This window comes from Vicia villosa, unplaced genomic scaffold (assembly GCF_029867415.1).
Source record: "Vicia villosa cultivar HV-30 ecotype Madison, WI unplaced genomic scaffold, Vvil1.0 ctg.003730F_1_1, whole genome shotgun sequence".
In the NCBI taxonomy this organism is placed as follows: domain Eukaryota; kingdom Viridiplantae; phylum Streptophyta; class Magnoliopsida; order Fabales; family Fabaceae; genus Vicia; species Vicia villosa.
The window spans coordinates 147728-219816 of NW_026706284.1; the positions used below are offsets into that span (position 1 = coordinate 147728).

The 72089-nt window shown below is 37.3% G+C and overlaps 2 protein-coding genes across 2 annotated transcripts; one reads left to right on the forward strand and one right to left on the reverse strand.

Annotated features, from left to right (window-relative positions):
- Positions 1-41134: 41134 nt before the first annotated feature.
- On the forward strand, positions 41135-42235 carry LOC131641423 (uncharacterized). The gene has a single exon (XM_058911723.1). The coding sequence runs from the start codon at positions 41135-41137 to the stop codon at positions 42233-42235; it is 1101 nt and encodes a 366-aa protein (XP_058767706.1).
- A 6378-nt stretch (positions 42236-48613) lies between these two features.
- On the reverse strand, positions 48614-51028 carry LOC131641422 (isocitrate lyase 2). The gene is made up of 3 exons (XM_058911722.1): positions 50892-51028; positions 49178-50780; positions 48614-48907 (listed from the first exon to the last, which is right to left on the reverse strand). Exons 1-3 carry the CDS (start codon positions 50919-50921, stop codon positions 48807-48809), a joined length of 1734 nt encoding a protein of 577 aa, XP_058767705.1. The 5' UTR covers positions 50922-51028; the 3' UTR covers positions 48614-48806.
- Positions 51029-72089: the final 21061 nt, after the last annotated feature.

Genomic DNA, 72089 nt, shown 5'->3' on the forward strand with positions numbered 1-72089 from the left:
TCTGGAACTGCGTGCAGAGTTCAGTAATCATTTTGTTGTTTAGATTCGTGCCATTGTCAGTGATGATCCTTTCGGGGATGCCGTACCGACAAATGAGATTGTGCTTGATAAACCTGGCTACCACATTCTTGGTGACAGAAGCATATGAAGCTGCCTCTACCCACTTTGTGAAGTAGTCAATAGCGACCAGGATAAAGCGATGTCCGTTGGAAGCAGTAGGTTTGATTTCTCCAATCATATCAATACCCCACATTGCGAAAGGCCAAGGAGCCGTCAGAACGTTTAATGGAACTGGAGGTACATGCACTTTGTCGGCATATATCTGGCATTTGTGACAAGTTTTGGAATGATGATGGCAATCTGTCTCCATGGTAGACCAGTAGTAACCTGCTCTCAAGATCTTTTTAGCCATTGTATGTCCGTTGGAATGAGTACCGAAGGTACCATTGTGTATGTCTTCCATGATTTGTTCTGCTTCCTTCTTGTTTACGCAACGAAGTAAAGTCGAGTCATGGTTGCGCTTGTACAAAGTTCCATTGCTTAGGAAGAATTTGGAGGCAAATCTCCTTAGAAACTTTCTGTCGTTAATAGATGCCCCTTCAGGGTACTCCTGGGTTTCGAGATACCTTTGTATTTCATGGAACCATGGTTTGTCTTCCATTTGTTCGGTATCGATCTCATTGCAATAGGCTGGTTCGTCTTGCCTGTAAATGGTGATCATAGGAGCTTCGTCGTCCCAATTGACTTTGAACATGGATGACATGGTAGCTAAGGCATCAGCTAGTTGATTTTCTTCGCGTGGGATGTGTTCGAAAGTGATCTCCTCGAAGTAAGGAATCAAACTCAACACATGTTCTTTGTATGGAATTAGATTTGGGTGCTTTGTGTCCCATTCCCCTTTGACTTGGTAGATTACCAAGGCCGAGTCTCCGTAGACTTCAAGGAATTTGATTTTTAGATCAATTGCAGCTTTGAGACCCAGAATGCATGCTTCGTATTCGGCTATATTGTTGGTGCAATTGAAACACAATCTGGCGGTGAAGGGTGTATGACCTCCTGTGGGGGAAATGATCACAGCTCCGATGCCATTGCCGAGCGCATTAGAAGCTCCGTCAAAAACCATAGTCCATCGGGATCCTGGTTGTTTGTAGTCATTGACTAGCATAATGTCTTCGTCTGGGAAGTCAAAGTTCAATGCCTGATAATCATCTACTGCTTGATGAGCTAAATGATCAGCTACCACACTTCCTTTGATTGCTTTTTGCGAAGTGTATTGAATGTCATATTCTGTTAGGATCATTTGCCATCTTGCAATCCTTCCAGAGAGAGCAGGTTTTTCGAACACGTATTTGATTGGATCCATCTTGGAGATCAGGAAAGTGGTGTGATTTAGCATATACTGTCTTAGTCGGCGAGCCGCCCATGCTAAGGCACAGCAAGTTTTTTCGAGTAGTGAGTATCTTGTTTCACAATCGGTAAACTTTTTGCTAAGATAGTAGATTGCGTGCTCCTTTCGACCGGAATCGTCATGTTGTCCGAGTACACACCCCATTGAATCTTCTAACACAGTTAGGTACATTATCAGAGGTCTGCCTTCCACAGGAGGTAACAAGATTGGCGGTTTTTGAAGGTATTCTTTGATTTTATCAAAGGCTAACTGGCATTTGTCATTCCATCTTTCCACTTGATCTTTCTTCAGTAATTTGAAGATTGGCACACAAGTAGGAGTCATATGGGCAATGAATCTGGCTATGTAGTTTAGACGTCCCAAGAATCCTCTGACTTGTTTCTCGGTACGGGGTATAGGCATTTCTCGAATGGCTTTGACCTTGGCAGGATCAACCTCAATACCTTTACTGCTGACGATGAAACCTAAGAGTTTACCGGATCTTACTCCAAAGGTACACTTGTTCGGGTTCAGTCGCAATCTGTATTTCTTGAGTCTGTCAAACAGCTTGTGTAAATGACTCAAATGTTCTTCTTCGGTGTTGGATTTTGCGATCATGTCATCGACATACACCTCTATTTCCTGATGAATCATATCATGAAATAGTGTTACCATTGCTCGTTGGTAGGTAGCTCCAGCATTTTTTAGACCAAAGGGCATTACTTTGTAACAAAAGGTTCCCCAGGGAGTTGTGAAGGTTGTTTTTTCCATGTCTTCGGGTGCCATCTTGATTTGATTGTACCCTGAGAATCCGTCCATAAAGGAGAATACCTTGCATTGTGCGGTATTGTCAACTAGTACATCGATGTGCGGTAAAGGGAAATCATCTTTAGGGCTTGCCCGGTTCAGATCTCTGTAGTCTACACACATTCTGACTTTCCCGTCTTTTTTGGGTACAGGCACGATGTTAGCTATCCAAGGAGGATAACTTACAACTTTTAGGAATCCGGCATTGAATTGTTTTTCAACCTCGTCTTTGATCTTTTTTGACATATCAGGCTTACTCCTTCGCAGTCTCTGTTTGACCGGAGTGCTTCCTTCTTTGATTGGCAGGCGATGAACTACAATGTCCGTGTCAAGGCCAGGCATATCTTGATAAGACCAGGCGAATATCTCGGCGTAGTCTTGCAACAATTGAATCAGTCTTTGCTTGACACTGTTTTCTAAGTCAGCCCCAATTCTGACCTCTTTCTTTTCTTCGTCACTGCCCAAGTTGATGACCTCAATCGGCTCCTCATGAGGCTGTATGGCTTTTTCTTCTTGTTCTAGAAGTCTTGCAATTTCTCTTGGCACTTCACAATCTTCCTCACTTTCGTCCTCAGTTTGGTAGATCGGATTTTCAAAGTCATGACGGGCAATAGCAGAGTCGTTATTGACTGGATCCAGCGTGTATGTGAATCTGCATGGTAGATATGTGAGTGTGTATGAAGAGAAAAACATAGCTATTTGAAAGCGAATAAAGAAAGAAAAAGGATCACAAAATTTTGAACATGCAAGCATCCCATGATTTTATTGAATGCACATAATCATGATATGACAAACCCTTTTTATAGAAGGACCGTTGTGCTAAGGCACACGGCTTTCAAGCTCATGGTTCGATTGTTCAGGAACCACTTTTATCTTTGCACAATATACACAAAGAAAACAGGAAATGGCATTTACTCCTGATCAAAGGAGATCACATCCTCTGCTTTCCAGTTGTTCAATCCACCGTTGTTAGCAGGGAGCACCCAGCTGTTCCAGTTGCAGTTGTTCTTTTCGTCTTCCGTAGCATTGATTCCGCTAGTGGGAAAATGCGTAGGTAATTCCTCAGGATAAGTTGGATGATTTGTTGGATATGAGAATCCAGGTGGAGGTCCCTCCGTTGGCTGAGCGAGATGCTCGATAAGGCCGTCCCATGCAGTAGGAATGATGTTTTGAATAGAGACTTGTGCATCCTGATAAGGAGTGTATTGTGACAGATAATAACCTTCGTTGTTTGGCATCTTCCTGGCTTCTTCAAGAGCGAAGTTGTCGTCGTACTGTTCGTCCCATCCAGTCGGGACAATGTCTTTGATGGGAGTTGAAAAGCTCGGAGGAGCGGAATATTTCACCATATAGTCGTATTTGCCGCTGGGTTCTCCTAGCGTGTCCCATACTTCTTTGGGTGGATTTTGATATTGCTGAGTGACGGGACTTGTGATACTTCCGTCATTTTGATTACCCTCTTCTGTTGGAGTAAGATCTTCCAGAGCAATGTAAGAATTCTGAGGTGTGATATACTGGTAGTTGTAACCGTCATTTGGTCCTCCCACAGCATCCCACATTCCCATGGTAATGGGTGGAATTTCGTCTGGATATGGCTGAATGATGTGGTTCAAGTATGTCCCTTCATCATCAATGGCGTTTACTTCTTGGCTGGCGAAGTGTGATATTAACCCTTCAGAGCGAGGATTTTGATCATTCTTTTGATTTTCACCATTATAGCCCAGACCTAGCTTGTCGGACTTGTAGGGTATATCAGGGAGTTGTCCCCATACTGTGCGATCACCCTGTTCAATCATGGCTTTGGCATCTTTGAGAGAAGCCATAGTTGTAGCTGGAGTAGCAGGAATATGCTTGGTGGTAGAGATATCTGGAGATACAACCTCAAAAGCTTGATACGGAGTTTCGATGGATTCGCCCTCCATCTCAACATACTTGTCGTTGCTCAAGTGACTGACCATATATTCTTCTTCGCCATAGACTGTGACAACCTTTCCTTTTACTGGGTATTTTAACTTCTGATGCAGGGTAGAAGTTACAGCGTTTGCCCCATGTATCCAAGGGCGTCCTAGTAAACAGGAGTATGTTGGAAGAACGTCTATTACGGAAAAGATAACATCGAAAGTTTGAGAGCCCACTCTGATTGGGAGCTTAACTTCTCCGTACACCGTTCTTGTTGACCCATCGAAGGCTCTTACAACCACATCACTTGGTTGTAGCACAACTCCTTTGAAGTCAAGTTTTTCCAGTATTACCTTTGGTAACACGTTTAGAGAGGAACCATTGTCTATTAGCACATGAGACAGAGTGGTGCCGTTGCATTCGATAGAGATGTGCAGGGCCTTGTTGTGATTTCTTCCAGCAGGAGTTAGATCCACATCAGAGAAACCAAGACCGTTGGGCACTGTAAGACTGGCGACACAATTCTCAAATTGGTCGATTGGGATTTCTTGAGGCACATGCGCAGCTTGAAGGAACTTCATCAGAGCTTTAGCATGAGCTTCTGAATATTTTAGCAGAGATAGCATTGAGATTTTTGAAGCAGTATGCCCCAGTTGTTCGACGATATTGTAATCACTTTTGCAGATGATTTTCAATATTTCGTCCATTTCTTGCTTTGATGGATCCTCAGCAGTGATCTCTACCGGATTTTGAACTGGTTCGATCAGTGGCTCTTTGCCTCGAGTGTTGATATCTGGAATAGGAATTGGAACCTGGATTGGACTAGCAGCAATATTTGGAGAAATTTCTGGTGAAAAGATTCTTCCACTTCTCGTGATCTTGCTAGTGCCTGCAATGTTACTTACAGCTGAAGTAGTTAGTGTTGCGTCCTCTTTAGTCGAGGGATCCTGCTTAACTCCATGAATGTAAACATTAGTGTCATATCCCCATGGGACAGCTTTGTCTGAGGAGTATGGAAATGGAGTTGGTCTAGCAATGACCACTGATGCCACTTTGAGTGTAGCAGAAAGTTTGAATGGAGCCTTGGTAGAGATTCTGAATGGTAAGCTGGAGATCACTGAGACGTCTTCCATTCTTATCCCGTTGGCAAAGACTTTGCCCAACATGTCCATAGAAGGGAGCCTCTCAAACATAATGATACGGCGATCCATGTATTTTTGAATTCCCATCTTTAGATTTTCACAACCATTGGGTTGGCGTGAGCAATAAAAGCAGTCGGGATCACAACCTGGAAAGTAACCAGCTTGGATGAACTTTCTTTTGACTTCGAGGAGTGGAATTGATACTTCGTTCACATCATAAATGTAAACTGTGTCTATGATAGCATTAACAGTTTTGTCATGCTTTGGCATAGGTGCTGTGATGACATTTGGAGTTTCTGGAGGATCGAACTCAATTTCTCCAGCATCTATCATGTCTTGGATTTTGTTTTTCAGGGCCCAGCAGTGATCTGCGTCATGTCCTGGACAGTTTGAATGATAGGCACATGTTGCATCAGGGCGATAATTCAGAGAAGAAGTATTGACATTCTTCGGAGGACCCCTTAATGTGATCAGATCCGCTTTAAGCAAGTGCTGCAATGCCTGAGAGATTGGCATGTTGATTTTGGTGAAAGTTCTTCTTGGTGCATCTGGTCGATGCGTATATTTTGGCTGTTGATCTTTTTGAGGTGCAGATGCGGAGATCATAACTGCCCCTACAGATTGATGCTGATCACTTTTGTGACTTGTCTGAATTTGCGCTGTATTGACCTCATTTCTGATGGGCCTTTTTGTAGTACCAGAGGAGGATCCTACTTGAATTTTTCCATTTCGAATGCCGCTTTCGACACGTTCTCCGGTTAGTATCAAGTCAGTGAAACCTGATGATGAACTTCCCAGCAAATGGCTATAGAAAGGGCCAGTTAAAGTGCCCATGAACATGTCGACTAGTTCGCGATCAGATAAGGGTGGTTGAACCCTTCCAGCCATATCTCTCCACTTTTGTGCATATTCTTTGAAACTTTCTTTTGGTCCCATAGACATGCCTCGCAATTGAGTACGAGTGGGTGTAAGATCAGCATTGTATTGGTACTGTTTGTAAAAAGCAGCAGCTAATTCTTCCCAAGTATGAACCTTGGTATTTTCTAGCTGGTAGTACCATTCGAGTTGTGTACCTGACAGACTTTCTTGGAAAAAGTGAATCCACAATTTGTTATCTGTTGTATGAGGTTGTATCTTCCTCACATAAGATCTCAAATGTAGTTTTGGACAAGAAACTCCATCATACTTTGCAAAGGTTGGAACTTTGAATTTTGGAGGGATGACAACATCCGACACGAGTCCCAGATCATTGAAATCTAAGCCAGGTATTTTTTGTATTTCCATAGCTTTCATACGATCCTCCAACTGTTGGTATTTGTCATCATCCTGTTCGTCTCCAGAATGATCTTCTTCTTCATTTGAAGAGAGAGAGGGTTTAGCAGAACCCTGGTTGCTTTGATTATCTTCTTGTTCACCATCACCGACTATTTCAGGGATTGGTGGCTTTTTGATCTTTTTGACAGGGATCTTGATCTTCCTTCTCAGGTAACTCAAGCCTGCAGATTCTTTGGGCTTCTTCTTCTTCTTGAGTATCAGGGCTTTCAGCTCTTGTTGCCCCTTTGCCAGTTCCAGAATTGCCACTTGAACTTGGGCATTCTGTACTTCGAGATTCTTGATGCTTGCCTCAGATTCCATCTCTTCTGACTGAAATAAACAGCGAAGAGATGAGAAACCCGTCATGAGAACCTGTTATGAAATGTGTATGACTGGATGCCATGTATGCAATGTGTATGCAATGTATATGAATGCAATGTATGAAATGCAATGTATGAAATGCAATGTGTATGCAATGCATGTGAATGCATGTGTGCAATGTTTTCAAGGATCATAGAGTCTAGATTTGTTAAAGAAGCAACAAACGTTAGTTAATCAATTTATTCTTTTTTCTTTGCCTCATTTGGGCTTACAAGACAGAAAATAAAATAAATGATCTTTCAGGTCTCCCGTGGGCGCTTTTTCTTTGTCCCCAGGAATGCGTTGATTCTTTGTTCTTCTTGAAGCTGTCTGGTGAGCTCGAATAGCCTTCTCTCATAGTCCTGACAGTGTTCTTTGAAGGTGTCTCTTTCCTCTTTGAGTTGAACCCAGGATTTTTGCAACTCTTCCAAGTCAGTTGGCATATCCGGGTGTAGAATAACTTGAGGTTCGTAACCTTCGACTTCTGATTCGATAGTCACAGGTAGAACAGCGGGATAGGGCATCATGAGTTTTTGAGCATGAGTACGCACCCATCTGAGGTAAAGTTCCATAGGAATAGAATTCCATTGCCCCAGAGTTTTGCTTTCTATTCTATAGACACTGTCCCAAGCCTGTATGAATCTTCGTCGGTGTCTGTGAGAATCATTCTCGTAATCAAACACAATGCCACGGATAATCATGTCATGAGGACCGTTGCTTCTTGCATATCCGAATTGGCGTAGAGCTAGAGAGGGATTGTAAGTGATACCTCCTTTAATGCCAAGGAGTGGCACGTTAGGGTATTCTCCACAATGATCAATGATAGTAATGTCTCTTTGAAAGAAGTTGTTCCATCGGATATCTGAATGAGATAAAGACATGATTCTGTAAGACCATTGTGCTCTTTGTTCATTTCTCAGTACTGATCGGGGAAGATGACATGTAAACCACCTAGCCAGCAGTGGTATACAGCACATGAGAGTTCCTCGCTTCTTCGTGGTACGAGTGTGTAGAGAGTGTAGGATGTCTCCCAGCAATGTTGGTACCGGGTTGCGAATTAGGAAAAGGTTGATGATGTGTACACTTATGAACTGGTCGGAATTAGGGAACAAAACCAACCCATAGATCAAAAGAGCCATAACTTCTTCAAAAGCTGGATAACTTTTGTTTTCTAGCAGTAGTCGAGCCTTTTCCAGTAAGAATTTGGCAAGCAAACCCTCAACTCCACTCTTTGTTTCCCAATTGGATTTGATTTCTGACTTTTGCAGATGTAAAGCAGCAGCAATGACTTCAGGTTTTGGTTTTCTTTCTAAACCAGTGAAAGGTAATTGATCTCGGATTGGTAATCCAATTAATTCAGAGAATTCTTCCAAAGTGGGTACCAACTGGTAATCAGGAAATGTGAAGCAATGATGTTCAGGGTCGAAGAACTGGAACAGGACCCGTATCATGTCTTCTTCAAACTTTGAGGTAACCAAATGGAGTAGGTGACCATGCTTTTCAGTGAATTGAGCATTCCTGGGGAATTCTGCTACCAAGACTTTGAGTTCAGATGGCACCGTTGAGATATTGATTCGGATGTAATCTCTGGTGGCGGGAGCCATTACCTGCAAAAACAAAAGTAAACTCTTTGATCCTTGAAATGTGTAGTGAAAAATGATGTGTTTATGATGCAAACATGTGGCACACAAAAACAAATCAAACAATAGCCTTAGGTTTAAAGGCTTGCATGAGGTTGATAGGTGATACCCTCCCCTCTGAAGTTGAGTTGGTTGAAAACCTGTCCTAGAATAGTATTCGGGTTCTATGATCCTTGGAGACAACATCTCAATACGGCGCTCGGACGGCCGATCAAGAATATTCCTCGAGGATAACTAGCTTCGATCAATTTCAAAGCTAGCCACTTAATAGGCCACAAGTCAAGTTCAACTAAAAGGTTCTAAGACAAATTAGTGTTAATGACACTTCGGAAGCCTAATATACTCCTTGATCGCTTTCAAGGGACATCAGTATAAACCAAAGTATCACACTAACGATGACTACCAGATCAACCGTATCGGTACATGCCGTACAGTTTCCTTGGTCTATTGTCATATACTTAAGGTATCTCGAGATTCGGGTTAGAATCTTTCACACAAGCAAAGTACCCAAGCAAACCTGTGAAAAGTAAAGCAATCAGATCAAACAATTGAAAACATCGAAATGATCTATACTCTAAAGGTAACCCCTTTTGAAAACATTTTGAATTTGTATTCCCCAGCAGAGTCGCCAGTTCTGTGGACCGTCCTTTCGGGCCATACCCCTCCGTGGGTGGGATACGTGAACTGACTCTTTTTTGTCGATCGGACGCTTTCGCGTCACTTTTGAAAAAGTTTACAGAGTCGCCACCGACCTTTTATTTTATCCAATGAAGGAAAGGTTTATAAAAGAAACAGAAAAAAGACCTTTGAGAGATTCTGGGTAAGGGGGTAGGTTATACAAAGGGAAGGTGTTAGCACCCTTTGTATCCATGGTTATCCATGGGCTCTTTAGTTTGCTTAGCTCATTTGCTTTACTTTTCAATTGATTCGGAATGCTTTACCTGTGTTTTTGAAATACCTTTGCAAATAGAATTTGTAATGATCCTTGTGCGGATATATACAAATGCTTGTTTATCTTTCGAAAGATGTTTTGAAAAGATCGTTAATTTTGTAATGATCCGTGTTTGGATGTATACAAAATATTGTCTTTTGGAAAATTTGTTTTGAAAAACAACAGTGTATGAGAATTTTGTTTGTTTTGATTTTGAGCAAGCAAACTAGGAGGTCTACCCTGAGTTAGGAGGTCTTTATCCTTGTTCCCTTTAAAAATCTATCCATTCGTCGGATATAAACAAAAGGTTCGATTTTGTACTCGAAACAGTAGAAATGTAACTTTGATTTTGAAAAGAGTGAAAAGGGGTTACCCTAGGAGGTGCAAATGTGATTGTGATTGAATTCAGATATTTATCTTTGAAGTTAGTGATCTGACGGTTCAGTTTTATCTTTGACATACACGCAGTTTATATGGGTGCTGGAAATTAAAGTGCGGAAATGTAAAGTGCAGAAAGTAAATCTACGCTATTACATCGATTGTGCGGGAAATGTAAACTAGCCTATTTACATGAATTTGACATCCTATACATTTATCTAGGAATTTTAAATTGCAAGAAATAAAAGGCATATTTTTGTATTTTTGTGATTTATTTTAAATATAATTAATGCATTATTAATTAATTTAAAATAAAGAAAAGATGGAAATATGATTAAACCTAGCAAATAAGTTTAAAAATATGTACAAAATGTTTGTTAATTGATTTTAGAACAAAATTAATTTTTTTTGGAATTTTTGAAATTGTTTTTGGATTTTTTAAGTTAATTAGAACATAATTATATAAATAATTATACAAATAATTAAAACTTAAAGATAAAATTATTCAAAATATGTACAAAATTAGTTTATAATATATAAATAATTTTTAACATTAAGAACAATTTTTTTTATGATTTTTTGATTGGTTAGAATAATTAAAAAGCAAATATATAAATATATACTAATTAATTATACAAAATATTGAAATTTTGAAGAAAAATAAAATATTTTTATTTCAGAAAATAATATATTATTTTAGAAGTCTAAAAATATTTTTTGTGGGATTTTTTGAATTTTTAAAAAGATTTTTAATTAATTTAACAAAGAAATTAAAATAAAATAGAAAATAAAATAGAAATAAAAGGATACTAATCCTGTGTGGTTTGATTGAGGGGCCATAGCATGGAACTGCGTGTCTGGAGCGTTGGATGGTGGATCAATGAGATCAGATGGTGTTCAAATTGAGACACATGGCACAAGCGTGAGCTGCAAAGCATTGGATCAGAAATTTTTTAAAATAAAAACACGCGCGCGCCCTGGCCAATAGGAAGGAGCCACGCATCATCTTCTTCACCAGACCCAGTCTTTTACACCTTGCGTTTGCAGGTGGTGTAAAAGCTTCCATCTATTACACCTGCAAAAAATAGCGAATGCAAGTAAAACGAAGCATTAATCTGGCGCGATACCATGGTTAAGTTCGTCTGGTTCATACGAATTCAATGGAACCTATTTGAACCTATAATTTGGCCTATTTCAGGAAACCCTAATTTTGAGCTATGAAACCCTAAAATGGCAGATGCATCAAACAGTCATGGAAATCCAATTGAAGCTCCAGAAACGACCAGAGCTTCAAACCAAACATAAATATGCAATTACATCGTGCTAGATTTACGTGTATGATCAGATATGAGTCAATCTTAGTTTGCACCAACCGTGGCTTGTATAGCTCGATTCAGTGGGTTTTAAGACTTGGAAATGATTTGAATAGTTTCAGTGAATCTTAGAGATGATGTTTAAGTGTTTAGTTTGAACTGAAACCAGCTGGAAATTAAAATTCGAATTTTAAATTTCCTTGAAAAAGAACAAGTGAGTACAAGTATGTTATACACTATTCTTTTGTTCTGAACTTGTCTCTCTTTGTTACTGAAGTATGCTAAGCTATATATAAGCATTTGAATGCTTATAATTGAAGCTAAGTTGCCTTGTTGCCTTTGTTGAAAGTTTGGTTTTTAAATATTAAAAACCTTGAATTTTTGACCAAGTCTTGACTTGCCTTCAATGCACTTGCCTTGCTCTCCAATCTTCTGCAAAAATCAGAGATTCTTTGTGGTGAGTCATGCTTGGAAGTTAAGCTACCATTATCCATGCATTTTCCTTTTAATTTTAATCTTAAAGTAAGATAAAATCATGCCAAAAATGGATAAAAATGATATGGGCTTAGTCTTGGTCGTGGGAGGCCCATAGTAACATGGAAATGATGTTTGAATGCTGAAAACTTGGCCCCATTTGGAAAAAATGAAATTTTGAACAATGTTGGTTTCATGCATTTTCCCAAAATTTAGCCAACTTCAACAAGGTGTAAATCCTTCAATTTTTGTCATATGAAGGAGATCTTGCACTTTTTAGAAACCTCAAAGAGTCCTCTAACCAATGTCTTTGGTCTCATGTCAAAATGATTTTTGAAGCTCCTTGTGTGTCCTTTTGAAAAAAGTGTCTTTTTGTTGACTTTGAAAATGACCTGTAATGTCTTTGATCATATTTTTCAAATGGTGAATCCAATGACCATGGGATCAATGGCATTTGAAAGATAATTGAATTTCCTTCAAAACAAGCTTTGGTTTGAATTTTTTGGATGAAGGATGAGAGAGTTATGATCAGTCAAAGTTGAGTTGACTTTTCAGGCAAAAACCCTAATTTTGAATCTTAGGGTTTTGTTGATTTTTGATCTTTCCTTGATGAATTGTGATCATCCAATGATCAAATGTTGAATCCTTTGACAAAATATGGACTTTGACAAAAAATTTCATTTTTGACTGTCAGTTGACTTTTTTGGTCAAACGGGTCGTCTGTTGACTGTTTGAGCTGCTGACGGTGCGTCTGAGTGAATTGAAGTTTGAAAATTTGTATGATGGTACTTTGAGATGTATGGATGTATATGAAATCCATTTGAGCTCTCAAAACTTGTTGCTCCTGTTAAAACAAGAAAAACCCTGATTAGGGACTGTTTGTGTAGGAGGCAGTTAAGCGTACCTGATTTTTGTGCAGTGCTGAGTTTCTGCTAATCATGTGATATTCAGAAGACTTCTAACACAAAAATCTTGGAAATTTGAATTGTGAATGATTGATTTGATTGATTGTACAAATCACTGTGAATTGTACTGTCTGCAGTTTGTCTGTCAACCGACTGTTCGTGTACTGAAGCAGCAGTTAAAGTGAAAAAAAATCAACTGTCAAAGTTAATTTTCTTTTTTTGTTGTTATTTTTGTTTTTTTGTTATATGTGAAGCATGAAAATTTATTTACATGACTTGTTAGAAAACAGAAACATAATAAATAACTGATATTTACGGTATGCGGGCAAAATTACCGATAATAACCTGAAAATTGTTAAATGCACAGAAATAGAAATATTTGACTGGCAGAAACACACAAAATATTATCTTAGTAATTAAGCAATATTATGACAAATAGTACAACATTTAATACTGACAGTATAAATATTACATACTATTGAACAGTACGACGAATAGACGGTACGTTTAAGAAAATAAGAAACACGGCAAACTCTAAAAATGACGGTTGATGAACCATGCTATGATCAATAACATGTAGATGATTGGGAGCATAACCATTGCAGGTCCACACTCCTCAGGACTATGCAGGCAGAAGAAAGTCATGATCACCGTAGCAATGGTGATGACTGTAAGAAACAGTGTCTCTATCCATTTTGCCATTCTTGTCAGGGAAGAAGAGAGAATAGATATGAGGTAGGAATTTGAAAGATGATTTAGAATTTGATGTGAGATTTGTGGGAAGAATGAGAGGTATTTATAGAATGGAAAGATGATAAAGACGTTGGGGAATGATGTGATTCCGTACAAAAGGAAATTTGAGTGGAAGTGAGATTTGAAAGAAAGTGTATGATATTGTTGGGAAAAGAGAGATGTGTAGAATAAAGTTGAGATTTGAATTGGAAAGAAGAGATTTGAAAAGATTTTGAAAATAATGGAATATAGTACAAAAGTTAGTGGGAAACCAAAAACAATTGTTACCAGTATAGTGTGAGTTTCCTGCTTCTGCGCCTGCAAAAAGAGTTAACTCTGCATGATTGTGTTAGTACTATTTATCTGTAAATAAATAAATAGTATTTGTGATGTAATGAACAGTATTTGGCGTTTGCGTAAGAATAAATTCCACTGTAAGCCAAGTTACTGTGTAAGAAAAATTCTGAAAACCAAGTTCTTCATATGTCAGGATATTTTGAAAAAATCCATGTTTATATGAGACTCTTAGTTTTCATATTGAAACTTTCCTGAAAAAAGAAGTGGGCAAATTTTGGGGTATAACAATTACGAACGGTCCTGACCACTTAGACTTTAGTTTTCCTGGGAAGAGCTATAGTCTAGAATTGAATAGTAGAACAAGGTCTCCCACCTTGAACTCTTTCTTCTTGATTCTCTTATCATGGTACCTTTTCATATTTTCCTTGTACATTTTATTAGACTCATATGCTAGGTACCTGAATTCCTCAAGCTCATGGATTTGATTCTTCCTTTTCTTATAAGCCAAACTATCATCTCTATTGAAGAATCGTAAGGCCCATAATGCTTTGTGTTCCACCTCCACCGGGAGGTGACATGCCTTACCATAAACCATTTGAAAAGGAGATGCACCAGTCGGTGCTTTGTATGCTGTCCTATATGCCCATAAGGCATCATCAATCCTTACCGACTAGTCTTTTCGGGATTCTGACACAGTATTCTCTAGAATATTCTTGATTGCTCTGTTTGAGATCTCTGCTTTCCCGTTGGTTTGGGGATGATAAGGTGATGCTATCTTGTGGTTGATATGATACTTGTCCAGCACTTTCGCTACCTGCTCGTTAACAAAGTGAGATCCACCATCGCTTATGATCACTTTAGGCATGCCAAAACGTGTGAATATGTTTCGATTTAAAAATTTTAGCACAGTTTTGGCATCCCCTTTTGGTGTGGCGATGGCTTCTACCCACTTGGAGACATAATCCACTGCAACTATAATATATTCATTAGAAAAAGAAGAAAGAAATGGCCCCATGAAATCGATGCCCCAACAATCAAAAACTTCTACTTCGATAATGGTTTGAAGTGGCATCTCATCTCGTTTACTTATCCCACCAACTCTTTGACATTTGTCACAATTCTTTGCATGGTGATGGGCGTCTTTGAAAATAGTTGGCCAGAAAAACCCGAATTGGAGAACTTTTGTTGCCGTCCTCCATCCGTTGAAATGCCCACCACTAGGTGAATTATGACAGTGCCACAAGATTTGTTGGGCTTCTTCTTCAGTAACACATCTTCTTAAAATTCCATCCTTACCTATCTTGAAAAAATATGGGTCGTCCCACACATAGTATTTTGCATCAGCTAACAACTTTTTCTTTTTGTTCCAGTCAAAGTCCTCCGGTATCATACAGGTTGCTTTATAATTAGCAAGATCAGCGAACCAAGGTCTTATTTGGATTTGAAAAACTTGTTCATCCGGGAACTCATCATTTATTTCAGCTTCTTGGTTGCTGACATTTACATTGACCAAACGGGATAAATGATCTTCTACCATATTTTCTGAACCCTTTTTATCCCGAATTTCTATGTCAAATTCTTGCAAAAGAAGAACCCAACGAATGAGTCTTTGCTTCGAATCCGGTTTAGTAAGCAGATATTTAATGGCCGCATGGTCTGTGTAAATCACCACCTTTGACCCAATGAGATAGGATATAAATTTTTCAAGGGCATACACTATAGCTAACAATTCTTTTTCTGTGGTAGCATAATTGACTTGAGCATCATTTAGCACCTTGCTTGCATAGTGTATGACATGAAATATTTTTCCTTTTTGTTGGCCTAATACCGCACCTATGGCATAATCGCTAGCATCACACATAAGTTCAAAATGGTTTTTCCAATCGGGTGCTACGATCACAGGTGCGGTGGCTAGCCGTTCTTTTAGGTCATTGAAAGCTTGTACACAAGATTCATCAAAATTAAAACATGTACCTTGGTTGAGTAAATTACTCAAAGGCTTGGCAATCTTTGAAAAATCTTTTACGAACCTTCTATAGAATCCCGCATGACCTAAAAAACTTCTTACTCCTTTGACATTTATTGGAGGTGGAAGCTTTGAAATTACCTCCACCTTGGCTTGGTCCACTTCAAGTCCTCTTGAAGATACTTTGTGTCCGAGTACAATTCCTTCAGTTACCATGAAATGGCACTTCTCCCAATTTAAAATTAAATTGGTCTCAATACACCTTCCAAGTGCGACATCCAGATTATTCAAGCATGTATCAAAAGTTTTTCCAAATACCGAGAAGTCATCCATGAATACTTCAATACTTTTTTCAATGAGGTCTGCGAAGATGGCTTGCATACACCGTTAGAAAGTAGCTGGAGCATTACATAATCCAAATGGCATCCTCCTATATGCGAAGATTCCAAATGGACATGTAAAAGCTGTCTTCTCATGATCTTCTGGGTTTACCACAATCTGATTGTACCCGGAATACCCATCTAGGAAGCAATAAATTCTGCCCCGATAACCTCTCCAGCATTTGATCCATGAATGGTAAAGGTAAGTGATCTTTTCTCGTAGCTTTGTTGAGTCTACGATAATCGATGCACATTCTCCATCCGGTTACAGTTCTTGTTGGTATAAGTTCATTCTTGTCATTGCGGATTACCGTCATGCCTCCCTTCTTTGGCACAATGTGTACTGGACTTACCCATGTACTATCAGAAATTGGGTAAATCATACCTGCTTCTAGGAGTTTGATCACCTCTTTCTCTACTACCTCTTTCATTTTTGGATTTAGTCTTCTTTGTGGTTAAGCTACCGGTTTGAATTCTTCCTCTAACATGATCTTGTGCATGCAATATGCAGGACTTATACCTTTCAGATCCGCCAATACCCATCCAATTGCAGCTTTATTCTTTTGGAGAATTTGGATGAGTCTTGCCTCTTCTTTTGTATTCAACTTAGAACTGATAACGACCGGTTTATTTCCCTTTTTATCTAAAAAGACATACTTCAAATGAGGTGGGAGTAGCTTTAATTCTATCTTTGACTCTTTAACTTCCTTTTTTAGCCCCAAATCTTCTACCTTGTCCTCCTTTGTGCTCGTGTTACCACCTTTCTCTAATTCCTTTAAAAATAACTCAATTTCTTTTTCTTCTTCTTGAGTAAGTACATTAAAAGATTCTACAAGAGATCTCTCTAAAGGGCTAGATAGATGAATTTGGTTTGCCACTTCTACTACAATCTCTTTAGTAACGTCCATGCGAAAATAATCATACTTGTCCTTGGGTTGTTTCATGGCATCGAAAAGATTAAAACATACCTCTTCATCTTGGACTCTTAACTTCATTATACCATCATCAATATCGATCATCATTCGGGCTGTTTTCATGAATGGTCTTCCAAGAATGATAGGTGACTCCTTGTCTTCTTCCATGTCAATTACAACGAAATCTACCGGAAACAAAAATTTGTCAACTTTCACTAACATGTCTTGTGCAACTCCATAAGGAAGAGTGGTTGATTTATCTGCTAATTGTAAAGTCATTCTTGTTGACTTCATCTCAATATTTCCCAACCGCTTCACTATTGATAAAGGAATTAAATTGATACTTGATCCCAAATTGATCAATCCATTCCCAATATTCTGATTGCCGATTGTAACCAGCAATGTGACTCTTCCAGGATCTCTCGCCTTTTGAGGAAGGCGTGATATTATTGCACTACATTGTGCATCAAGTATAACAACTTCTTCTTCTTCCGGTCTTTTCTTCTTTGTCAAGATATCTTTCATGAATTTTGCATATTTTGGCATTTGAGCAATTGCTTCGGAGAATGGAATATTAATTTGTTGTTGCTTAAAAATTTCCATAAACCTTGCATATTGCCTAGCATTGTCCTTCTTTGATGGAGCATGGGGATATGACAAATGTTGACTTGGTATCACGTTGCTTGCCATCTTTTCTCTAACACTCTTTCTTTTTAGTTTATCTTTTTTTTCAATTTCTTTATTCAAATTTTCTTCTTCAGCCTCATTATTAATAATTTCATATTCTTCATCCTCTCCATCATGTTTTTCATCTTTCTTTTCTGTATCATCCTCAACATCATTCTTTTCAACTTCGTCCTTACTTCCTTTTTGCCCAGTCCTTGTCACCACCGCTTTGCAATGCTCCTTTGGATTCTCTTGGGTGTTGGCAGAGAATGTTGCATTTGATTAATTAGCTACAATCTGCTTAGCAAGTTGGGCCACTTGAGTTTCCAAATTCTTTATAGCTGCCTCTTGATTCTTTTGATTTGTCATTGACATTTGCATAAATTGTGTCATAGTTTCTTCTAAATTTGACGGTCCTCCTTGTTGTTGTGGTGGTGGTTGAGTGTAAGGTTGGAAGGCTTGTTGTTGATACCCTTGATTATGTGGCCTTTGTTGATAACCTTGATTGTTATTCCTTGGTGGATAACCTTGTTGATACGGAGGATTTTGATATTGATTCTGCCTTTGTCCTTGGTTGTTGTTCATGTAATTCACTTCTTCTTCCAAAACTGGTGGGCAAAATCCTGTCTGATGATCTCCCTTGCATAACTCACACTTCGCAACTTGATAAGAATTAGATACACCATTCAGCTCCTTGAGTTGTTGTGGTAATTTAGACATTTGTTGTGTCAAAAGCTCCACTTGTGATGTTAGTAATTTATTTTGGGCCAGCAAAGCATCACTGTTATTTTATTCCAAAATTCCGGGTTTCTTATCTCTGACAGTTCGATCATGGTTACCCTGACGATCATTCAGAGCCATTCGCTCAATTATCTGAGTAGCTTCAGCAGGTGTCTTGGACATAAGTGAACCACCAGCCGTGGCATCCAAGAGTGTCTTATTTGTAGGTGTGAGACCATTACGGAACATGTGGATTTGATCAACTTCTGCAAAACCGTGTCCTTTGCACTTTCTCAACATAGCTTTATACCTTTCCCACGCTTCATTCAATGATTCATTAATGCCTTGAGAGAATACTGCTATTGCTGTTTTTGCTTCAAAGAATCGGTTTTGAGAGTAGAACCTTTCCAAAAAAATTTCCTCTAAGGTATTCCAATCGGTCATCACCGTTTCAGGTTGATCCAAGTACCAATCTTTTGCCTTAGATGACAAAGAATGTGGGAACAACCTCTTGAATAATGTTTCCTCATCAGCTTGAGCTACACCAGTTGTACCCGCTAACTCATAGAACCGAGTAAGATGCGTGTACGGATCTTCATGGTCCAATCCGGTGAAAGGACTTGCACAAATCAACTATATGATACCGGTCTTCAATTCTGAAGTCCGCCCGTTGGCGGCAGTTCTAGCGAACCGTGGGTTGAGTCTTGGACTATTTGCACATGGACCAGGAGCAGCCATGTTGACAACAGTTGGTTGTATAAGAACTTCATGTTCTTCTTCAGCAAATAGTTCGTGAAAGAAAAGTTCTTCTGACGACTCGTCAATTGTTTCCAGTTGCTGTGACGATGTCGCGGTTGCGTTATCTCTTGCTCTTGCTATGTTTGCTCTTCTTCGTGTTTTGCTGTTTAACTTCCTAGCGGTCCTTTCGATCTCGAGATCAAAAATAAGTTGATCACTGGGAACTTTGCTGCGCATACACGAACTTCTGCACAAACTAACAAACGAGTGAAACAACCAAATCAATAAAATAGTAACAAAAACTCAAAATAAAACTATTGCAATGCGTGCAATATTGACACCAATCCCCGGCAACGGCGCCAATTTGTTGAAAGTATTTGTGGGTAAATATTTTCGGTATATATCGTATCCACAGGGATTGGTTTAATATTACTGCCGTTCTATAGTTGGCTAATTTGAGTGAGAAAAAGTAGTTGAATTTGTTTTGTGGTTATAACTATGCAATTAAATCTAAACAATAATTTAAATGCAAATTCTGAAAGTTTGCTAACGATTAAAGAGATATGTTGAGTTTTAGGGTTCATCAACCTATTCCTATACAATTTGTTAATTAAGTCACAATTGAACAATCATTTGAATTATTATCTTCACTTATCCTCAAATATGATTCCATGTCTGCAAATCAAATTAGATAAACTTTTACCGTTATGAGATTCAATCTCTCGGAATATCAATATCAATAATAGTAATAAAGAACGATAATTATGAAAACTCAATCACAATTCCATCTCTGCAAATTGGGACTGAATCAATATAGTAACCTAGGGCAAAAGTTAGAATCTTTTCTTTCGATCAAAGATTCCACAATAATTTAATATAAAAACAAGGTTTCTTATTGATAATAAATTCAAACAATTGTTCATAGGAATTAATCAATGGTATTGCATATTCATAGGCTAACTACTACCTTAAACTCAACAAGAGGAATTTAGCTCTCCATAGACATGAAGAACACACAAGAATTAATGGAGGGATTCATCTTCATCAAAGGAATGTCTTCAATTAGTAAAGAATCCACCTTCAATTGTTGCTCTCAGCTTCGGAATCAGAATGCTCTCCTAATTTCGCTCACAAAAAGTCGGTCCCTTTACTTGAAGACTAGGGCTTCTATTTATAATTTTTGGGCCTGAAACGTCGCATCCGCGCACAGCAACGGATTACCGCGGCGCGGTCAAAAATAGTGAGTTTGGTGCGGCGCTGTCTTGGACTCCCTCGGCGCGCCCTTGCTATAACTTCTTCTTTTTGCTTTGCCTTTGAGACTTCCAGCTTTCTTTCCTCTTCATGTTCTTATAAAGCTCCTTTTCAGCTCCAAACCTGCATGAATAGTACCCACAAGTGATTCGATTTGCTTTACAACATGAACTAAACTTATTCAGTTCAATTCTTACTAAAAACCTATGGATCTATCACAATTTCCATTAGTTTAGAAAAGAAATTACTTATATTAACACATGAATTTACCATTAATTCACTCATAACACCTGTCTAGCAGTCATTGCCAATCCTTCCACACCCACATCTTCAGGAAAAATAACTGTCTTCGTGAAGCAATTGATATGAACCCGATTGAATTACAACCAGTTCATTCCCAGGATAATGTCGATTTGTTCCAACGGAAGGCACACTAAGTCCATTCCGAATTCTCTACCGAAAATATCAATTGGACAATTCAAACAAGCAAACGAAGTAGTCACTGAATGCGACGCAGGAGTGTCAATAATCATACTTCCATTTATATCAGATATTTCTAGATTCAATCTTTTAGCACACTCCATAGAAATAAAAGAATGTGTCGTGCCAGTGTCTATAATCGCAATTAAAGGAGTTCCATGGATAAAACACGTACCTTTAATCAACCGATCCTCTAGAGTGGTCTCGGAACCAGATAAGGCGAACACTTTACCACCAGCTTGATTCTTTTTCGGCTTAGGACATTTAGGGCTGATATGACCCTCTTCTGCGCAGTTGAAACAAGTTACAGTGTTCCCTTTACACTCAATAGCAATGTGGCCTGCCTTCCCACACTTATAGCACTTCTTTTCTTCCCTTATTCACTCGTGAATGCGATGTCCAGGTTCTCCATTCTTAAAGCACTTAACAGGGGCACCAGAGTCTCCCCCACTAGGCTTCTTCCAACCTCCAGCTTTCTGATTACCTTTACCGTATGGCTTACCACGGTCCATAGGCTTCTTCCTTTTCTTGTCAACTAACTCGCGAGAGTGAGATGATTTCAGCTTGAGATTATCCTCCTCATAGATTCTACTACAATCTACCAAATCAGTAAACCGTTGAATCCTTTGGTACCTGATACCCTGCTTAATTTCGTCTCGGAGACCATTCTCAAACTTAACACACTTCGAGAACTCGCTAGCCGCATCATCGTTGTAGTGGACATAATACTTCACCAGCTCAACAAACTTGGAAGCATACTCCGGCACGGTCATATTCCCTTGTGTCAGCTCTAGGAACTCAATTTCTTTCCTGCCCCGAACATCTTCAGGGAAGTACCTCCTAAGGAAATCTCTCTTGAACATGGCCCAAGTAATTGCTATACCAGCATCTTCCAATTCATCTCTGCTAGCAACCCACCAGTCATCAGCTTCTTCAGACAGCATGTGAGTACCATGCCTCACCTTCAGATTTTCATCGCAATCAATCACTTGGAAAATCCTTTCAATTTCCTTCAGCCACTTCTGAGCGCCTTCGGGATCGTGAGTGCCCTTGAACAGCGGAGGATTGTTCCTCTGAAAACTGTTCAGTTATCTGTCAGCTCCAATCCCAGCTCCATTGGAATTCCCTCCTAGCACACCAGCAATCATGCCCAGAGCCTCAGCAATCACATCATCGTTTCTTCCGCCCCTTCCAGCCATTGTTCTGCTAATCCACAAAACAATTTCGTTAGAATAAGGAGTATCGACTGTGTCTACCTTACACTAGTTGCATACAAGGGAAATACTGACACTAAGACTCTGACTCTGACAACCGACTATGCTCTGATACCACTATTGTAACACCCTTCTAAAACCCCGCAGAAAATTTAACAATAATCAGAGTAAAACATGAAAAGGGCATTACAATCTCCAAATAAATAAAACAATACTCATGTCATGCCGTAAAAGAGAATGTTAAACCAAAATTATCCAGATTAACATGTTAACACAGCGGAAATATCTTTAACATCTGAATAATGAAACAACTAGAGTCGTAGACTCCAAATACAACCATAAACAAAACACCCAACATTAAGAGTTTATCAAATAACTCTACATAACGTCCCTAGTGTTACACGACCAGAGCACGACACAGACCCAACTGACTCTAATGAATTACTTGACGAGTTAATCCTCACCAAGCACAAAAGCTACTCCTCAATCTGAAAATATAACAACAGTAAGGGTGAGTTTCATTCGCATTAACAAATGTTATAGGAATATAAACAATACGACCTCATTCATACATTATTCACCCAAATCAGTTATATTCAGATAATATAGCAGCAATCATCAAACACAACCATCCATATCAAACACATATGAATTATAACATTGGACAACTTCCATTCATGTTATAATTATGCACAACAGCCTAATGCAATGCAACTAAATGCATGTGGTACCAATCATGGGACAAACCCACCTCACCGATCCACCATCGTCAAGGATACAGCGACACCCACTCAATAATTCCACACAATGGGAATTAGCTACCACTGATCCACCATCGTCAAGGATCAGCCACATAATGATTATGATATGCATGCATCAACCACGACATGCTCATCATCAACATCCACCAACGATTCATAACCATTCATCCACAACACACAAAGCATACTAATATCACAACCATTTGATATTCACCACAACATAATACATTTAACACATCAATATATTATCACCTCAACAAATCATACTAGCTAAAACACCGCATAGCATATCCGTATCGTTACTCAACTTACCACCAATACAAATTTCAAAGCCAAATAAATTAATTTTAAGTTACAACTCCCTAATATATTTCATAAAATACAGAATTAATTTATTTAACGTACTCTCAAAACGGCGTACGAAAAGGATTAACGGTTTAGAAGTTATGAGATTTACAAAAATGATTTTTGTGAAAATTGTCAGGTGTAACCGGTTACAGCAGGGCTGTTACCCGGTTACACATCATCGTCACTGAATTCGCTATTTTGTTACGCTCAGCTGTAACCGGTTACAGCAGGACTGCTACCCGGTTACAGTACCCCAGAATGCCCAATCTGCCTATTTTACAACACTGTATCCGGTTACAGCGGGGCTGCTACCCGGTTACAACGTAACCAGAACCAAAAATCACAGTTTGACAACATTTCTTCCATTTCCTTCCAAGCCAACAAGTACCAGTACGATTCCAACACAATTATAAGGCAAAGTTCAACATTTTCACATCAATCTAATGCACAACAATTGTCTCTAACATTACCAATCAACCACAAACTAAGTTTAGCATCAGATTTATGAAATTAGAGTTCTAAACCAAAACCCCAACTCTGACCTATAATCCAATTTAGAATCCTAACATACAAACTTAATTGAATCATTCATAATACCCATAATAGAGGTTAATGAGAAGAATCTCCCCTTACCTCGATGTCGAATTCTTGGATGTTCTCGCTCTTCGCACTTTGCTCTTCTCCCAATTTCACGTTCAGCTCTTCTGTTCTCTCTTGGCTTCCAATTTTCACAACTTTCTCTCTTTTCCTTGTTTATGAAAATATAACTTTAGTTTTAGTAAAAGGCTTTGCAATTGACACCCCTCCCATTCGCTAATCCCAACACTAGCCCATTAGCCTTATTATTCCATATTTCTCAATTAAATTCAATTAATTCTTAATATTTAATTCCAAAATCAATTAAATTAAATAAAGAATTTTATGGGGTGTTACACCTCCTTTCAATTTTTCTCTTTGAGTGGCTTAATCGATAGTGCAACTATTTTGGGCTCCTTTGGATTTTCTCTCACTTCCAAATCTACCTCTATGACCAAGTTATCATTTGTTGTGACCGCATTGATATTTTCTTGGTCTTTCGGGTTTTTCACAGTTGAGCTCGGAAAAGTAGCTTGTGCCTGTAGAGTTAGATGTTGTGTTATCTGACCCACTTGAACTTCCAGATTTTTTATTGAAGCCGTGGTGTTCCTCTGGTTGTTCCTTGTCTCTTCTTGAAATTGAGAACAGTGTGCAGCCATTTTTTCTATCGCCACTTCCCATTCTGCCTTTTGAGGAGCTTGTTGTTGCTGATCTTTCCACGAGAAGTTGGGATGATTCTTCCACCCTGGATTATAAGTGTTAGAATAAGGATTGTTCTGCTTCAAGAACTTTATCCCCTCAATCTGGTGTGGAGTTGCAAGACAATGAACGGTTTTGTGTGGTCCATTACAAATCTCACAACTATCGCTTGCTGTTTTTTGGACTTGAGCCACTTTCTGAGTACCTATGTTCAACGCCTTTAACCTCTTTTCCACCTCTCCAGCAACTGTCTCTTCAATTTTCACCTGCTTGTTAGCTTCCAGCTTTAAATCAATTACTCCTTCTGGTTTGTTTGTAACCCTGTCATATAGCTCCAAATGCTCGTTTGCGGAGATTGCTTCAATGATCTTCTTCATACCAGTGGTTGTTGCAAAGTTGGATGAGCAACCGATAACTGAATCTAGAATTTGCCTTGTCTTGAGTCTTAGACCATTAACGAACATATGCATCTGTGCAGTATCATCCATGTTGTGAGTAGGACAAGCCACTAGTAGTTTATTAAATCTTTTATAAGCCTCCCCTAGTGCCTCATCCTATTTATGCTTAAGTTAACGATGTCATATCTTTTTCTCAAAGACACTGATGCAGGAAAGTATTCATTCAAAAAAGCCTTCTCCATCTCCTCCCAGGTGGTAATACTACCTGCAGGTAGGGAATATAATCATTCTTCAGCCTCATCAGCTAAAGTGGAAGGGAACATGATCGGCCACCAATTTCACCTTGTTTCTATGTTCTGATCAATGGAAAAACACTTCATCCGGTGGTAATTTAAGTTATTTTAGTCTCGTTATTGTTAGTTTTGCTTAGTTTTATATTTGAGCTGGATGTGTTATCTTTTCTAGTTTTTGTTGTTTTCCTCTTGCTTTTGATCTTGTACTGGTAGTGTTTAAGTGTTGCAGGAACAGGGCACGATTCAAGTCAAGGAAAGGCGGTTTTTGGCAAGTCAGAGGTCTGACACGGCCACCCGTGTCATGTGACACGGCCACCCGTGTCATGTGACACGGCCGTGTCACACTTGCTGAAGGGAGACATTGCAAAATCTTGGAAGCACTAAGTCAGAGATCTGACACGACCACCCGTGTCCCATGACACGGCCGTGTCAGACATGCTGAAGGAAAAAGATTGTAAGATCTTGGAACCAAGAAGTCAGGAGTCTGACACGGCCACCCGTATCCCATGACACGGCCGTGTCAGACGTGCGCGCAGAAAAGTTTTGATTTTTAACTTGTGAAATCTGTCACTTAAGGAAGGGTATGATGGACTTTTCGTAGAAGAATATTTGCTGTGAGGTATTTAGTCACTGTTTGGAAAGAAGAAAATCACTTTTTGACAGTCGGAGAACGTGAAAATAGAGATTGAGAGCACTAGGGCTTGGAGCGAAGAAATCTTCAAGAGCATCCGCGATTGAAGATCAATTCCGATTCAACCAATTGTAATGTCTTCATCTTTAACCATTGTTATCTGGATAATTGCCATGAGTAGCTAAACTATTTACTTGTTAGGATTGATGTCCCTGGATCATGTGATGTAATGAATAATATTTACCGTTAATTTTCGGATTACCTTTATGAAATTCAGTTTATGATTAAAAGTGCTTATTGCTTCTATATATTGGAAAATATATGTGTTGATTTACGGTTGGGGTTCTGTCGGACAAACTACCTCAATGCTTTTTTAATCATAACGCTATAATTAAGAATCACTTAGGAATAAGGGTTTGATGAATAGCGATCATAATATCCGGACTATGTCTTTTAGAATCTTGAGATAAAATTATCTTGTTAAGGAATTGAAAGAGGGTTTTAATCTCAAGAAGTTTTTCACTAAGGAATTAGGGAAAATCAATGTTCGGTGTCGATATTTGAGAATTTCTAAAGTCAATCTGTTAATTGGTAATTAATTCATTACAAAGCGATTCATACATCTATCCTAACTCGTTTCCGCATTATTTTCATTAATCAAACTATTTTAACTCTTTCGATTTGCATAAGTTTTTATTTAAATTAAATATAAAAACCAAACACCCCGATGACTTTTTATTCAATTGCACTGTTCTAAAACATATAATTGCTACGCAGTCCGCGAGTTTGATACTTGGGAATTTACTCTATTATTACTACATCGGTAAAAATAGTACACTTGCTATTTTACCGGTCAAGTTTTTGGCGCCGTTGCCGGGGACTGCCAAATTATAAGTTGAAGAATAGTCCAATTGAATTTTTGTTGCGTTGCAACTAAAATTATTCTTCTGTTATTTTATTTTTCTGTTATTTCATTTGCTTATCACTAACAAATCGTCTAATCTTTTTATGCGAGGTAAGGCCTCAGCAGAATTTCTTTTTGACGCAGAGCCAGAACGATCACTACGAGCTAGACTTTGAAAAGCAAAGCAAGAGCGACTAGAAGCGTTAGAAGAAATTCTGGCAGCTTCTGAATCTGATAACGAGGAAATACTCTACATTCATTCTGAGCATTCAGATTCGGAGGCAGAAACAATGGCAGCTCCCGTAGAAAGGCTATTAGGTGATTACGGTGGAACAAATGCTTCAGCTGGACAAATGACAATTGTAAATCAACCGGTCGATGTTGCTCACTTTCAGCTACACCCGGCAACGATTCGACAACTGGAGAAGAAACCATTTTCAGGAAGAATAAATGAAGATGCTAATAAGCATTTGCAAAGGTTTCTTACTATGACAACATCTCTGAAGATAGAAGGACACTCTGAAGAAGCCAAGAAGTTGGTTATGTTTCCATTCACGTTAGCTGATGACGCTGAAGAGTGGTTCTACTCATTACCTGCTGGGAGTATTACCACATGGCAACAAATGGAGTCTACCTTTCTGAATGAATATTTCCCTGCTGCTGTTTATATCCGTAAGAGGTATGATATTGTTAATTTTAAACAGAAGGAAGGAGAATCACTTGGAGATGCTTATAAGAGATTCAAGAGGTTATTGGTGGCATGCCCAACTCACAACATGGATGTCACTGAACAAATGCAGAATTTTCTGAATGGTCTTAAAATGAAGACTAAGCAACTGATTGACACAGCATCCGGTGGCTCATCCAACTTTTCAACAGCCACTGGTGTTAAAAAAATCATAGAAGCTATTGCGGCCAATGAACACTTGGAGTTATATGACCGTAGTGTTAGCCAAACTGAAGGATTAGTGGATATGAAATTGTCAACGCAAGTTGTGAAAATTGAAGATCAGGTAGCTGCGGAAGTTGAGCGGAGATTGAAACAGATGGGTCTTGAAAAACAAACAGTAGCACAAGTTCAACCGGCTCATGCAAGTAAACCGGTAGGGTGTGAAATATGTGGAGGACCTCATTTTACTGTTCAGTGTGTTGCTACAGCTCAGCAAGTTGAGGAAATAAACTTCTTGAAACAAAACAACCCCTACTCAAATACCTACAATCCGGGGTGGAAAAATCATCCGAATTTTTCATGGAAGGACCAATCAGGGAGTGCTCCTAAACAAGGGGTTCTTCCATATCAAGGTCAACAGCCGCAGCAACAGTATAGACCTCCTCAACAACATTATCAACAACCTCAGCAACAAGCCCCCAGGAGAGCAGATTGGGAGATTGCCATCGAAAAAATGGCAGCTCAAAGCTCTCAGTTTCAAGAAGAAACGAGGAGTAATTTCCGGAATACGGGTTCCTCCATTAAAAATCTGGAGATTCAAATGAGTCAAATAGCACAGCAGCTAGCAAACACTCAACAGTCGGGCGCTTTACCAAGTGCTACAGTTACCAATCCTAAAGATCATAATAATGTGAGCGCTATTGTCACTAGGAGCGGTAAAGGGAAAGGTGTAGTTGAAAATAATGACGAGGAAGAGGAACCATTGTTGGAGGTAGACTTAGAGATAAGAGAAAATGAGGTAGAAGCTGAGGAAGTGGTGGTGATGGAACCAACACCAAAAGAGAAGGTGGTTGAACAAAAATAGAAGCTGGCAGTAAAACTTCCTTTTCCGATAAGGAACAAGAAAAAAGGACAACATGAGAAGAATTTTGAAAAGTTCTTGGAGATGTTCAAGAAGCTGGAGATTAATATCCCATTCTTGGAGGCATTAGAACAAATGCCTACTGATGCAAAATTTATGTAGGACATCATCTCCAAGAAAAGAACCATCGATCGTGACCCTATTATTCTAACCGAAACGTGTAGTGCTATTTTGCAGGGTATGAAGATTCCGGTGAAGAAGAAAGATCGAGGTTCCGTGACTATTCCTTGTACAATTGGGGATAGGTCATTCAATAAAGCTCTAATTGATTTGGGAGCAAGTGTGAGCCTTATGCCGTTGTCTATCTACAAGAGATTGGGGATAGGTAATGTACAAGATACAAGAATGACACTCCAGTTTGCTGACCACTCTGTTAAAAGACCTTATGGGATAGTAGAAGATGTGCTGGTGAAGATTGACAAATTTGTGTTCCCAGTGGATTTTGTTATTTTAGAGATGCCGGAAGATGAGGAGATCCCGATTATTTTAGGAAGGCCATTTCTAGAGACAGGGCGATGTTTGATAGACATTGAAGAAGGCACAATGACTCTGAAGGTTTATGATGAAGAGCTAAAGATTGATGTACGCAACACCATGAAGTACAAGGATGATATAGCAACTAGTCAACACATTGAGGTGATTGATCAAATCTGTACTAATGAGAATTCTTTGCAAATACAAAAATTACCTTTGGAAAGAGTGTTGAGCTCGTCTGTTTGCAATAAAGAGGAAGCCGTTGATGAAGAAGAAGTGGAAGTAGTGGCTATGATGGAGACAAGTCCCATAATCAAAAGTTCTAGACAAAACCGGTGGGAGGATCTTAGACAACCTTTGGTTGAAGAAAAAAAGGAGGAACCTAAGAAGAGTGCTGAATTGAAACAACTCCCGGAGAATTTAAAATATGTTTTCCTTGATGCTGAAAGTAGGTGTCCGGCTATCATAAGCTCTCACCTTGAACGGGTGCAAGAAGTTAAGTTGGTCGAAGTGTTAAAGAAGCATAAAGGTGCCATGGGGTGGTCTATTGAAGATTTAAAAGGGATCAGCCCTACAATGTGCATGCACAAAATCCTCATGGAAGATGATCACAAGCCAGTGGTCCAACCTCAGAGGCGTCTGAACCCAGCAATGAAAGAGGTGGTTAGAAAAGAAGTTGTGAAACTTTTAGATGCTGGGATGATTTACCCGATATCTGATAGTGCTTGGGTAAGCCCAGTTCACGTTGTACCCAAAAAGGGAGGAACAACCGTAATAAAAAATGAGAAGAATGAGTTGATTCCTACAAGGACCGTCACAGGGTGGAGAGTGTGAATTGACTACAGGAGACTGAACCTAGCAACCAGAAAAGATCACTTTCCGCTACCTTTCATTGATCAGATGTTGGAAAGATTAGCGGGGCATGATTACTATTGCTTCCTAGACGGATACTCTGGATATAATCAGATTGCGGTTGCACCAGAAGATCAAGAGAAGACCGCGTTTACGTGTCCGTTTGGTGTTTTTGCCTACAGAAGAATGTCATTCGGGTTATGTAATGCTCCAGCCACTTTTCAAAGATGCATGCAAGCAATTTTTGATGATATGCTTGAAAAACACATCGAGGTCTTCATGGATGATTTTTCGGTCTTTGGTAAGTCATTTGAAAATTGTTTAACTAACCTTGCTCTTGTTTTAGAAAGATGTCAACAGACCAATTTGATCTTGAATTGGGAAAAGTGCCATTTGATGGTTCGAGAAGGAATAGTTCTGGGACACAAGATTTCATACAAAGGAATTGAAGTGGACCAAGCAAAGGTGGTAGTCATTTCAAAATTGCCACCATCGATGAACGAAAAAGGTATCAGAAGTTTCTTAGGACATGCGGGGTTTTACCGTAGGTTCATAAGAGATTTTTCAAAAATTGCAAAACCCTTAACTACATTATTGGTTAAGGATAAGAATTTTACTTTTGATGATGAATGTGTTGTTGCTTTTGAGACAATTAAGAGAAAATTAGTCTCGGCACCCATTGTTGTAGCCCCTGATTGGTCTCTACCTTTTGAGATCATGTGCGACGCAAGTGACACTACTGTAGGGGCGGTTTTAGGACAACAAAGAGAGAAATTGCTTCATGTTATATATTATGTTAGTCATGTTTTGAACCCCGCACAGATTAATTATGCGACTACCGAGAAGGAGTTGCTAGCTGTTGTTTATGCCTTTGATAAATTCAGGCAATATCTGTTGGGGTCTAGAGTCATCGTTTATACTGACCATTCTGCTTTGAAGTATCTCTTTGCTAAACAGGACTCTAAGCCAAGACTTTTGAGGTGGATCTTACTCCTTCAGGAGTTTGATGTTGAAATTCGAGATAAGAAGGGGTGTGAAAACACCGTAGCTGACCACTTATCTCGAATGACACCAATAGACGAAACAGAAGAAAAGCGACTGATCAAGGATGAGTTCGCCGATGAACACATCCTAGCAGTGACTGGTGTACCTTGGTTCGCAGATTATGCAAACTATATTGTCGGTGGTATCATCCCCGACGATTTTGACTCTAATCGGAGAAAAAAGTTTGTTCATGACTGCAGGTTCTATCTATGGGACGATCCGTTCCTGTATAAAAGAGGAGTTGATGGTTTGATCAGAAGATGTCTACCTGAAAAAGAGCAAGAAGAAGTGTTAAAGGCATGTCATGCTTCAGATTATGGGGGACATTTTAGTGGTGATCGAACAGCAGCTAAGATTTTGCAATCAGGGCTATACTGGCCAACAATATTCAAGGATGCTCAAGAGTTTGTAAGACATTGTGACAAGTGCCAAAGGACAGGCAACATATCCAAAAGAAACCAGATGCCTCAAAACTCGATGCTGGAAGTGGAGTTGTTCGATGTGTGGGGTATAGACTTCATGGGACCATTTCCACCTTCATTTGGAAAAAATTATATTCTGGTAGCTGTGGATTATGTGTCCAAATGGGTTGAAGCCGTTGCTCTACCTTCGAACGATGCTAAGGTAGTTGTGAAATTTTTGAAAGAAAACATCTTTGTTAGATTTGGAGTACCGAGAGCTTTAATAAGTGATGAAGGAACACATTTCCTGAATCATCTCATGGAACGGCTACTCAAAAAATACAACGTTAAACACAAGATAGCCACAGCTTATCATCCTCAAACTAGTGGGCAGGTTGAAGTTTCAAACAGACAACTAAAACAGATTCTTGAAAAGACTGTGAGTTCCTCTCGGAAGGATTGGGCAATAAAGCTGGATGATGCACTTTGGGCATACAGAACAGCTTTCAAAACACCAATCGGGATGTCGCCGTATCAACTTGTGTATGGGAAGGCATGCCATTTTCCTTTGGAGTTAGAACATAAGGCATTCTGGGCATCAAAGGTTCTCAATATGGATCTATCTAAAGCGGCAAGTTCTAGACTTCTTCAACTCCATGAGTTAGAAGAATTCTGCAACCAAGCTTATGAAAATGCTAAGATCTACAAAGAGAAAACAAAAAGGTGGCATGATGGGAAGATCCAGCATAAGGAGTTCTGGGAAGGACAATTAGTTCTCTTGTACAATTCAAGACTAAGACTCTTCCCAGGAAAGTTGAAATCAAAGTGGTCGGGACCGTTTATGGTTCACAAAGTTTTCCCTCATGGAGCTATAGAGATAAAAAATGAAGCGAATGGGGATATTTTCAAGGTGAATGGACACAGGCTAAAACCATATTACCAAGGTCAACCGGGCGGAAGGATTGAAGTTGTTCGTTTTGAAGGATGAAATGAACAACCGTCGAGCCATGCGACGTTAAACGAAGCGCTTCGTGGGAGGCAACCCACGGGATTTATTTTTAATAGTTTTTTGTGTTTTTCTTTATTTTATTATATAGGTACAAACAATATGTTTCACGGAGCAAGAAGCAGGTAGAGAAAATTCAAATTTGGAAGAGTCAGGGGTCTGACACGGGCACCCGTGTCGTGGGACACGGCCGTGTCAAAAGCCCTGAAGAAAGAGGATGGAAAAAGGTGGAATGGAGAAAAACAGAGTTGTGACACGGGCACCCGTGTCGTGGGACACGGCTGTGTCACAAGCCCTGAAGGAAAGCTTTTCAAAAACAATTTTTTTCAAGAACCAGGGGCCTGACACGGGCACCCGTGTCGTGGGACACGGCCGTGTCAGGCAAGAACGCAGATTTTTTTTCAAGTTTTCGTTTTTCACTTGGTGGGCCCCATTTATTTTAAAATCCCACCTCTTAAACCACCCAGTTACACATCATATTTTACTCTCTTCCTCCACTATTATTCATCTCTCTCTTTCACTCTTCTTTCATCTTCTTCATCTCCAACCCTAGCCTCCATTAAACCCGCACACAAAACCTCCAAGTTCTCCCTCAAATCTTCATCAATTCGCAATCCGTCTTCACAAAAGTTCATCCTCTCATCATCCAAATCACTAATCTCTAATTTATTTTTGCTTTCACCGTAGGTTTCTGTTTTTGATTTTTTTGTAGGTTGCAAGGATGCCTCCAAGGAAAGCTGTACCAAGAAGAGACACTGCTGGGACATCTAGACCCGCACAAAGAGCGTGAAGAGAGGGGAACAACCATGGAATTACTTTCCGGTTGGATACTCAAAGAGAGAGGTACAATGCTCACCTCCGTAGAAAGCTTCTACCGACAAGGTATGTTTGCGATATCACCACTGAATGTTTAGGCATAAAAACTGAGATACATCGCATGTTTCACGCTTTAGGTTTGTTAAGATTTATTCAGTTTGAGGCTCCTACTTTTGAAAGATTAACTTATGAATTTTTGAGTACTCTTGAGTTTAAGATGAAGCTTAGAACTAACAGGTTGGAACCCGAGCATTACGGGACGTTAAAATTCCGTATGTTTGATATTGATCATGAACTAAGCTTGGAAGATTTTGGGGAGGCTTTAAGAATACCAAGCTTCGGTGCGGGGCGAGCACCTAAATCTTTTGACCTGGAATCATTTTGGATAGCTATAACAGGTAGAGAGTCCTATTGTCCTAAAGGGGCAAAAGCAACAAGTATCCAAAACCCTTGCTTTCGCTATGCCCAAAAGGCTTTAGCCTATACTCTATTTGGCAGAGGAGAAAGCCCCGGAGTGGTATCCATTCGGGAGTTGTATTTTTTATACTGTATGGCGGAGCAAACACCGCCTAATGTGGCCGCATTCATCGCGGATCATCTGAAAAAGGTTAGTCGAGCAAAAACTGGGGATATTTCTGTTGGGGGTATTGTTAATGCCTTGACTGATGGTTTGGGGTATGGTGCAGAGATGCGGAACCTTCAAGAGATAAATCCGCGTATTTTAAAAATTGATATGGCTGCTTTGATTAAACAGGGGATGATCTCTGTACAACCCCAAACTTACTCTTTAATTATTCATGGAACTCATATTTTTGAATTGCCCAACCCTCATCGTGTGTCCATTTATGATAAGGCTAACTGGATATATACAAGCACCGCCCCAACTGAGGAAGGTGACATGGATCTTGAATTTTTGGATGCAGGTGGTGAAGATGATGATGAGGAGCATCAAGAGGAAGCTGAACAAACAGGTCCACCCCCAAGCGGATTTAATGAGGTAACATCTCAAATGCCGCAAGACCAATGGGGATGGATGCATTCTAAAATCGAGTACCTGAGGGCGGAACAAACCCGCCAAGGCGAGGAACTATTAAGGCAAGGCCTAGAGCAAACTCGCCAAGGAGAGGAGCAGACCCGACAAGGGACTGCTATTTATAACATTCAGGAAATGATGCAACGCATGATGTTGCAATTTCCGTATCCTCCACCGCCGCCTCAGTGAGCTCTGTAAGTTTCCCTCATGCTTGCGTATCCATTGAGGACAATGTCAAATCCAAGTGTGGGGGAAGTTCTCTTTCATTTTATTTCTGTTTTTGTTATTTCTATTCTATTTTCTTGTTTTATGTGTGTTTTGAGTTTTTGTTAACCAGGATGAGTGTAATTCCAAAGAAAAGAATTGTGAGAATATAGGTGAAAAAGGAGGAAGACGCACCTTATATTGGCTTCCGGGGCACCTGTGAAAGTTGGCACAACTGAAAAAAATGCGAGACGCAACTTGATGGTGCCAAGTGAAGGAGTCTAGAGCAACCTGAACCGGACACGAAGTTGTACAAGATGGAGACCATTTTTGAACCTGTATGCAATGCCAAACCTGTGAGGATATATAAAGCCAAACACTTCAATTCATCATGAGAGAGCATCGGGTATGGCATCATCACTCTAATTTTGCATTTGTTCTTCATATAGTACACACATCGATCACACACACTGAGGCATTTATTTTTTTTTCTTTAACCCTGAGCCTTTCGCACCCAACCTTGTTGTTTATCATCCTTTGTAACCATCTTTAACCATCATCCATGTTTTTCTTTTTCTTATTCGCAATCCCTTTTGTTTTCTTTATTTTTGGTGTTAACTATAAGTCCGAGTCCGATAGAAAAAGTTAAGTTTGGGGTAACCAAGTCCGGTGACAAAAGAATGAGGCAAGTGTGAAAAAGAAAAAAAAAAGAGAACACATGAAAAGAGATGTGTTGTAAAAAAAATATATGAAAAAAAAATAAAAAAACAAAAAAATAACAAAAAAAAAAATGATTTTGATACACACTTGCCATCATGTAAAGAAGTTAAGAGTCCGGAAAGCGGAAAAATCGCTAAACACCCCAAACACGATGTAATGTGCAAAAAGATATCGGACTAATTAGTTAATACCGAACCATAAACCATAGTACCTTCTTTCTTTGTTTATCCTACCTACCCTAAGCCCTGTACAACCCATAAGTCCTCTAAAAGTGTGTGTTGTTGATATTGTGGAAGTATGTTAGAATGTTTACAAAACAAAGAGTAGATATGTATGCCTTGATGAGCGAGTGAAACACTTAACCCCGAGAGAAGTTGTGAGAGTGTGATTGAGCTTGCAGGTAAAAGAATGAGTCAAAATTGAAGTACAACGGAAAAATTCGGGGAGGGGGATCGAACACTTCGACACGAAGTAATTATCAAGTGTGGAAGCATCAGTTGTGTTGTGGAGAATAAGAAAAATTCATAGTTGTCCTCTTGTTTTCTCGTCCATCACTTGAGGACAAGTAATGAGCTAAGTTTGGGGTTGTGATCGGCCACCAATTTCACCTTGTTTCTATGTTCTGATCAATGGAAAAACACTTCATCCGGTGGTAATTTAAGTTATTTTAGTCTCGTTATTGTTAGTTTTGCTTAGTTTTATATTTGAGCTGGATGTGTTATCTTTTCTAGTTTTTGTTGTTTTCCTCTTGCTTTTGATCTTGTACTGGTAGTGTTTAAGTGTTGCAGGAACAGGGCACGATTCAAGTCAAGGAAAGGCGGTTTTTGGCAAGTCAGAGGTCTGACACGGCCACCCGTGTCATGTGACACGGCCGTGTCACACTTGCTGAAGGGAGACATTGCAAAATCTTGGAAGCACTAAGTCAGAGATCTGACACGACCACCCGTGTCCCATGACACGGCCGTGTCAGACATGCTGAAGGAAAAAGATTGTAAGATCTTGGAACCAAGAAGTCAGGAGTCTGACACGGCCACCCGTATCCCATGACACGGCCGTGTCAGACGTGCGCGCAGAAAAGTTTTGATTTTTAACTTGTGAAATCTGTCACTTAAGGAAGGGTATGATGGACTTTTCGTAGAAGAATATTTGCTGTGAGGTATTTAGTCACTGTTTGGAAAGAAGAAAATCACTTTTTGACAGTCGGAGAACGTGGAAATAGAGATTGAGAGCACTAGGGCTTGGAGCGAAGAAATCTTCAAGAGCATCCGCGATTGAAGATCAATTCCGATTCAACCAATTGTAATGTCTTCATCTTTAATCATTGTTATCTGGATAATTGCCATGAGTAGCTAAACTATTTACTTGTTAGGATTAATGTCCCTGGATCATGTGATGTAATGAATAATATTTACCGTTAATTTTTGGATTACCTTTATGAAATTCAGTTTATGATTAAAAGTGCTTATTGCTTCTATATATTGGAAAATATATGTGTTGATTTACGGTTGGGATTCTGTCGGACAAACTACCTCAATGCTTTTCTAATCATAACGCTATAATTAAGAATCACTTAGGAATAAGGGTTTGATGAATAGCGATCATAATATCCGGACTATGTGTTTTAGAATCTTGAGATGAAATTATCTTGTTAAGGAATTGAAAGAGGGTTTTAATCTCAAGAAGTTTTTCACTAAGGAATTAGGGAAAATCAATGTTCGGTGTCGATATTTGAGAATTTCTAAAGTCAATCTGTTAATTGGTAATTAATTCATTACAGAGCGATTCATACATCTATCCTAACTCGTCTCCGCATTATTTTCATTAATCAAACTATTTTAACTCTTTCGATTTGCATAAGTTTTTATTTAAATTAAATATAAAAACCAAACACCCCGATGACTTTTTATTCAATTGCACTGTTCTGAAACATATAATTGCTACGCAGTCCGCGAGTTCGATACTTGGGAATTTACTCTATTATTACTACATCGGTAAAAATAGTACACTTGCTATTTTACCGGTCAGAACATATGTAACCTTTTCGCTTCCTCAGTATGCCATCTATCTTCAGCGTGGTACTCATAGTCAAAAATCTTTAAAGATGTTTATTTGCATCTTCTTTCACCCTTCCAAAAAACGACCATCTTTATAGTTGATTGATCGTGCTGGGATGCAGCTGAAATTGTGCCGCATTCATCGGTTGATTCACAATTGTCATTCGACCAGCCGGTAAATTATTTCCACCATAATCACCAAGAAGTCTCTCGACTGGTGGTGGATCCTCTGCCATTCTCTCAGGAATTGTTTCGGTATCTGAATCTGAATGCTCTGAATGAACCGAAACCCCTTCCTTTATTTCTCCTTCCACTACTTCCAGTTTTGCTCGTTTAGCTTGCCTTAGCACAACGTGCAATGTTCTTTCTGGTTCTGTGTCAAAAGGAAAATAAGCTGAGCTCTTACCTCGCATAAACAAATTAGATAATTATTAGTAATAAATAATAAAATATAAAAAAAATAAAATTTTAGTTGACGAACAACAAAATTTCAATTGAACTAAGATTAAAAATATGTATTTTGGTAGTCCCCGGCAACGGCGCCAAAAAATTGATCGGGAAAATAGCAAGTGTACTATTTTCACCGATGTAGTAATAAGGTGTTAACCCAAATATCGATCTCGAGGACTACGTAGGAAATACCGATTTTTAATATTGATCCAATTGAACATAATTTGAGGTTTTGGTTTGGGTGGATTAAATCCTTGGTAAGAAATAAAAATGCGAAAATAAATTGGTTTTTATTATCAAATATATGAGATGCTAGGGTTAGTGGGTGACTTGGCTTGCAACAATTTGAATTGATATCTCTTCAACAAGTTCATAACATTCAGTTACCGCTTCCTTAGTATGTTTTTTCCTAAGCCCTTAGTGAGAAAACCTTTGGTCTTCCAACCTAAATCCTAAGTCCTAAGGAACCTAAATTGAAACCAAGCCTTTATTTTATCAGGATTATATGGCAATTATAGGGTACCCCTAGTCCTAGGTGATATCTACTTTAATTAAATTATGCACAAACCCTAACAACTATAGTCCTGTATTGTTAGCCGTAGATTAATCCTTATTTGACTGATAAAGAAAACATTAAGAACATCGCATAATTTAACTGAATAATATAAACCAATGTATTGATGAAATCACAAATTCATAGTTATTACCAAACCAAATCAGGACCACCCCCTAGCATTGGGGGGTTTAGCCTCTCATAACATTCAAGAAAGACATAATCTAGAATTTAGACATTACTCAAAAATCAATGGTGACTTTGATCTTCGATGGAGGAAACGCTTGAATCCCTCCGTCTCCAAAACTCTTGATGAAGCTATTTTCTCTCCTGTGTGTGGTTCTATCGTATAATCCAAAAAGTACTAAAAAACAACTCCAAAACTCAACTAAATAGTCTAGGTACAAATCTCAATCAAGTGGAATGTCTAAAGTGCCCCCAAGGTGTAGTTATAGTGAAAAAGCCCTAAAATTGGAAGCTTTCTCGCTCTCAGCAACACTGGCCGTGCAAGGCAGCACGGGCCGTGTTGCTTTCGTTCCCCTTTTCTTTATTTTAGCTTTAGCCATCCTAACACGGGCCGTGTCAGGCCACACGACCCCCCGTGTCAGGTCCCTGGTTTTTGTATGAAGAGGGGAATACTTTCTGACACGGGCCGTGTCAGGAGACACAGGCCGTGTCCTGACTTTAAAACTTCAAATTTCCATCTTTTCACTTTGTGCTCTTCATCCATCCTTGCACCTTGCCTTAGACTTTCAACCAAATCTGAAACATGTACACTAACAACAAAATGGCATCAAAAGCATCTAATTAACTCAAATTAAAACATAATGCAAAGTAACCATAAAATCAATCAAACATGAGATACTTAAACAAAAACAATAAAACCCTGATCAAAGTGTTACCAAATCGACAGATTTAGACCGAATACATGACGCAAATTAGGTAGAAATGGTGTCCGATCACTTAGGCCTATTTATGAAAGCGCTTTTTAAGAAAAAGCGCTGGCTTAGGCCTATTTATGAAAGCGCTTTTTAAGAAAAAGTGTTGCCTTTGGCCTACCTACGCCAACGCTTTTGCCTAAACAAAAAGCGCTGCTAAAACCTATAGCAGCGCCACCACAACAGCGCTTTTAAAGCCCAAAAAAATGTTGTCGTAGGTCTTTTATGGCATAGTGAATCCTCTCGCCAGGTTCAACATAGGCGTGAGAACGGCGACGGAATCGCTGGACATTCTAAAAAGCATGTATTAACAGATTAATATGGAGATCATATAAGTATAGATGTTTAGAAGAAAATACGTATGAACTTACAAATTTCTCCAGGTTCGCCCTAGTTCCTCTGTGATTTTCACCCAAGGTTAGAAGTTGAGCCATTTTTAAGAACTCTGAAACTTGATGCGAAATTGAAAAATATAAGTGTTTATGAAGATGATAGATGAAATGTTGATGAAAAATGAGTTTCCTATGAGAGTATTTATAGAGGGGATGGTTGACGCTGATGTATATTGCATGACAACCAAGTGGAGAGCATGCATGTGATACATATATTAAAGTGATAAAATAGGGTTCACATGCATTCAGATGTATAAAGTTATAAAATAGGGGTCACATGCATTAGACTAGGTGTGCATGCATACAGTGTTTTGTGCAGGGCTAAGTGTAGTCTGCAGAATAGACTAGGCGCATGCATAGTTATAAATTAGGGGTGCATGCATGTCAGGATAGTCTGCATGGTGTAGGTATAGGGTCGCATGCATGTATGATAGACTACATGTTGCAGGTAGGTCACATGCATAAGAATAGGCCAAATTAGGGTTTTCACGTGGGGACCCCATATTTGTACATATGCGCCACCCCAGGTGGCGCCTTCTAGTAAAAATTAGGGCAAAGTTGGTCATATGCGCCACCCCAGGTGGCGCCTTCCTGTTAAAATTAGGGCATAATTGTACATGTGCGCCACCCCAGGTGGCGCCTTCTTGGGGAGTTTTTTTTTCTCTCCTAGGGTTTTCTGTTTGAATACGTAACTTAGTATGACCGAAAATGCATGTGTGCAGTATACACAACTCAGTATGGCTGTGTCTGGTCAAGTCGACTGTGCAACAATGTCATGCATACCAGTACATGTTTGTGACGATACAGGCATGCATCTCATCAACTTTTTCCGCATGTGAGTGTACAGTAAGCAGATTTCAAATACTATTGTTTTAGGGTTCACCAATTGTTCGTCTACATAAAGGAAACCACTTATGTGAAAAATTGCACATCTCATTACACACTCAACAATGGGCTCTCCACAATACATTATCAACGCTCATGTTTTTGGTGATACCCATGTTTGCGAAGATGTTGGTTTTCTGTTTAGAAACACTGAGGTTACACGGTTTTCTTTAAACAGAAAAGAAAATTTTAGTTACTTCAAAAAGAGATTAGAGACGAAGCTTGCACGGGGTGATGTATTCCAAATTCTTTACCAATATCGATTTCTTTGTGGGAACAACCCAGTCAAGTTTATCCAAGTTGAGGTCAAAGATGATAAAGACCTACAGAATATGTTTTCCAATCATGAGTATTCTGGTTACGAGTCCATAGAGTTGTATGTTACTCTACCAGAAGTTCAACCCTCACAATTGGCGGAGTCACAAGTCATTGATTCACTGGTCGACGAGCAAGTAGAGGTCGACGTCATAGAAGAAGAACAAGAAGCACCGAAAATAGAAGTTGATCACCTAGTCAACGAGGAATCTGAAGACGAACAGGACGTTGTTGTGCCACCAGATCAAGTGTATATGCCTCCAGCGCACATGAGGAACTTGAAATTGGATGGGGATGAACCATCGTCTGATATTTTCTATGATCCATACACTCAAACAGATGCACGATTAAAAGAAGGAGACAAATTTCGTTCAAGGGAGGAATGTATCATGGCCATAAAAAGATTTCATATGGCAAACAATGTTGATTTTTGAGTTGATCGCGCCAACGTTGAGAGGTACAAAATTAAGTGTAGAAACCCTGATTGTGGATTCAGGTTGGCTGCATCATACAGTAAGAGAAGTGATTCTTGGGTGATAGGATCTATTTCCCAAGATCACACATGTGTTAACACAAATGTTTCCCAAGATCATCGTAAGCTAAGTTATGATATTAAATGTCAGGAAATCTTGCCTCTAGTAGACAAAGATCAGTCAGTAAAGGTGAAAATGATAATCTCTCATACGGTTGCAACTTACAATTACACTCCATCTTATAGAAAGGCGTGGCTGGCGAAAACCAAAGCAATCAAACTTGTGTATGGCAATTGGGAGGATTCGTACAAACAACTTCCACGTTTCTTATCTGCGCTTCAGATTTATGCTCCTGGAACCGTTACTATTTTAGAGACCCTTCCGGCGCAATCTCCAGAAGGAACGTGCCTTCAAGGAAATGTGATATTCCACAGGGTTTTCTGGGCTTTCCGCACATGTGTTCAAGGATTTGCATATTGCAAACCAATTCTTCAAATAGATGGCACTTGGTTGTACGGTAAATATAAGGGGACCTTGTTGATGGCTGTGGCACAAGACGGAAATAGTAACATTTTTCCTGTTGCGTTCGCTCTTGTGGAAGGAGAAACTGTGGGAGGTTGGGGTTTCTTTCTCAGAAATCTTCGGACACACGTTTCTCCCCAACCTGGGCTCTGTTTGATTTCAGATAGGCATGCTTCCATCGAGAGTGCGTACAAAAATCCAGCAAACGGTTGGCAAGACCCACCTTCAACGCACGTTTACTGTATTCGGCATATCGCACAAAATTTCATGCGAGAGATAAAGTATAAGGTTCTTCGGAAGACTCTTGTCAATGCTGGATATGCCTTAACTCAACCGACGTTCCAGTATTATCGACACGAAATCGTATTGTCAAATCCAGAGGAAGGCATATGGATAGATAATCTAGCTAAAGAGAAATGGACCAGATCCTACGATAACGGGCAGCGATTGGGGCACATGACTACAAATCTTGTGGAGTCTATGAACGGAGTATTTAAGGGCATTAGACACCTTCCGATTACTGCCTTGGTGCAAGCAACCTACTTTAGGATGGCTTCTATTTTCACAAGAAGAGGTGAGCGGTGGAGTGCAGTTTTAGAATCCGGACAAGTATTCAGCGAAACCTGCGTCAAATTCATGAAAGAACAATCTTCCAAAGCCAACAGCCCAAATGTTATATCTTACAACCGATTCAACCAGACCTTCAGTGTCAAAGAAACAATTGACCATAATGAGGGCCTTCCGAGACAACAATACAGGGTTCTTACAAAATAAGGGTGGTGCGACTGCGGAAAGTTTCAAGCCTTACGCATGCCTTTCTCTCATGTCATAGTAGCATGTTCGTATGCGCACCAAGATCCTTTAGCACTATTATCTCCCATTTACAAGGCGGAGACCTTTCTCGGAGTGTACAACAATGCATTTCAAGTGATGGCAAAGGAGGATTATTGGCCTGCGTATGAGGGGGACGTGGTTTGGCATAATAACAACATGCGGCGAAAGAAAAGAGGTCGACCCAACAACACACACATCAGAACTGAAATGGATGATCATGAGAAAATGGTAAGAAAGTGTGGCTTATGTCGTCAAGTCGGGCACAATAAAAATACATGTCCTAATCATGGAGTAACCTCCCCCAACAAATAATTGTATGTCATGTGTTTGTACTACTTATGTATTTGTAGTTGTATTTGTACTACTTATTTATTTATATTTGTATTTGTACTAATTATGTATTTGTATTCTCTTTTATTAAATCAACTAGAATTACATGTCTTTGTACTATCTTTTATTAAATCAACTAGTTATGTATTTGTACTATCTTTAATTAAATCAACTACTCATGTATTTTGTCTTGTAGTGAAGCTGTCTTCATGTCCCATACTGTCAGTCTGTATTTTGGACACTCAAATATGCATGCTTTCGTCTAGTCCCGTCAAGTCAGGCGTTGATCAGTGTGCTTGCATTTATCATACAAGTTAGGCGTGCTTGTATACAGTACACAACAATACTCCTTTTCTACCCACTACTATTATAAATTAGGGGTTCCTAGGGTTGAATTTATACACAGAAACACAAACACCAAACACAAACACAACAATGCCTCGCATTAGGCCAGATGGATGTCACCGGACAACAAAGCCCCCGCCCCGGAGATCAACATGGCGTCTCGAGCCTGAACTGGAGTATCGCAGAATGAACAGGCATGTCATATTCTCTCCCGTCAAACCTCCCATGCCGGTTACGTTTTGGAACATCTCTTCCATCGAGCAACTCAAGAGGACCCTCATGTCTTTTTTAGAGGGGGAGTACGAATCCGGCGAACAAATCAGAAGCATCAAGAGGCTTAAAACAAGGGTCGCTGTTGTGACCGGAGAAACATACAGTCCTGGGATAAGGTGGAATACGACATTGATTGCATTCAAATGATGCATGGACCAAATGACATTGTTTTAAGCGTTGTAATTTCTTAGATGTTTTAGTTTTCTTATTTTCTGTTAGTGACTTTCAATGTTGAAGGAGTGAAAAAACACTTAGAAAAGGGGGGATTGAATAAGGGTTGTTTCTAAAAATGGCAGATAAAAAAATGATCACAGATAATTTTATCCTGGTTCATTGTTAATCAAACTACTCCAGTCCACCCCTTACAGAGTGATTTACCTCAACTGAGGATTTAATCCAGTAATCACCCTTGATTACAATGGTATACCACTTAGACAACTTTTAAGTCTTCTAGAGTATACAGATCACAACTTGATCACTCTAGGAATTTCCTTTTACAAAAGTTAACAATATTACAAGAGTTAAATGTGCTTCTTAATAAGCTATAATCACCAAGTGATTTTTCTCTCAAGATTAAGTTCTAACACTCACTGAGATTTTACAGGATGTGAGGTTGAAGATGAAGTTTCTTTGCTGTTTTTGTGTGATAACGTTAAGAATCAATCTGGCAGCGTAAGGTTTCTTAGCGTGTATTTTATATTCTTCAGCAATCAGAACTTCTCTTTTATAGGCAGTGAGAAATGACCGTTGAATAGCATTTAATGCTTTACGTGAATAGTACACTGCTGCATTTAATGTTTCACTCTTTTGTCAACTACCTCGAGCCATGTTTCAACTGCTCTTGTTGACTTTGCCTTTTGTAGCCTCTAACGTTCCTTTTGTCAGTCAGACAGATTTGACGTTGTAGCCTTTTTCATCTTGTACTTGCTTCTGGACTCAGACTATTAGAATGACGTTTGAATATCAGAGTCTTCAGGGTTGGTGCAGATGCAACTTTAGTCATCAGACTTTGGAAGTTCTTTGTAGCGTGATACCATCATATCTTCAGAGCCTTGCTTCTGACTGCCATCTTCTGATGCCTTCAAGACCATGTTCTAATTTCCTCAAGACCATCTTCTGATGTCTTTCAGACCATGTTCTGATGAAGCCATCCATATCTTCTGGGTCAGAGCTTCTGAATGATGATTTAGTGCATACTCTTTTTGACTTTTCCTGAAAAGGAAAACATGAATAATTAGAGTACCACATTGTCTTATACAAAATTCATATATAATGTTATCATCAAAACTAGAAATATTGATCAGAACATTTCATGTTCTAACAAATGTACCTTTTAATTAATTAATGAATGTTTTTTAGCAATATCTTTTTTTCCGTGAAAACAACCTGGTTAAGTTCATGGAGTGAATGTTCCAAAATTTCATTTTAATCGGCGGTTTCACTGCAGAGAAAAACACATGACCATCTCTCTTTAAAATCGGCAAGTCAGCCATGGCAGCAAAAATGGAAGAAAATGTGAGAAACGGCTAAGAAATTGTGTGGAAAAATATCCTAACACATAGGAGCCACCCCATATGGCTCATATGTACAAAATTTGTACATAGGCGCCACTCAAAGCAAACCCTAATTTCCCCTTCAACTATGGCGTCACCTGGGGTGGCGCATACATGCAACTTTTTGAACCTTGGCGCCATGGGAGGTGGCTCCTATGTGTAGAGGGCACCTCCCAAACCTGGTTACCCAAGTAATTTTTCGCAAAACTTGGTTTTTTGGGTAATTTTTTTTTAAGTTGGTTATTTGCATTTTTTTTTTCTAAAAAATGATCAAACTAATAATAGTTTTAAAAAAATTATTAAAAAACCTCATTTTTTGAATATTCTAGCCTTGACATCGGTTGGGCCGGCCCTAAGGTAGAGTAAGGCAAGAATTCATCCGAAATAAAGAAATAAATGATTCAAATGAATGGAAAAAAAGAAAAAGAAAAGTCCACAATGGAGGAGAAAGCTCCATTGAAGAGAGGAAAACCTCCATGTCGGAGGAGAAACCGTCTTTTATTGGAGGAGATAGAGTATATAGTATCTTGATACTTACATTTTTTTATATGATGTAAATAAATAAACTTAATACAAACCACAAGACTTTGATTTCTCACTATTAGAATATAAAATTTTCTCGATTTATATTCTAATAATGACTATGAGTATAAAAAATAGTGATAGTAAAGGTTAAAATAAAAGATTTTATTTCAATTGATATAAACAATAAAATCACATCAATTGTTAGTTGGTCAAGTAATAATTGCGTTGGACTTGCTAAGAAGAATTACGTTCGATTTTCCACAACTCCGACCGGGTGGAAGCTGAAACCACTTGATTGATCTAAAAGTGACTCCCAAACATTAAAATACTTATTTTTTAAAAATTTTAACAAATATAATAACTAGCATTTATTTATGACCCTTTATTCATCTTATAACTAAAATTTCTTTTAGAATCACTTGATGCCAAAACTAACTCCCATACATTAAAATACTTCATTTTTAAAAAATAAAACAAATATAATAACTATCATTTATGACCCTTTATTCTTCATATAAGTAAAATTTGACAATAATGGGTGATATCTGTCTCCACCGCTAAACTAACTCTTCGAGGTTTTACTACCACAATGTTAATTTAATTTAATTTTATCAAATATTTTTTTAAAGAAAAATTTATATCATTTATATATCTTTGTTTCATTCTAAAAAAAAATTAATAAATGTTATCTTTCAAATCCTTCTTTTTTCTTGGTATATCATTTTTTATTTTCAAATAATTTTTTCTTAAATAAGTCACAAAAAGTCGTATACTACGTATCCTTTTTTTTATTGTTATTTATCATTTAATAAAACTCCACGTTTTTTACAAATTTTTTTTGAGCAGGTTTTTTACCATTTAAGAGTCGTATAATATCATAAATAGGCTATGGTACAAATAAAATAAAATAAAATATTTATGACTAATTTAAAAAAATGGGGCAATATTTATGACTAATTTTTCCAAGGTAAAAAAAATGGGACAAATATTTATAACTAATACTTATTAAATTTTTAAAAATGGGGCAATTATTTATTTTAAAAATTCAGTTTGAGTAATTATTCTTAAAATGTTACTTACGTATTTCATCTTTTTATTGAAACTTTTTTTATATATTAAAATTTTAAAAAATCACTTAATTCTGAAGTCATTTTAAATAGATTTTCATAAAAATTACTTTTGAAATAATTGTCATTTTGACTAAGTTTTGGTTTCAATAATGTATGTTTATGTTTTATGATGTCAAAATTAGAGTTTCTTTTTTTTTAAAAAAAATGACGACCCATTTTGGTCTCTCACAAAAATTACACATTTAATCGCTATAAAATTTAACCAGACCATATTAATCATTCTATTAATATTTTTTCAAATCGTTTTTTTTTATATTTTTAAACCGTGACTGTACTGCCACGTTAGTTTTTATTTTTCATTTTTCATTTTTCATTTCTTAAATACTAAATTAATTTTTAATTATAATTCTATTTTTAAACAATTCTGATTTAATAATATCTAAAAAAAAATTTTACATACTTTTAAACCGTGACTGGACTGCCATGTTGGCTTTTATTTTATATTTTTCATTTTTTATAAACTAAATTAATTTTTTATTATAATTTTATTTTTAAGCAATTCTAATTTAATAATATCCAAAAAGCCAAAATTATTCTTATAAGAAATCAAACCCAAGACTTTTAAACAATATCTTTAAGTCTTTACAACTAGGCCAATGTGCATGATAAATAATTCCCAAGATTTTTAGTAATATTAAGGTTCTGTTTGGTAAGACATATTTTTGAGCTTATAGCTTATGTCTTATGTCTTATAAACTCATATGATAATTTAGACCCACTTGGTAACGATCTTTTCATCACGAGCTTATAGCTTATTTTATTAACTTATAGCTTATTTTTCAGACGCTATTTCAAATAGTGTTTTAGCTTATGTCTTATAGCTTATTATTTTTTCTTCCTTTTTTATCCTTATTATTTTAATTAAAATCCATTTTTAATCCTTATTATTTATTTTAATTTAAAATAAAATAATTATATATTAAATATCTTTTATGTTATTTTACATTTATAAGTTAATTGAACTGCTAAATTTATCAAACACTTCAATTAGCTAATAAGCTATCAGTCTCAACCATCTGCTATAAGTTATAAGCCATCAGTCATCAGCCATCAATCATCAGCTATAAGTTATCAGCTAACTTATCAGTCAACCGCTATTTTTACCAAACAGACCCTAAATAATTCTGAATTCTTAATGATAAATACTTAACTTAATAATTTAGAACAAACATTTATTTATATCAAATAACACACAAATAAATATTTGTAAATTTCAAATAATACACCAATTTAATAATAAAATTTCTTTAATATATTTAATTAATTAAAAATAAATTAAATTATATCTAATTGAATTTAAATAATGAACAAATAAATATTTATTTGTTTTGAACTAATTCAAGTTAAATAATAATTAATTAATTTAATAGAAATTCAAATAATTGTTAAAATATTTAATCAGTTTAAATTAAATACTAAAATAACTTTTTAAAATTATTTAGTTATTCAAACTTAATAATGATCAATTAGTTTAATAGTAATTCAATTAAGTATTAATTAATTTATTTTTATTTGATGAATTATATTTAGGATTTATATTTTATTAATTTTATTTTAAAATTTTTGTATCATTTAAAATTAATAAATATTTATTTTTTTGTTATTTGAAATAAGTAAATGTTTGTTCTGAGTTATTAACTTAAGTATTCATTATTAAGAATATTAACAATAGAAATTGATTTGTCTAGTTGTAATGTGACTATCATTTAACTTGAACGGATTTCGATTTGAGACCCCATTGATACAAATTTTAACTTTTTTGTTTTATATTCATAATTATTTAATATTACTAAAAATCATAAGAATTATTTGTGATGAATGTATATTGGACTAGTTGTAAAGACTTAATATTGGTTAAAAGTCTTGGGTTCAATTCCATATAAAAAACAATTTAAACTTTTTTTTTGATATTATTAATTAATTTGGATTTTGTAATTCCATATAAAAAACAATTTTAACTTTTTTTTATATTATTGATTAATTTGATTTTGTAATTTTTGTGAGGGAAAAAAAGAGTCTTCACTTTAAAAAAAATAAGTATAAAAAACTTTTAATATTTTAAAAAACATTTTTTAAATATATTTTAAAAATAAAAAAAAAATATTTTTTTAAAACTGAAAGAAACATGTCCATTTATATTGGATTAAGGGTAATACAAATTACAAAATCACACTAACTAGTCTTCTTTTCCCAAGCCCATAAGGCGTGAAAGTTTTAAGAATCTAGCAAATAATAGAAATTATGCAGCAAAAAATACAACAATGTTTTAATGGCCTATTTTTATTTTTATTTTTATTTTGTCTGTATTTAATGGCACATTCCAATCCAATATATAAATTGGTGAATTACTAAATTTCACATTCTGGCCTTAGCAACCACCGTGCTGCCATTGCCTCCATTAATTCCCACTGCTCCTGGCCTAGTCCATGTTTCCTTAAATTGCTCTTCAGTCACTCCTATAAAAAAAAATCAAAGTAAATAAAAAATTTTAAAATTAAAAAATTATTACAAAAAAGTTTCATTATAATTTGGTTTCCAAAAAAAGCTTGGTGATTGCAGTCTGAACCACAACATCAAGCTTTCAGATATTTCTGCTACCATGAGTGATCTCACATTAATATTAGTCACATTTTAATGCGATTTTATGTAATATCTAAGATTGGGATGCAACCACAACCGCAATATAAGACCTTGATTGTAATTTGTAACATTTTTTTCTCCTTTACCTTTCCCCATTGCGGCCGTTGAGGCAACGCCTCCTTGGACAGTTTTGAGGTACCTATCATAGTAATTAGCACCAGCCCATTTCTGATGAGCAAGTGTATCAACACCATTTTTCCTTTCCTCTCTTTGAATCCTTTCAACATAAGCCAACATTCCCCTGCCAGCAAAATCCTTTGCAAAAGTAGAACTGATTAATGCATTACAATGCAAACCACCAACAGTTATAAACTGCCAAACATATCCTAACTTCGCAATCTTAGGAATGAAATCTCTCATTTCCACATCACTCATGCCGGACGCATCCCAATTAAACGACGGCGAAAGATTGTAACCAAGCATCATCTCTGGATGCTTAGATCTCACCCCTTCAGCAAACTGTGTGCATTCAGCCACATTCGGACTCGCTGTTTCCATCCATATAAGATCCGCGTGTGGCGCGAAAGCACAACCACGAACAATAGCCGCTGTAACAGAACCTTTAAACCTGTAAAAACCTTCTCTTGTTCTAGGTAAGTCCCAATCCCAAAACAAGCTCCTCACACCTAGTCTCTCCGCAATTTCCCTTCCTTCCTCAATTGAAAGACACTTTTCGTAACTAGAAAAATGCTTCCACTCATTCAACTTCCTCATTTTCTCGTCCTCATTACATTTTTTATTCTTAATTGCATCCTCCACTGCTTCAGAAAAAGTCTTTAATTCCGCCTTCGACAACCAATGATCCTCCAATGCCTGAAGCTCGGCTCCACTCTTGCCAGCCGCGAATCCTTGCGCCATAACTGTCACTAAACTCTTCCACTTCATATTCGGATTCGTCACGCCCAAGATAAACTGATGATCCCTTGTATCGATATTCGATTGAATAAGATTAGCAGCAACAGCATCCGTTCTAGCAATCAAAACAGTTTCAACCCCCATAACATCAAACTGAAGCCTAGCAGCAACAAGCCTGTTAATATGTTCACTAACCGCAACCAACACTTTCCCGGCCATGTGACCGCATTTCTTCGTTACAGAAGACTGATCCTCAATATGAACACCAGCAGCACCGCGTTCCACGAAAAGCTTACAAAGCTTAACAGTTGCTGTTGTGCCGCCGAAGCCAGTATCGCCATCAGCTATAATTGGTCTCAAATAATCAACAAAAGGCGTCCGTGCTCGATCTTCTCGTCTCATACTCATCCTCTCTTCTCTTTGTTTTCTGTCATGATACTGCTGAGCAAAGAAAAGATGTTCAACTTTGTTCGGGACAGTGTCGTAAGGATAATCAGCAAGATCAGGACCGGGTTCGTTTGTTGATGTGTGTGTGGATGAACACTGCCAGCCAGAGACGTAAATCGTGTCTAAATGTTTTGCCATTTGCGTGACTTGAACTGGATCAAGTGCACCAAATGTTCTTGATGCTGTTCTGTTGGTTTGGTGAGTTTTGAGAAGATTCCATAGCTTTTTGGATAACTCGTTTGAGGCATAGGTTTGTCTTAGGTTTCCTCTTAGGGAAACTACATCCTTAGCTGAGTATGGTCTTTTGGTTAGTTTGAATCTCTCTGAGTTCCACCATGCTTGCACCTCTGCTACTTCGGATTCGAATCTTGCTTCCTCTTCCTCTATCTGTGTTCATTAATATAATAAAGATTAGATATATTAGTTATTCAATACATTTTTAAAAAAATATTATAAAAAAGAACGGAGGGAGTAATAAGAACGGGGTATTGAGCTTACCGAAGAAGGCACAAAAATTGAAGAGGCCATGGTTAGAAATTTGAACTCTTTCTTTTTTTTAATGGTAGATGTTACTTACATATGACTAAGAGAAGCTCATGCAAAATCTTGATGAAGGTCCTCAATTTATATATAGTTTCAGGTAAACCTTGTTGATCACGCAATTGTGATAGGAAATTGTAAAACTGGTAAATTAGATAACATTATGGATAAGTGAAACAAACTAAAATGAAACATGACACTTGAAAGATGCATTCCCTGGCAGGTATGGTGGTGGCAATTATCTATCTTTCATTTATCTCAATTATTTTGTCATCTATCTTTCATTTTTAATTAGTATGATATCACCCAATATATCTTTACTCGTAGGTAAAAGTACTTCTGTGATAAGTCTCAGGCGAATGTTTTGTTAATTTTCAATCCTTTTTTCATCTTTGTGATCATCTTCTTATATACTACTTCTAACTCATTTCGTATTAAGACTCATTACAGTGGCGGAGCCAGAAATTTTAGGCAACTTGGGCAAAAACTTTACACCAATTATTATTCATCTGTTTTAATTTTCACACCTTATTCTTACTAGTTTTGCCCCTAATTTTACCCCTGATTTTATCTAAAAACCCACTATTAAATTAGGGGGAGTACAAAGAAAATAAGGGTTGAGCCCGGGCGCCTGCCCGGGCTGGCTGAGCCTTGGCTCCGCCCCTGGACTCATATGAGAGGAGACCATTGAAGTTGATTGTTTATAATTAGTGTGATCTTTGGTAATTGACAATCAATCTTGATTGCTAGATTCTTGGCCATAATGCTCTCAGTCAGCTACAGTTGAAAATATGGATCGGTACCTATTATTAGAATTGATTGTAGTAAAAATCCTATGGTTATTTACGAGTGTTTTGGAATTAATTATAGAAATTATGTGTAGTAGTCGATTGTTACAGATTTATATTAGATGTTATAAATTTATGTGTAGTTTATTTCATTTTTTCCAGCTTAAGAATTTCATGTATTTAAAGGTTGTTAGTAGCAAAGAAATGAGTGTGTTATGAGTTTTCAATTTCATAAGTTTCGTCCAATATTGTTTTTGAATTGCGATAATTAGTAATTAGATTTTTTTTTCGTGAGGGACCCGGTGTGGTTGTGAGTAGCACTAAACACCCAAACACTTACTCTGTGAGTTGAAAATACAATATGATAATTCAGCCATAAAATTGCCAATTTCTATGGTGAAAATTATCACTTATGAACAACGAGAATGGAGGCTTATCTTGATGCTAATGATCTTTGGGAGGCTGTTGAGAAGGATTATGTGATTGATTAATTACCAGACAATCCAATACAAACAAAAATCAGAAATTATAAAGACAAAAAGCGGTGAAAATCGAAGGAAAAAGTCTTATCTTTTTTCTTTTTCTGTTGTTTCTAAAGCAATCTTTATTAGAATTATGACTCTGATATTAGTCAAAGCAATTTGGGATTTTCTCAAGTAGGAGTATGAAGGAAATGGGAAAGTAAAAGGGATGCAAGTGTTGAATTTGATCGGAGAATTTGAGATGTAGAATGAAGGAGTAAAAAACAATCAAGGAGTATTCTGACAAACTTCTAAGCATTGTCAATAATGTAAGGTTGCTTAGAACTGAGTTTTCTGATACAAGGATAGTAAAAAAAAATCTTGTGAATGTTACTGAGAGGTTTTAATCCACAATTTCCTTTTTGAAAATTTCCAAAGATCTCTCAAACATTAGCTTGAGAACAAAAGAGGAGACTTATGAGGGAGGAAGGAACGATTGAAGGAGCTTTACAAGAAAAAATGATGTTCAATCAAGGCCACAAAGGAAAGAAGAAAAAGGCCAAATGTCTAAATACAGATTTGCAACCTAGGAGAGAGGAATTAGGGTTGTCGATTTTTATCGTTTTTGCGCTTATCTTTTTAGATATGTTAAAGTGATGTTCTTAGCAAGATTAAATGCATTAATTAAACTGCGTAAAATGTAAATTACACAAGGAGTTATTCTAATTCCTCTTATCTACCAATGGTACATCTAATATCTTCACACCTTGAAGAATTTTTCATTATGTTAGATATTTGGGCAAGCTATACACCAAGACGTATCTTACAATCTTCTAACACAACAAGGAATCATACCACTTTCTTTATTTTACAAGCACCAAACTTATGTGGATTTAGAGTCGCCCTAATTTAAAGAACATTTTTCAACAATCACCAAAACACTTTAATGATCACGCCTAGAACTATGGTGTACAAACAATACAAATTTTGAATAGGATTTGAATAATCTTTTCAACTTGGCTTGAGTTCTAAGATAAACTAATTTTCCTTCTCTTCCACTTGAATACAATTCAAAGTATAATACTTTAATTTCTCTTGATAATGAATGAAAATTTTCAAAGATATGAACTTTTATGCTTAAAGTTTCATAACTTACAGTAATGGTGATTCTAAAAACTCTTTTGAATTGTATGTAAAAATGATTAATGAAAGAGGTTAATGAAAAATATGATGTAAAATGGTTTAAATATATTTAATGATGCCTCTTGTAATAGATGTAAAAGTTTGAAACATTCTCATGAAGGCTTGCATTGATTTAGAAAGAGAATGGTTCAAAAGTCATAAATTACAACAATTCCAAAACTGCCACAAAAAATCAGAATAAATTCAAATTTTACGTACTGATTCAAAATAGTGTATTGTGGCGGTTCCAAACTACCACAATTTACAAAAACGGAATAATTTCAAATTTAAATGGCATAATGGATGTCCAATCAATTGGATAAATAGTGAAATCGATTTTAATAAAGTAAAACTTGATTTATTGCTTTTTAAAATCCTTGAAATGAAATTTTTGTATGCATGAATGTTTGGAAAACTTTATAGAAGAACATATGAAGATTTTATAGCACCTAAAGCTTATATACATATGAATTGCTATTGTACCTTAAGCTTCATGACTCAATCCTTTGATATCCAAAGCTTATGCAATTTGTATACTTAATTTCAATATTTTTCTTTTTTAATGTTTCTTCATTGACAAGCTTTTGTCTTCATCACAACTAAGTTAAGATAGATGACAAACATCTTCACAATCTCCCCCTTCTTGATTATGACAAAATATATTTATGGAAAGTTTTTTCTTGACACTTGATTACTCCCTATATCTTGTATATTTCCCCCTATATTGCATGTTTCTCCTTTTATATTGCAATTTATGCCTTAGTCTTTGCTATCCTAAAAAACAACCAAAATAACCATCTCTCTTCTCCCCCCTTTTGACATTATCAAGAAAAAGAGAAAAATCCAAAGAAAAGTAATATAAGGGAAATAATGTGAGGGCAAAGCTCTACCATAAAGTGTTTCATTGATGTCAAAACATGTCTTCTTAGTTTGGAAGTGTTACTAGTTGATAGGATGAACAAGGAAGCATGAAGGATCACAAAAATTGGCATTTTTTTGGCTTTTTTAGGGGCTTAGGTCGACTCACAAAGAGGCTCAGGTCATCTTATGCTGAAAGCAAGATTTTGGACCATCCTCGGGAATGCTCAGGTTGACCTATAGGTCGATGCAACCTGGAAACCAAGTTTGCAAAGTATGCGTCGACGCATGGCCCTGTATAGGTCGACGCATGTTAGGTAGGGGAAACCTCGGGAATGCTCAGGTCAACGCATGGCTTAAAAAAATTCTCCTTCTTATCACCTTCGGGAATTCTCAGGTCGACTGTCCTAGTTGCTCAGGTCGACCTGTCGCTCAGAAAATTAGTTTTAGCTTATCAGTTTATGCTTGGTCATAGATAACACATATAAGTCATGTTTAGTTTTATCCTTTAGTTTTCAACAAGAAAAGTGAAATAGATACACAAGTCTCTCATCATCTTCAACCTCTCACTCATCCATTAACAGCTAGACATAATCATTTTTGTCGATCAAGGTGGGGAGCATGTGTTGATAACGTCTGATAGTAGAAGATTGCAATCTTGTTCGGGTTAAGAGATTGTGGGTTTTTCTTGGATAAAATCTTCGAGATTTTCTCCTCCAAGATCTTGAAGATTTGGAGGTTTTTGCACAAATCAAAGTTTCATCAGATTCAGTAGAGTGAAGAGATTGAGGAACTGTGGGTTCGCTCAATTATATCACGATAACCGGAGGATTATGAATATTGGTTTGGGGTCGAATTCTTGAGATCGAAATCAGCCGAGTGAAATGTTGCAGAACGTTGATAACACACAAACGAGTAGCATTAACGGGAGGTTTGTTCAAAGGATTTGACATAGTTGGTTCAGCTAGAATCAAGGGAAGAGAAGAGTATTAGATCAATTTTTTGCAATTGTAAATTTGGGTATTGGTAACTATTCTTCTCTTGTAAACACTTTGCAACTTAATAGCATATATCCTAATTCTAAGTTTAGAATTAGGGGCAGACGTACCCAACGCAGGGACAACGAGGGGAACCTTCTAAACACATCGTGTGTTGTTTTACTTTTCGCATTTTACTATCGTTTAACATAATTCGTGTGATTGTGAGTTGTTCGAACTTGGTAAATTTCGCACACCAAGTGTTTGACAAATTAACAAACACACAAATTATTGTCGTTATCTTAAAACAGATCATTGGTAGTAATAATCACTAGGTGTATTCGTTAAGCAAATTGATATACTTAAGTATTGAATCACTTTTCATCATTATCTCACCATTCGGCTTCGCATATCCAGTCATTCCAATAATGAATCGTTTGTAGACGATTTTAAATCCGGGGTGCTTTTGTTTGAAATATAAAAAGCTTGAAAAATAAAATAAGAGATCAATTCAACCCCCCCTTCTAGATCCGTCACATCGTCTAACAAGTGGTATCACGAGCGCCTGTTTATCTAGTGCTTCGCATATAACTTTTTAGAAAATGGAGAACGATCCAAAAGGTACGTACAATAGAGCGCGTGTTTTCACTGGTGAAAACTATAGTTATTGGAAAGACTGTATGCGTGTGCATATCAACTCCGTTGATAGAAAAATATGGAAAGTCATCCTCAAAGGTTCTATGGCAATAACCATAACCAATGAGGCGGGTGTTACCAGACCTAAACCGGAAGCACACTGGGACGAAAAAGATAAAAAGAATTATGCCTATGACTGGAAAGCTAGAAACATGATTATAAATTCCCTAGGGGTTGATGAGTACTTTTGTGTCTCACACTGCAAAACTGCTAAGGCAATGTGGGACGTTGCAAATCGCCCATGAGGGAACAAATGATGTCAAACTAGCCAGAATCAATACCTTAATGCAAGAGTTTGACCTCTTTCACATGAAGCATGGTGAAACCATTGCGGAGATGCAAAATAGATTTTCTCATATTATCAATCGCTTACACATTCTAGGACATATTACTCCCAATGTTGTTGCTACTAATAAATTTTTGAGATGTCTTAGTAGGGAATGGCAATCGAAGGTCACGACAATCAAGGAAGCCAACGATCTCACTACTTTGGATCTTACGACACTGTTTGGCAAGCTTGAATAACATGAGCTAGATCTCATGAATCTAAATAAGCATGAAAAGAAAGAAGATAAATAAAAGTCAAAGGACACTGAAAAGAAGTCAATCGCGTTAAAGGCTTCAAGCTTAAATTCATCCATCAAGGATTCGTGTGAAAGTAACTCGAGTGATGAAGGTGAAAGTCTGGAAGAAGATATGGGCTTGTTCGTAAGAAAGTATAATAGATATCTACACAAAAATGAAATCAAACATTCGAACAACAACCTCGTCGACTATAGACATCAAGCCAAGCCCAACAAGTAAGATGAAAGTAACAAATCTAATTTAAAGGATCATGCTACAATTGTGGTAAACCCGGTCACTACAGGCCGGAATGTCCATCGCTCAAGAAAGACAAGACAAAGAATAAGTTTCAAAAGAAATCAACAAAAACTAGGAGGGCATACATCGCTTGGGAAAGTGATAGTGATTCTTCCAGCAAAGAAGATTCTAGTGATGAAGAGGAGACGGTCAATCTATGTTTTATGGCACACCAAAATAAGAAAAAGAATGTAAGTCACTTCAAATATTACAATGTTTATAAAATGTCTTATTTTGAGTTACAAAAGCCTTTGATACTTTACATCAAGAAGCCAGAGAAGCTTTCAAACGCTTGGCTTCAAATAATAAGATCTTTTAATACCTTGAGAAAAAGGTTTCCGAATCCAAAAAGGAATTGGAAACTCTCAAGGACTCTATGATAAAGACTATCAAAGGTAAATGCGAAAATGACAAAGATTTTTTGTTTAAATGGGTTGGTTGTGAAACCTGTCACATTTGGCAAAGAGAGGCTAGAGATCTCAAAGCTAAATTGGATAAAGCCATACAACCTAAAGTTACCTTTACTATTAATAAATCACACTTTAAAAATAATATGAATAATCCTTATCAAAAATACACTTATGTGATAAAGGATCAATTTAGCAAAAGTTACTCACATACAAACTTCTCATGTCTATATTGTTGCAAGACGGGCCACATCATTAGGAAATTCCGATTTCGAAGATTCCTAGTTCCTAAAGGCATTTTCAAATGGTTCCCTAAAAGAAACCTTTGTTTCACTCACACACAAGGACCCAATTAAAATTGGGTACCTACTTACCTTGTTTAAAAATTGTAGGAGGAATGTCTTGAGTCCTTTAAAAGAAGATTGTTTCTCGATAGCGGGTGCTCAAGACATATGATGGGTGACTTATCCTTATTCTATGAATTCGTGGCAAAGAAGAAAGGATTTGTAACCTATGGTTATAACAACAAGGGAGCTATACTCGTCAAAGGTAGTGTAGGTAATCCCTCTTCTACTACTATCTGAGACGTCCTTCTAGTTTAGGGTCTTAAACACAATCTCATTAGCATTAGTCAATTGTGCGACAAAGGATACTCAGTCTCTTTTTCAAAAGAAATTTGCACAATAAAAAATAATGATAAGAATGATGATGTGTTTAAAGGCCTGATGGTTAACAATGTATACATGCTTGACCTAAATGAGGTATCAATGACCGATGCTAAATGTCTTGCCACTATGAGTGAAGATTCATGGCTTTGGCATAGACATTTAGCGCACGTCAATTTTTACTTGCTAAATAAAATTGTTTCAAAAGACCTAGTTGTTGGACTACCTAAAATTAAGTTTTCCAAAGATCACTTATGTGAGGCTTGTCAAATGGGGAAGCAAACAAGGATCTCGTTTAAATAAAAAAATATCATTTCTACATCGACACCCCTTGAACTTCTTCTTATGGACCTCTTTGGACCATCTAAAATAAAAATTCTAGGTGGAAACTATTATGGGTTCGTCATAGTGGATGATTTCTCTAGCTTCTGTTGGACTATTTTCTTAGCTAGCAAAAGTGACACCTTCTCCGCATTTGAAAAATTCGCCAAAATGTATCAAAATAAGTTGAATACTAGCATTGTTACCATCCGAAGCGATCAAGGAGATGAATTCGAAAATCACCTTTTTGAAGTGTTTACCAAAAAACATAGGATTAATCATAATTTTTCCGCACCTCGCACTCCACAACAAAATGGAGTGGTGGAACGTAAAAACCGTGTTTTGGAAGAACTGGGAAGAACTATGATTAATGAACATGGCCTTCCTAAATACTTTTGGGCTGACGCCATAAATACGGCTTGTTATGTTTTGGATAGGATTCTAATACGTCATATTCTAAACAAAACCTCGTATGAAATTTTAAAGGGTAGGAAGCCTAACATTTCACACCTCCATGTTTTCGGATGTAAATGCTTTGTCCTAAATAACGAAAAAGAAAACCTTGGAAAATTTGATTCAAAATGGATGAGGGTATCTACCTAGGATACGCTCAGTCTAATAAAGCTTATAGGGTATACAATAAGAGGTTACATATCGTTGAAGAGTCCGTACATGTCTCCTTTGATGATTTTTATCCGAAATTGGTCGAAAAAGGTATTATGTTTGATGGTGCAGGTATCTCGTCTGAGAGTATACTAAAAGATCTGGATTCGAAAATAGATAAAGAAAATGACTGCCTCATACCGGAGAAAATTAAGGAGGAAACAGATCAAGCACCCGAAGATAAAGTGGAAGATCACCCAAGTAATAAAAGTGATATCCCTCTTGAATGGAAATCCTTAAAGGATCATCCTATGGAAAATATCCCAGGAGACATCTCAAAAAGGGTTACAACGCGGTCAAAGATAAGTAACTTCTGTTATTATTATTATGCTTTCGTCTCTCAAATTGAGCCTAAAAACTCCAAAGATGCCTTAGTCGATGAACTTTGGTTCTTAACTATGCAAGAGGAATTAAACAAATTTAAGAGAAATGATGTTTGGGACCTTGTCCCTCCTCCGCGAGACCATCGAGTAATTGGAACTAAATGGGTGATTAGGAACAAACTAGACGAAAATGGAATTATAACTTGCAACAAGGCTCGTCTTTTTGCCCAAGGGTATAATCAAGAGGAAGGGATCGACTATGAGGAGACTTACGCTCCGGCCGCCCGAATCGAAGCTATACACTTGCTGATTGCTTATGCATGCTCACAAGATTTCAAACTATATCAAATGGATGTTAAGAGTGCCTTTTTGAATGGCTATATTAATGAAGAAGTGTATGTATCTCAACCTCTCGGTTTTGAAAACTTTGATTATCCCATGTCTATAAGCTTAAGAGTGCTTTGTACGGTCTTAAACAAGCTCTTAGGGCTTGGTACGAGCGTCTTAGAAATTTTTTGATTGATCAAGGTTTTTCAAGAGGAAAGGTTGACACAACCCTCTTCATTAAGCGGCATGAAAAACACTCTATATTAGTTCAAGTATATGTAGATGATATTATTTTTTGGTCTTCTAACATGTCTTTTGTAACACCCTTCTAAACCCCGCGGAAATTAATAAAATAATTCAGAGTAAAACATGAAAATAAGGGTGCCACAATTCAATTTAAAACAAATTATCATAAATCAATTGTCATGCTTCACTTAGGGGCAAATCATCAATTTAACAAAATCATGTTTCTACACAGCGGAACATTAATCAACGGATAAGCATAACATCATCTATGCAATATCTCATAAAATTACTCTGATAACGACAAAATAGAGTATCATCATAAAATCTAAACTAGCGTTCCCCCAGTGTTACAATATCAGAGCATGACATCGACGCTATACTAAACAAACTGACTCATGAGCTAATCCTCACCGAGCCAAAAGCCGCTATCCTCAATCTGAAAATATCAACAGTAAGGGTGAGTCTCATTCACAATTAACAAATGTTATCGAATCATAAATAATAACACATCATAGTCACATTATTCATCCAATTTCATTATATTCAGATTGTCAGGAAGTACTCATCAACACACAACAACAAATAGAATACATTACCAAAAGATAACACCATAATTCATCCAAAAAAATCATAACAATTACACAATCATCACATATTATAAAATTGGACAATCTTCCATTCATGTTATTATCATACAAGTAGCCTAATGCAATTGCAACTATATGCATGTGGTACCAAAATATGGGATAACCCATCTCACCGATCCACCATCGTCAAGGATGCGGCGACACCCACTCACTAATTCCACACAATGGGAATTAGCTACCACTGATCCACCATCGTCAAGGATCAGCCACATAATGATAATGAAATGCATGCATCACATACAACATGCTAATCATCAAAACCAATCAACAGAATATCATAATCATCAACCAACGCAACAATCAATTGCCACACACAATTATGCTATTTCTCAACCATAACAAACATATATTTTACATCAACAATATATGTATATCAATCACCAGTTACAACCACGACATCATAACAGATAAAACATTTACCAATGTACCTGTACGCATAAACCATCATAACCAAATAAAATCGAGTGTTTTAAAATAAAATCGAGTCACGACTCAAAACACCATTTTATTGTATAAATCATTTAATTAGCTTCGCCGTGCTCGAAACGGCACTAAAAACGGTCATACGGTTTGAAAGTTACACATCTTTACATTTTTCAAGTATTAGCATCAGCACGTCGCGCCATCCGTCTTTCGCGACGCGTCACCCAAAATCGACGCCTTCGCGGCGGGCACTATGTTCGCGGGGCGAACTAACAATATTTCGTCGCCTTCGCGGCGCCAACCTACCTTCGCGGCGTGAACTGGCAAAAGTCAGAGATCTCACAGTGATTGACAACATTACGGGATTTATCCCAAAATCCCCAAAACCCAAATCAAGTTATGTCATGAACCTCAAATACCACCATATCAGCCACATACATGTTATAACACAAATATAACACATAAAGAGGATCATTTCATCATCATAACAATCATATAATCATACAATTCATCACATCATACAATTCCCCTCAAAATCATCCCAAAACCCCATTCTAGCATATAACCAATTGACACAAACAATGCATCTAAATCAGTCCTATCATCCATAATACGATAAAAGATGTTATCCGGAAGAGTCCCCCCTTACCTTAGCCAAGGATCTTGATTAGCCCTCTTCCTCTTCTGTTCCTCTTTCACGTATCAGTTCTTCTACTCTTCGGCTCCTCTTTCACATCTATTTTCCTTTTTTCCTCAATTCCTTATTTTTATGAAAATAGATTTTAATTTAGTAAAAGGCCTACTAACATAGCAGCCCCTCTTTGCTAACACCACATTTGGCCCAATAGCCTATCTCATAATTCTTTCCAATTAATTCCACAAAATACCGAATAATTTTAAATAATAATTTAATTTTCGATTAAATTAAAATTAGAAAATATGGGGTGTTACAACTCTCCCCCACTAAAAGAGTTTTCGTCGTCGAAAACATACTTCAAGTGAAAAGTTTCGGATAGAGCCCTTCATCTGACTCTCCAGTTCCCATGTAACATTTTCATCAGTCGATCCTCAAAAATTCATCTGACATAACCAACAGAAGCATGTCTCATGCATTCAATCGAAGCTCTTACGTCGCATTCGACCACCTCTAAGGTGTGCCACTCGCTATATCTCCAAAGGTTAACGACAGTGAAACGTCGAGGTGCGATCCATACAATACGCTCAATAACTGAATAATATAATTACACAATCCATGGTATGATCACAATTGATCAACAATGCAGTAATGGATTCCATCTACCGAACGTACCAACCTTAGACACACTTCTCCATCCGAGCAATAAAGTAATACTTACACTTTTCACCAACCGCTTCCTTCAAGAAACTCAATAATAATATTCCTATATCATTGGATTTCAACTATCTGACTCCTCTTAAGTCACCCCAGCAATTCGCCAACACATTACACTCTGCTTTTGCTGCACTATTCTGATTACTCATTACAATCATCTATACTAATTAGATTTCTGAGTTTTACCCGATTCCGACTCTCTTTACTCATTCTTTCAAGAATCATTCTTTACCATTCATGGTACTTATCGGCCACTTAGCAATACTTACTCGCACTCAAAAACAAATTCCATATTTACTTCATCTATTAAAACATTCTAACCATCGGAACGAGTACACACAAGTAATTATAATCATACTCATCAGCCTTAATATACCCTCGCTTACAAAATAGCTCAAACTGAGTCGCATTATTCTCTAAGAATTAAATCAACTTCGTCCTTCATAGAGTATAATTTCTCATTATATCTGGAATCTACAATAACACCTTAACAACGCCACAAAATTATTATAGCATCATATAATATCACCTCATCGTCTTAACTTTGCCGAATACATACTCGTTAACCACGTACAATCATAATAACATGCTCATCATCTCGGCAATTATTCAAAAGTGTTCTAATTCCCTGTCACGACACCCTTACATCCACTGGATTCTAAATCCAACATATAGATCAATACATATTCTCTATGTAGGCTCCTGACATATTAACTCCTCACTTCCCACGAGTAGTACTCATAACACAACTCCACATCACACTTTCGCCGCGCGACTCTGATTACCTGTCTTAAGTCATTTGTCCATCATGTTGCACTCTTTCATATTCACTTCTTCATAAGTTCACACAACATAGTGAGTGATTATTCTCACGGCTTAGTATTCATCACATCTTAAACCATTAAGGTAACAAAACAAGTTCATCCCATCTATATGATTTCCATCTACTACCAACAAGAGATTAAGGGTGATCAAGTCCTCAATTTGTCAATAGATAGCCGGTGTGGACCTCCGATTTTTTTTTAATACCGGGCCATACCTCTGATCTGTAGAGATACGTGAACTGACTCTTTTTTGTCGCTTAATGCTTTCGCATTTTTTGAAAATATCACAGAGTCGCCACCGACCTTTTATTTTATCCAATTAAGGAAAGGTTTATAAAAGACACAGAAAAAAGACCTTTAAGAAATTCTGGGTAAGGGGGTAGGTTATACAAAGGGAAGGTGTTAGCACCCTTTGTATCCATGGTTATCCATGGGCTCTTAAGTTTGCTTAGCTCACTTGTTTTTCGATTACTTTTCAATTGCTCTGAAATTGCTCATATGTGGTTTCAAATACCTTTGTAATTTGAATTTTGTAATGATCCGTGTGTGGATGTATACAAAATGCTTGTTTATCTTTCGAAAGATGTTTTGAAAAGAACGTTAACTTTGTAATAATCCGTGTTTGGATGTATACAAAGTATTGTCTTTTTTGAAAGTTTTGAAAAAACAACAGTGTATGAGAATTTTGTTTGTTTTGATTTGAGCAAGCAAACTAGGAGGTCTACCCTGAGTTGTAAGGTCTTTATCCTATTTCCTTTAAAAATCTATCCTTTCACCGGATATAAAAGCAAGGTTCGATTTTGTACTCAAAACAGTGGAATTTTGACTTTGATTTTGAAAGATTGAAAAGGATTACCTGAAGAGGTGCAAGTGTGATTGTGATTGGATTCAGATATTTATCTTTGAAGTTAGTGATCTAACGGTTCAATTTTATCTTTGACATACACGCAGTTTATATGTGCTGGAAATTAAAGTGCGGAAATGTAAAGTGCGGAAAGTAAATCTACGCTATTACATCGATTGTGCAGGAAACGTAAACTAGCCTATTTACATGAATTTGACATCCTATACATTTATCTAGGAATTTTAAATTGCAAGAAAAATAAAAGGCATGTTTTTGGATTTTTTATGATTTATTTTAATTATAATTAATGCATAATTAATTAAATTAAAATGAAGAAAAAAGATGAAAATGGATTTAAACCTAGAAATTAAGTTTAAAATATTTACAAAATATTTGTTAATTAATTTTAAAACAAAACTAATTTTTTTGGAATTTTTTGGAATTGATTTAAGTTAATTAAAACATAATTATGTAAATAATTATACAAATAATTAAAACTTAAAGATAAAATTATTCAAAATATGTACAAAATTAGTTTATAATATATAAACAATATTTTATATGAAGAACAATTTTTTTTGGGATTTTTTGATTGGTTAGAATAATTAAAAAGCAAATATATAAATATATACTAATTAATTATGCAAAATATTGAAATTTTGAAGAAAAATAAAATATTTTTATTTCAGAAAATAAAATATTATTTTAGAAGTCTAAAAATATTTTTTGTGTATTTTTTGGATTTTTAAAACTATTTTTAATTAATTTAACAAAGAAATTAAAATAAAAATAGAAAATAAAATAGAAATAAAGGATACTGATCCTGTATGGTTGTTTGTGAGGGAGCATGGTGCGCATGCGTGATCTGGAGCGTTGGATGAGTCATAAATGAGATCAGATGGTCCAGATGGTGAGGGAACATCACTTATGACACGCCTGCAAAACACTGAAACCAAGGGTTATATTCAAAAAAGCGCGCGCGTCAGAACCAATAGGGGGGGGACACGTCTTCGTCTTCAACCTTCAGACAAGACTTTTAATAGCGCTTTCTTACCAAAAGCGCTGTAATTGGTTACTTACTAAACCTGCAAAATAGCGAATAGGGTCAAACGCACACATTCATTTAGCGCGATGGTACCATTCAATTCGTTTTGTCCATACGAATCTAATGGTGCTATTTAGAACTTCTAATTTTACCTAATTTGGAAAGCCCTAAATTTGAAGCTATGAACCCTAAAATGGTAGTTTCGTTTATACGTGTCCAAACTTCAATTAAGTTTCCAGAAATGATCTACACCTCAAACCAAACTCAATAGTATGTCTACATCTTGTTAAACATGTGTGAATAACCAGATACGAATTGATTTTAGTTTGAACAAATTTTGACCTGTGTAGCTCGATTCAGTGAGCTTCAAGGCTTGTAATTGATTGAGATAGTTTCAGTGATGTTTAAGGAAGGTGTATGAATGCTTAGTTTGTATTGAAATGGACTGAAATTACAAATTCGAATTTGAGTTTTTCTTTGAATTTTTGAAGTGATTACAAGTGTTATATGCTATGCTATGCTTCTGAATTCGTGTCCTTCTCTTTGCTGAACTAAGATAGCTTATTTATAAGCTATGTGTGCTTAGAAATGAAGCTAAGATGTGTCTTAGTTGCCTTTGTTGAAACCTTGCATTTTTTAATATAAAAAAGCTTGAATTCTTGACCAAGTCATCTTGCCTTCAATGCACCTGCCTTGCCCTTCAATTCTCTGCAGAAAGATGAAGATTCTTTGAGGTGAGTCATGCTTGATTTGTAAGCTAACCTTTATCCATGCATTTTCCTTTTAATTTTAATCTTAAAGTAAGATAAAATCATGCAAAAATGGATAAAAAAAGATATGGGCTTAGTCTTGGTCGTGGGAGGCCCATAGTAACATGGAAATGATGTTTGAATGCTGAAAACTTGGCCCCATTTGGAAAAAATACATTTTTGAACAATGTTGATTTCATGCATTTTCCCAAAATTTAGCCAACTTCAACAAGGTGTAAATCCTTCAATTTTTGTCATATGAAGGAGATCTTGCACTTTTTAGAAACCTCAAAGAGTCCTCTAACCAATGTCTTTGGTCTCATGTCAAAATGATTTTTGAAGCTCCTTGTGTGTCCTTTTGAAAAAAGTGTCTTTTTGTTGACTTTGAAAATGACCTGTAATGTCTTTGATCATATTTTTCAAATGGTGAATCCAATGACCATGGGATCAATGGCATTTGAAAGATAATTGAATTTCCTTCAAAACAAGCTTTGGTTTGAATTTTTTGGATGAAGGATGAGAGAGTTATGATCAGTCAAAGTTGAGTTGACTTTTCAGGCAAAAACCCTAATTTTGAATCTTAGGGTTTTGTTGATTTTTGATCTTTCCTTGATGAATTATGATCATCCAATGATCAAATGATGAATCCTTTGACAAAATATGGACTTTGACAAAAAATTTCATTTTTGACTGTCTGTTGACTTTTTTGGTCAAACGGGTCGTCTGTTGACTGTTTGAGCTGCTGACGGTGCGTCTGAGTGAATTGAAGTTTGAAAATTTGTATGATGGTACTTTGAGATATATGGATGTGTATGAAATCCATTTGAGCTCTCAAAAACTTGTTGCTCCTGTAAAAACAAGAAAAACCCTGATTAGGGACTGTTTGTGTAGGAGACAGTTAAGCGTACCTGATTTTTGTGCAGTGTTGAGTCTCTGCTAATCGCGTGATATTCAGAAGACTTCTAGCACAAAGATCTTGGAATTTTGAATTGTGAAAGATTGATTTGATTGATGGTACAAAACACTGAGAATTGTACTGCCAGCAGTTTGGCTGTCGACTGACTGTTCAGGTATTGACGTAGCAGTTAGAGTGAAAAATCAACAGTCAAAGTTAATTTTCTTTTTTTGTTGTTTTTTTTGTTTTTGTTTTATGTGAAAAAATGAAAGTTTATTTACATGACTTGTTAGAAAAACATAGACATAATAAATAACTAATATTTACGGTATGCGGGCAAAATTACCGATAATAACCCTGAAAATCATTTAATGCACAGAAATAGGAATATTTGACTGGCAGAAAACACACAAAATATTATCTTAGTAATTAAGCAATATTATGACAAATAGTACAACATTTAATACTGACAGTACAAATATCACATACTATATTGAACAGTACAACGAATAAACGGTACATTTAAGAAATAAGAAATACGGCAAATTTTAAGAATGACGATTGATAACCCATGCTATGAACAATAACATGTAGATGATTGGGAGCATAACCATTGCAGGTCCACACTCCTCAGGACTGTGCAGGCAGAAAAAAGTCATGATCACCGTAGCAATGGTGATGACTGTAAGAAACAGTGTCTCTATCCATTTTGCCATTCTTGTCAGGGAAGAAGAGAAAGGATGGATTATGAAGATAGGAATTTGAAAGATGAATTGGAATTTGATGTGAGATTTTATGAAAGAAAATGAGAGGTATTTATAGAATGGAAAGAAGGAAAGAGACGTTGGGGAATGATGCGATTCCGTACAAAAGGAAAATTTGAGTGGAAGTAAGATTTGAAAGAAAGTGTATGATAGTGTTGGAAAAAGGAGAGATTTGATTTTTGAAAAAGAGATTTGAAAAGATTTTTGCAAATAATGGAATATAATACAAAAATTAGTGGGAAACAAAAGATAATAATAATCTACTTGTTACCAGTACAGTCTGAGTTTCCTGATTCTGCGCCTGCAAAAAGATTTAACTCTGTACCAATTGTGTCAGTACTATTTATCTGTAAATAAATAAATAGCACGTGTGAAGTAATAAACAGTATTTGGTGTTTGCGTAAGAATGAATTCAACTGAAAGCCAAATTACTGTATAAGAAAAGTTCTAAAAACTAAGTATTTCATATGTCAGGATATTTGTTGAAATAAAAATCCATGATTATATGAGACCCTTAATTTTCAGATTGGAGTTTTCTTGAAAAATATGTGGGCAAATTTTGGGGTATAACAGTTGCCCCTATTCAATCTTCTTAAACCTGAAGAGATTGTATGAAATCTGAAGGTAGAAGATGATTGAATATTTAGATGCCCTGAAAATTTGCACTTACCTTGATCAGAAGAGATGTTGGAAGTTGCATTTGAATGTCGTCTGCGAAATGTTGTTGGCAGATTGAAACATTACCTGAGATGGGCTTTCAGATGCCACCTGGTGAATGTGTTGATGGTTTGTTCATCAGAATGAATCCATTGATTATATCTTGATGAAGGATTTGAAAGTCTTTGTGTTGACTGTTTCGGAACCGTCCAAGGTTACCATTTTAAGTCTTGGAAGATAATCGTTACGGAACTTGTCCAAAGTTTTTTTTAGATTTTGGAAGTTGATCATTGAGGAACCGTCTAAGGTATCGCTTTAGATCTGCAACGTTAGCTCGTTTTGGAACCGTCTGAGGTATCGCTTTAGATCCGCAATGTTAGATCGTTTTGGAACCGTCTGAGGTATCGCTTTAGATCTGTGATGCTTGTTTTTGAGTTGGTAAGTAATCAGATTGAATCTTCGGCTTGATTATATCTGAGAGAACCGTTCATGGAATTCAGGTGAACACGGCATGTGATTGAGAACATCTTTGTTGAAGATATCTGCCTACCTGAAAAATCAAGTTAGTGATATGCAATGTTTATGATGCATGTAAATGTGAGATATTCCCGGAGAAATATGCATGTTATGCTGTGTATGAATATGCGCATGATGCATGATGTATGATGTATGATGTATGAATATGTGAATGTATGAATGTATGAATGTGATGTATGAATATGTGAATGTATGAATGTATTGTGATCGTTGATGATCTTTTGTCTTGCTTGAGTACCCTCGTCTGGGGAAATTCTTTGAGAACCCGGGTATCCCGTTGAAGGATCTTTGACTACTGCTTGGGGGAACCAAAGGTAGCTGGAAGTTCTGATGCCCTTTCAAATGGGAATGAGGAAGATGCATAATCCTCCGATGCACTATCTGACCAAGTCCGGGTGCGGGGATCACACCTTCTGAAGATAGTAATCTGGAACAACCCTGCTGGGGAATAAGACTTCTTTTGAAGAGAAAATCTTTTTGAGGAATTTGCTGAGAAATGCGTTTCTCTTGGTGATTTCCTTCTGATGGAATGATGTCCAGATGATCGGGACATTTCCTGAATGCCATTCCTGTTTTTCCTGGTAAACATCAATCATATTCAAATGCATATGTTCATTCAAAATTATCATTGGGACGCTTACGTATTTAAAACAGAAAAAGTGAAAATAGTGATTTTTGAAAGAGCTGCATTGAAAAGAGCCATGATAGGCGGGTTAGCACAGGGAGACAACAATCCTAGAAGTAGGAAACTGTCAGAAAGTTTTGAAAAGTATTTATGAAGATAAATAGCTATGTGAACACGATCCAGTCAAGTTTCAACTCTGCTATTGCCAATCTGTCTTCGAGCATCTCATCCCTCACTTGTTGGAAGAAAGTGATTAGACTGATCGGTGTCTTTGAGGTGTTGAATCTTGATGGTGAGTAGGCAGCTGAACGGAACACAGTTGTATGCTTCATTCCCTAACTTTTGCCTAGGCCGCCCTTTCAGGTTTTCAGCCTACCGGGATTTTTTGTTTAGTCTCTAATTTTTGCCTGGACCGCCCTTTCGGGTTTTCAATCCACCGAGACGCTCATTTTTTTTTGCCTAAGTTGCCCTTTCAGGTTTTCAACTTAGCGAGCTGTTTTTTTTTTTTCAAGAGAAGTATTTTTTGACTATGTCAGCATTCACAGGGTGTGGGAAATCCTCGCCATCCATGGTGGTAAGCAACATGGCGCCGCCGGAGAATATTTTCTTGATTATGAATGGTCCCTCGTAGGTGGGAGTCCATTTGCCTCTGGGATCACCTTGTGGTAAGATGATGCGTTTGACAACCAAGCCACCAGTTTGGTATGCTTGACTTTTGACTTTTTTGTTGAAGGCTTTGATCATACGCTTTTGGTATAGCTGACCATGACAAATAGCTGCGAGCCTTTTCTCATCAATCAAGTTTATCTGGTCCAACCGTGTTTGAATCCAATCATCTTCGTCTAGATTGGCTTCTTTCATAATCCTTAGGGAAGGAATCTGAATTTCAATTGGAAGAACTGCCTCCATACCAAAGACTAAGGAAAATGGAGTTGCCCCTGTTGAAGTACGCGCAGATGTGCGATAACCATGAAGAGCAAAAGGTAACATCTCATGCCAGTCTTTGTAAGTTACTGTCATTTTTTGTATGATTTTCTTGATGTTCTTGTTGGCAGCTTCCACCGCGCCGTTCATCTTTGGTCGATATGGAGAGGAATTATGATGTTTGATCTTGAACTGTGTGCAAAGTTCAGTAATCATTCTGTTGTTTAGATTTGTGCCATTGTCCGTGATAATCCGTTCAGGGATGCCATACCGACAAATGAGATTGTATTTGATGAACCGGGCTACCACATTTTTGGTAACAGAAGCAAATGAAGCTGCTTCTACCCACTTTGTGAAGTAGTCAATAGCGACCAGGATAAAGCGATGTCCGTTGGAGGCAGTAGGTTTGATTTCTCCAATCATATCAATACCCCACATTGCAAAAGGCCAAGGAGCCGTCAGGACGCTTAATGGAACTGGAGGTACATGTACTTTGTCAGCGTACATCTGGCATTTGTGACATGTTCGGGAGTGATGATGGCAGTCTGTTTCCATGGTAGACCAGTAATAACCTGCTCTCAGGATCTTTTTAGCCATTGTATGTCCACTGGAATGAGTACCGAAGGCACCATTGTGTATTTCTTCCATGATTTGTTCTGCTTCCTTCTTGTTTACACAGCGAAGTAAAGTCGAGTCATGGTTGCGTTTGTATAGGGTTCCATTGCTTAGGAAGAATTTGGCAGCAAATCTCCTTAGAAACTTTCTGTCATTAATGGATGCCCCTTCAGGGTACTCCTGAGTTTCGAGATATCTTTTTACCTCATGGAACCATGGTTTTTCCTCGGTTCCTTCGGTATTGATCTCATTGCAATAGGATGGTTCATCTTGCCTGTAGATGGTGATCATAGGCGCCTCGTTGTCCCACCTGACTTTGAACATGGATGACATGGTAGCTAAAGCATCAGCTAGTTGATTTTCCTCGCGTGGGATGTGTTCGAAAGTGATTTCTTCGAAGTAAAGAATCAAACTCAGCACATATTCTTTGTAAGGAATTAGATTCGGGTGCTTCGTGTCCCATTCCCCTTTGACTTGGTAGATTACCAAGGCCGAGTCTCCGTAGACTTCCAGGAATTTGATTCTTAGATCGATTGCAGCTTTGAGACCCAGAATACATGCTTCGTATTCGGCTATATTGTTAGTGCAATTGAAGCATAATCTGGCAGTGAATGGTGTATGACCTCCTGCGGGGGAAATGATCACAACCCCGATGCCATTGCCAAGTGCATTAGAAGCTCCGTCAAAAACCATAGTCCACCGGGATCCTGGCCCGGGTCCTTCTTCTGGTCCTGGTTGTTTGTAGTCATTGACTAGCATAATGTCTTCGTCTGGGAAGTCAAAGTTTAACGCTTGATAATCATCTACTGCTTGATGAGCCAGATGATCAGCCACCACACTTCCTTTGATTGCTTTTTGTGAAGTGTATTGAATGTCATATTCTGTTAAGATCATTTGCCATCTCGCTATTCTTCCAGAGAGAGCAGGTTTTTCGAACACGTATTTGATGGGATCCATCTTGGAGATTAGGAAAGTGGTGTGATTTAGCATGTACTGTCTTAGTCGGCGAGCTGCCCAAGCTAAGGCACAACAAGTTTTTTCGAGTAGTGAGTATCTTGTTTCACAATCGGTAAACTTTTTGCTAAGATAGTAGATTGCGTGCTCTTTTCGGCCGGATTCGTCATGTTGCCCTAGTACACACCCCATCGAGTCTTCTAGCACAGTTAGGTACATTATCAGAGGTCTGCCTTCCACAGGTGGCAACAAGATTGGAGGTTTTTGGAGATATTCTTTGATTTTGTCAAAGGCTAACTGGCATTTGTCATTCCACCTTTCCACTTGATCTTTCTTCAACAGTTTGAAGATTGGCTCACAAGTAGTAGTCATGTGGGCAATGAATCGGGCGATGTAATTCAGACGTCCCAAGAATCCTCTGACTTGTTTCTCGGTACGAGGTATAGGCATTTCTTGAATGGCTTTAACCTTGGCGGGATCAACCTCAATACCTTTGCTGCTGACTATGAAACCTAAGAGTTTGCCGG

Excerpts from the sequence above, each read along its gene's own strand:
- LOC131641423 (XM_058911723.1), top strand. The coding sequence starts at position 41,135 with ATGATAATCTCTCATACGGTTGCAACTTACAATTACACTCCATCTTAT.
- LOC131641422 (XM_058911722.1), bottom strand. The coding sequence starts at position 50,921 with ATGGCCTCTTCAATTTTTGTGCCTTCTTCG. Across the intron at positions 50,781-50,891 it reads CAATTTTTGTGCCTTCTTCG|ATAGAGGAAGAGGAAGCAAG; the intron begins GTAAGCTCAATA and ends TAATGAACACAG. Across the intron at positions 48,908-49,177 it reads AACGGCCGCAATGGGGAAAG|GAGTGACTGAAGAGCAATTT; the intron begins GTAAAGGAGAAA and ends TTTTTTTTATAG.